Source organism: Pygocentrus nattereri, chromosome 3, assembly GCF_015220715.1.
Source record: "Pygocentrus nattereri isolate fPygNat1 chromosome 3, fPygNat1.pri, whole genome shotgun sequence".
Classification (NCBI taxonomy): domain Eukaryota; kingdom Metazoa; phylum Chordata; class Actinopteri; order Characiformes; family Serrasalmidae; genus Pygocentrus; species Pygocentrus nattereri.
In genome coordinates this window covers 17,469,135-17,540,455 of record NC_051213.1, presented here as the reverse complement: position 1 = coordinate 17,540,455, position 71,321 = coordinate 17,469,135, and the positions used below count along the sequence as shown (strand labels likewise).

Below are 71,321 nucleotides of genomic sequence, written 5' to 3'. Positions count from 1 at the left end.
TGCCAGTTTAGCCCAAAAGAACGTACATAAGCTTATCCAGTATTCATCATTCAGGGATGTCCACTAAATGAGTTTTTTATTTGTTTACTCAAACACACTTATGCTAAACACTCTTTCCCTTTCCACAAGTTCTGTAGTTTTAACAGACACTTAGGAAAAAGAAAACACACATATTCAAAAACCTCCACTCCCTCCTCCTCACAAACCATTCAGAGAAACTATAAGGATCCCTCTCTGTATCTTTTAAAAATAAACAGACTCTCACTGAAAAGCTGATGCAGACACAAAGTGCCACCTACTTTCATACCCCAACCTCTGCAAGACATTTGTGACAGCTGTGGGGATGTATACTGATGTATACAGAATGAATGGCTCATGTAATCTTGTTTGTTACAGGCCTGAAGCCTTTGCAGTTTTTCTTTATCTCTCTCGCACACTCCTTTAGTCTAATGCATAGAAATCAGTCTCACTTTTGCATGCACTAAAATCTGAAAACCAGGATTATGTGCTACAGCCACAGTCCATCAGCTGAAAAATGCATTCGTTGAATATAAAAACATACATTGCATACAAGTGCAGCACAAAGCTCAGCAAACCTTGTATAAACCTTCTATCCTGCCTGATTTCTTTGTTTATCTTTTATCTCTCTCTCTCTCTCTCTCTCTCTCTCTCTCTCTCTCTCTCTCTGTCTCTCTCTCTCTCTCTCTCTCTCTCTATGCTCATTTTTTCTCTGTTCCATTGGCAAGCTCATGGGGAAAAACACTGGGGCATCCTTTAGAACTGTTATCTTACTCCACTCTGTCCGGCACCTGTTATTTGCTTAGGGAGCTTTTAATACTTATGAGTGTAGCCGTGTTGCATTCTGTGGAGGGTAGTGATGGAGCTTGGTGCAAGACCAATAAACAGCCCCCTTTCATGCTGGCGCTATTGTTGCTCTGAGGAATTCTAATAGGGGATTCATGATTGGCTGGGGTTAGTTCTCATCCAGACGGGGTAAGAATAGCATCACACTGTGAGAAGAGAGGGTAACAGAGTCAGCCTTGCCCATTCCCTGTCTGCTTGCTGAGGGCAAATGTCAGCCAGCTACACAGGCCAGTGACCTCTCACATAGTTCTGAAACTGAAGCTGCGCTGGCTCAGATAGAATGTTAAAAGAAAGTTAAATAAAACTTGCAAAAGTTCAGAGTCTTGAAGGTTATTTGTTCAAGCTTGACTGCTTGAAACAAAAATGACCTTTTCACACAAGAGTACACTGGCAAGTAAGGGTGGGGAGTATGGCAAAAATATAACGGCATGATACTCAAAGACATTTTCATGGTTCACAATGTGTATTAGCATATTTAGTTTTTCTAAGGTTTGCAAAAAGTTGGAATGAACAAAATGCACAAGCAAACATTACAGATACCATCAAGATGTCAATGTTTATACAGTAGTATAATGGCCTAATTAACTAACATAATATCATCTGCTTGTTACTTTGAAGTTTATAGGCAATTTGCAATTGACAAAAATGTGTGTGTTTTTTTTACTATTTGTTTAGCTTTTTATAAGTACTGTCATAGCTCACTTTGGCCCTCACCAGTAGCTGCAACCTGATAAAAATGTCTGGTCTTGATGAGTTTTGTCTGGTGGTAAGATTGAAGACAAAGAGTCCTTTACTGTGTCTTCTGAAAAAAAGAACTTGTAATAGAATGTTGAACATAGAGCATTGTATTTGTGTGTGTGCATGGCCCAGAGGACAAACAGGCTATGGGAAAGTTAAGTCATATTGGAATCATTGGTTTTAATTGGCATTGGTTTTAATTGGTTTTAATTTTTAGTTGGCACTTAAAAAAGATTACATTTAGCTCTAACTACTTAAGTAGTTAGATAATTTGCACAATATATTTGGCAGAGTGACACCAAATTGAATACATTAAAAACAATCAATTTGTTGATTATCATCAATATTTGTTGGTATTAAAATGTACTTATTTATTTGTTTATTTATTTATTTCCCAAATCCATTAATCAGTTACCCAATAGCATGTCTTAAAAGTAATACAATAGAAGCAGTACTCAAAATGTGCTAGCTAAAATTTTCACTAAAATTCGCTGGCTAGCTAATTATTGGCTCTATATTTGTAGACAAAACGTACCTTATGCTATAACATGAACAGTAGATCAGTGCTTTCTATGAGTACTGTAAAGCAGTGTTCCTAAGGCTTCATGACACCTACATAAACGCTTTATGGCACCTAACATAGACCTACATAGGCATGTATAAACACTTATTCCAATAGGTGTCATTTCTCATAAAGGTTGCGTATGTCAGCTTTGAAGCCAAGTTCACAACATATATGTTTAATATGATAAAGTTGATGAAAGCATCCATTTTGATAATAATAAAAAATAAGAATTCAGTGCCTATGATCAAGATATAAGGAAAAGGCATTTGTGAGGCTTACAAACAAAATTTCAGGTCAATTTGACCCCCTTTATCCATTTTAGGCTTGACAAAAGCTTAAATTCAACTGTATTTCACCAAATGTTTGGTAGACTGCATCTATTATTGATCAAAATGAGCATGATCACAGACTTAACTGTGTGTAAAGTGGTAAGTTGTTGTGTAAGGAACTCTATCTTACTGAACCTGATATAAAGAACTGAATAATGAATGCAGAAGTAAGAAGAGAGAGAGCGAGAGAGGGAGAAGGAGAGAAAGAGACTGGCAGAGTCAGTCCTGCCACTTTTCAGGCACTGCCCAGGCTAATCTGGTGCACCTGTCAGCCTCTGTCTCTCATAAAATGAACAGAGGGATCAACACTTTAATTTGTGTAAGCAGGACTCTGCTCCACAGACAGGCTGCATGGTGTTAGGATAGCACAGCTACATCCAGCTCTCCCCCTGCTAGCCCCACATTATGAGTCAGCTCTTGCAAGCAGTAGAAGACCTTTTCCGTGAATACCAGAGATGAAACTAGATTGAAAAGCTTAAGAATTGCTTTCAACTTCAATCATGTCCCTTCTGCGGGGAGAGATGGGAAAATTGACTATGAGTGAGGGAGACAAGTGAGAGATTTTCAGCTATGCAGGTTTGATTTTGTCTCTGTGTTGCTTATGGTTGAATTTTAACTGATTTATATATGGATAATGTACATTAGTAACAGTCTTTTGACAGTGTTTCTGTTGAAGGTATATTGTAATACATGTCCATTCTATGTGATCCATTGTTTCAATTTTATTTGTGCCTTTCCTTGCGTGTTACAAATAGTATTTTGGGGCAGTTTTGTTCAAATAATTCATATGTAATTAAAATCAAAATAATGATGAAACTAGCTGTTTTTCAAGGATCACTGTCAAATTTTGCTGTTTGTTTTTCATACAGTATGCTAATTCAATACATTATTGATCTCAGGTCTTGTTAGTGTCTTAGACGTTAATGAGACAAGAATAGCTGTTGCTGGCTTTTCATTTTGAGGAAAGGAATTTGCTTTCACAAGTTTCCTGTTTTCTTGCCTTAGGGATTGAAGTCACAAAACTGACTCTAGTTACTTTTTATAGACTGTGTAGCAGTCAAATTGTTTTTAATACAAACTGCTAATAATTTGTTTTGGATTTGTACGCAATCCTTCGAAGAACTTGTGATCACAATCATTATATGCTTTATTTTATGTAACACTAAAATATACTTATTGCATTGTTGGTAATGCAAAGTCTAATAACTATCAAATTCTAAACAGAACAGCTGTGCAGAATTCATGCAGTGCTGGCATTTCTTTGTTTTTGACCAAATGTCAGCTCAGCGTGCGGAGGTGTGCTAGGTGGCTAAATCCTAATTTATGCCCAGTTGTCTCCACATGCAGCCCCTGGCCTCAGGTTAAACCAGTGGCCAGTGTGACCACAATCTACAGACCTGTCTACTTACATTAGCCCTTCCAGCAGTCTCACAGCACACTCTGCTCCAGATAACTGGTCAGAAAAGGGGCTTGTTAAAGAGGGCTTGTGAGCACCACCTGGCACTTAAACATACTCTCAGCCTTTTTAAACAAGCTGTTTGAGACTTTTAAAATACTTTTGTCATTATTGTTGTCAGCAGGAATTATTTGCAATACTGGGACTTTGAAATGAATCTGCCGTGTTTTCTTTGTTTCTGAATGGTTTTTATTTTTCTCTTGGATTGTAGGTTGTCTGGAGGTGAATGATAAACTCAAGATAGGACTGGACTCAAGACAGATCTGAACCTTATAAATTCTGGTTATGAGAACTTGCACTACAAAAGCAACGTGGTGAGTGTCATACCAATAAATCATCCATCCATCCATCCATCCATTTTCTAAGCCGCTTCTCCGTCAGGGTCGCGGGGACCAATAAATCAATGTAAAAAATTATGTTTGATTTTAAGTGATGCATCAGAGATAGAAGTACACTATATTGCCAAAAGAATTCACTCAGCCATCCACATAATTGAATTCAGGTGTTTCACTCACTTCCATAGCCACAGGTGTATAAAACCAAGCACCTAGGCATGCTTCTTCAAACATTTGTGAAAGAATGGGTTGCTCTCGGGAGCTCAGTGCATTCCAGTGTGCTACTGTGATAGGATGCCACTTGTGCAACAAGTCCAGTCTTGAAATTTCCTTGCTAAATGTTCCACAGTCAACTGTGAGTGGTATTATAACAAAGTGGAAGCAATTGGGAATGACAGCAACTCAGGCACGAAGTGGTAGGCCACGTAAAATGACAGAGCGGAGTCAGTGGATGCTGAGGTGCATAGTACGAAGAGGTCGCCAACTTTCTGCAGAGTCAGGTCTGCTACAGACCTCTAAACTTCATGTAGCCTTCAGATTAGCTCAAGAACAGTGCATAGAGAGCTTCATGGAATGGGTTTCCATGGCCAAGCAGCTGCATCCAAGCCTTACATCACAAAGCGCAATGCAAAGTGTTGAATGCAGTGGTGTAAAGTGCCACTACTGGACTCTAGAGCAGTGTAGATGTGTTCTCTGGAGTGATGAATCATACTTCTCCATCTGGCAATCCTATGGACAAGTCCAGGTTTGCAGGTTGCCAGAATAATAGTACCTGTCTGACTGCAAGTTTGATGGAGGGGGGATTATTGTGTGGGGTTGTTTTTCAGGAGTTGGGCTTGGCCCCTTAGTTCCAGTGAAAGGAACTCTTTAATGCTTCAGCAGACCAAGAGATTTTGGACAATTTCATGCTTTGTGGGAACAGTTTGGGGATAGCCCTTCCCTGTTCCAACATGATTGTGCACCAATGTACAAAGCAAGGTCCATAAAGACATGGATGAGTGAGTTTGGTGTGGAAGAACTTGACTGGCCTGCACAGAGTCCTGACATCAACCCAGTAGATCACCTTTGGGACGAATTAGAGTAGAGTCTGTGAGCCAGGCCTTCTCATCCAACATCAGTGTCCTATCTTACATGCGTTTCTGGAAGAATGATCAAAAATTCCCATAAACACACTCCTAAAGCTTGTGGAAAGCTTTCCCAGAAGAGTTGAAGCTGTTATAGCTGCAAAGGGTGGGCCGACATCATATTAAACCCTATGGAATGGGATGTCACTCAAGTTCATATGCATGTGAAGCCAGATGAGCGATATACTTCTGGAAATATAGTGTATGTAATAAAAGCCTAGACCCATCAGGAGATCCTTGTTCGTTAAAGGGTTAACTGTAAGAGCAATAGATAATATGTTTTATATTTAGTCTGTCAGTGACACATTTCTTGTCCCTGTTGGTAACATAGTGGGCTACATGAATTACCACACGTTGAAACAGTGAAAAGTAATCTGCCTGATTAATCTGACTATTCACAGACTGTTTTGGCTTCGCATTTAACATTCAGAGGTACTAACACGCAATGTTAAAACTACTTAATATTTAAACTGATGATTCTACGTCTTTTGTGTAAAGTTTTCATCTCATGTTGAACAGCTACTTAGAGTCTCATGTAAAGATTTGAACATAGATCATGTTTTTTTAAAGTAAGTCAAAATAAGTAAATGTCCTCTATAGGGAATGAATTTATAACATTTTTCTGTAAAGTTTACGTTTCCGTTTATTTGCTGAGTTAGACATATGGGAAAAGTTAAAATATAAAATGTGCCACAAGTTTTGCACAGGCCACATGTTATCTTTTTTCACAGTAATATGTTAAATTGTGCACCACAGTGTGCAGAAGTGTGTTCTCTGTAGAGGCTGTGTACTTATTTTCACTTCAAAAATCAACAAAATATGTAGTTTTGACCAGGGGCAGCCAACTATTGCAAATGACAGTACATGTCCCCCTAACTGAGTCTCTTTCTCTGGTTTCAGCAGGCAGGAGGTAAGATGTTTGCAGAGGTGTGTGGCCAGCAGGGGCCATGGGCACTCCTGCTGCTGTGGTGTATAAGTTTATCAGCAGCTGATCTATCCTGGCCATGCCCACAAAAGTGCAACTGTCGACAGGACACATTAGAGGTGAACTGCTCCACAAAACACCTAACAGGTGTTCCCGAAGGCCTGCCTAACAATGCCAAGCGCCTGGATCTGTCTGGCAACCGCTTGAAGACTTTGAGTCGGCGACAGTTCTATGGCCTGTCCAAGCTTGAGGATCTGGACCTTAGTGAGAATGTGATATCTATGATTGAGGTGGAGGCATTTCAGGGTCTTAAAAACCTTAGATTCCTGCGAATCAAAAACAACCGCCTAAAGATCATCCCTGTGGGTGTCTTCTCAGGCCTGTCCAACCTTCGCAGTTTGGACATCAGTAAGAATGAGATACTTGTCTTTCTGGACTACACGTTTCAGGAGATGGGAAACCTACGGGAAATGAACGCAGGGGAGAATGATCTGGTGTTCATTTCTCAAAGGGCCTTTGTTGGCCTGCTGAGCTTACAGGAGCTGAATGTGGACCGTAGTAACCTGACCTCCATCCCTACTGAAGCATTTTCACAGCTCCAGAGCCTGACCAAGATGCGTCTGCGAAGACTCACCATTAGCATCTTGCCCAACAATGCCTTCCGTCGGCTGCACCAGCTGCGCACCCTGCAGATCCTTCAGTGGCCCTCCCTGGAGACCTTAAACAGCAACAGCCTTATCGGTCTCAATCTCACCACCTTAGTTATCAGCAACTGCAATCTGAGTGCCGTACCTTACACCTCCCTGCGCCACCTGGTCTACCTACGCTACCTTGACCTGTCCTACAACCCCATCACATCTATACAGGGCAACCTGCTAGGGGAATTGCTCCGGCTTCAGGAGTTCCACCTGGCAGGTGGTAGCCTTCTACGCATTGAGCCAGGTGCCTTCAGAGGACTGGTCCACTTTCGGCTGCTCAATGTATCTTCAAACAGACTTACCACCCTGGAGGAGAGTGCCTTCCACTCAGTGGGGAACCTACAGACCTTGCGGTTGGACCGAAACCCCTTAACTTGTGACTGCCGGCTACTGTGGGTAGTGCGCCGACGTTTCAGGCTGAACTTTGATGGTCGCCAACCTACATGTTCTGCTCCTGATCATGTGCGAAAACGGGAGTTTCGAGACTTTTCAGAGGTGGAGCTCCCTGTCGTGTTCATCTGCAGGCAGGCACGAATCCTGGACAGACAGACGCAAGAAGCCAGTGTGGATGAGGGAATAAATATACAGTTTGAATGCAAAGCAGATGGCTATCCACCACCGTCTATTACTTGGCTGTCTCCCCAGCAGACTCCACTTAGCTCCGTGGGCAGAATACGGATACTTGCAAATGGGAGTCTGGAAGTCCGTTATGTTCAAGTACATGACACTGGAGCTTACCTGTGCATTGCAGCAAATGCTGCTGGGAATGATAGTATCTCTGTGAACCTTAAGGTACGGAGTTTTCCTCGAAACTACACATCTCCCTATTTCTCTGATGAGGGGTGGGTTGAAACCTCATTACCTCCTTCCACCAACTCTTCAGAGCAAGTGTCAAACCCTTACCCCTTTGATGCCAAGACCCTTGTCATTGCCACTACGATGGGCTTCCTTTCATTCCTGAGTTCAGTGGCCATCTGTTTTGTTTTTATGTTCTTCTGGAGCCAAAGTAAGGGCCAGATCAAGCACACCGCCACCATTGACTTTGTGCCACGTACATCTATGGGTGGAAGTGGTGATGGTGCAGATACTGGGAGGTTTACAATGAAGCTCATATGAAATCATGAAAGGACTGTTAAGTGCTTTGGCAATTAGCTAACAGTAGCAAAGGTAAGCAGAAACAGCTTACTTTCTTGCAGTACTGTAAATAAGCTTCTAATCAGATGTGGTTCAGTACTACTTCTTGGTACCATACCATTCAAGTCAAGCTGGTGTTATTTTGTCTTATTTGATTTTCATTACTGAAAAAGAGGCAAATGGGGCTTTTCTTATCATTTTTGTGGAGTTTGTTGGTAAACACTTATGTACCCTGTGCTGAAATAATTGGAAATAGCTGACATTTGCACCGTAAAGCATGCACACTAGAAATGCTTTGAATTGAGTATAACAGCACTGAAATACTGGACATCAGTGTTCACTAGAATGCAGGCACATTTTAATAGGCTTGGGTGTTATAATTATTGTAAATAGGAAGACTGTGTTGCCCTCATGTGACAGTACATGTTAAGAGCATAGTGTGGTCTACTAAAAATCGGTTGGTACTCCCAGACAAATTTGAACGTGCTACTGTATTTGTCTGGAATGTCTTTTATTAACAATCTGTTGTTAATATTAATGATTTATGTATAATGAAATACTTTATGATAAAATCAATAGACAGAATGCTAATCACAGAGTTTAGAACTCTCACAGCTATTACACCATATAATTAGACTATGTAAATTACAGAACTTGATTTGAGATGTATTGATCACCACTGGTAGGACGATATTTATCTCTATACCATTAAAGTTAGTTTCCGACAGGCTTTATAATGTAAGAATCATCTTAATGGTTAGAGAACACATTGAATGTAAAACATGTTTATGATTTTGCAGTTGTCGTTGTGCTACAACACTTTTGGAAAACTGGCCCCAAAAACGGGCATAGCCAGAAACAATAGCTGGATTATAATCACTTAGATAAGTAAAAGCATTTATCAAAAAGATATACTTTGAAATAGTACATAAATTATTTGCTTTTTACTCATTATTGTTTGCCTTGTTTGCATTTGTTTGGGCAATTTTTGTTATGGGCAAAGAATTCATTACTTTTCAGTATTCTTGTTTGTGTGTGGACTGACACATGGTAATACATAAATGTGTTTTATTATGTCTGTAATTATTTCTTTTTAGCCATGGCAAATTATGTTTAACTAATGCAAACTACTTGGATGTGTCTTAACGATACATAAATGACACAACAAAATATGTAGGATAAGCTTTTGAAATAAAATGTATGTAATGTATATACTGTATACTTCTGTCACACAATGCTGTTTTGCTAACTTATTTGTAAAATGTAGAATTTTGCATTTGAAACTATTAAAGACTATACAAATCTGCTGGTTGAGCAGCCATTGTGTTGTCTTGTCTTTACACTCCCTAGAGATGCTTCCTTACATATCCACTAAGCAGGAAAAGTAGTGCTGTTATGCATGAGGAATCTGCACGATTATCACTATAAATCTAAGTCTCATTTGTTATGCCTCTTAAAGTGACTCCCTGCACCTACCTCACTCATCCTTTTGATTTACCTATGTTTTTGCACCTTTCTCATTCAATTTACATAATGAAATTAAACAGTGATGTTGTTCTTTGAGATGTGTGTTGATAGATCTGATGTTTGACAGCTGTCTCATTAGAGGACAAAATGTGGAGGCAGAAGGTCAGTGTTCTGTTTGAATGCCGCTGCCATGCCGCAGACCTTAATCAAGCCTTCTCGGCTTTATTTGGGATTCTGCAGTGAGAGAATTCGCTCATGCAGTAGCCGAGAATAACCCAGAAAAAAGGATGATAATCACGTGTATGACCAGCGGTTTAAACCCTTTAGGATTACCTCTGGAAGGCTCAATCTGTTATATAGGTCTGTCTGGCTGCAGATGTGCCCAAACCATAGATAGACTGCTATACAGTATAATCTGCTAAATGTATAAATATTTTTTGGACATAAAAGTGAACAGTGCATACATTTGAATGTAAAGAGCTTTGACTTTTTTTCCACATAAAATCATTGTGTCTGTTTTAAAATATTGCTTAATTCACATGGCATAATTTGTATAGTCTTAAATTCAAAAGAATCAGACGTTATTATGTGTTGCAATGCTACGTATATCCACTGATTGTACTTTATGTATAAATATATTGATGAAAAGATTATTTAGACCAAAGCTTTGACAGTCATGTTCTGTGCCACTAGTGTCCACTAGGTGGAGCCAAAAGCAAATAATTGACGAGAAAGCACAGCTGCCACTGATCTGCTGCCTTGAAACATTGTCTCATAGCGTGCATACTGGTTTGTTTATTTCTCTATAATCAACCATCTATTGTAAATTTGGAACTAATCCTCATTATGGCGTAAATAATTATTAACATAACCAAAACAGAAATTATATATATTTATATAAAATATATATATATATATATATATATATATATATATATATATATATATATATATATATGCATAGTTTCTCCGGTTCACTGGAGAAATTCACTGGTTTGGCAGCCACTGCTGTTGCTATGGCTTTGGCAATATTTTTTCAGGTGTCCAACAGCTTGCATTATCACAAGGAGACACATATCCAGTTTCCTTTAGTCCTGCTGCTGAAATTTCCTCAGTAATGGAATGATAACACCTAGCTCAATACTGGATTATTCTAACAGATGGATTTTAGTGAGCATTTCAAGAGAGAATATTGATTATTGATTCACATCTTCAGCAGAAAATGCACTGCTGCACCCATCTTATTGAGGAGCATAAGAGACTGCTGAGAAGATGTAAAAAGACATGTTAAAAGCAGAACAGTACAATAGTTGGGAGGGGCAGGGTGGCATTTTGATTCCAAAACACATCATTAGATATTGACAGTGTTTTGAGGAAGGACGGGTGGTGTGATTACTTCTGAATACACTGGAATACATCATCACTGTCCAAATTTAAAAAATGCATTTCGTTTATTTCTATTTGTATTTTCCTACAACATTTGAGCAGAGCAGTTGCGTTTACATTGGGTCCAAAATAACTTGGAAATAAATCTCTTTTCAAATGTGTGTGTGTGTGTGTGTGTGTGTGTGTGTGTGTGTGTGTGTGTGCATAAATTAATTTACGCCTTCCACTGCAAAGTTGGCATTGTTACTTATTTATTTATTCATTTATTGGACCGCAACGATATAAGAGTAGACTTATCGAAATACTTTCTCTGAACACACATAGAAAACTACTTGTCACACAAAGACACATTGTAGACATTTTAAACAAACACTCTATTTGTCCAAAAGTTTGTGGACGCTTACTGATGCAATGCTTCTAAAATCAGAAGAAAGGGATTTTAATGAGGATTTTGTCTCCTATTGCTGCAGTAACAGCCTCTACACTTCTGTGAAGACTTGACATTAGATGTTAGGACATTGCTGTCAGGATTTGATTGCATTCGGCTCCAAGAGCATTAATAAGATTAGGTACTGCTGCTGGATGATTAGTTCTGGATCACAAACTCGACTCACAATGCTTTATGTTGACTGAACGTCTGTAATATCAATAAGTGCTTCTTAAAGTAATCCAAAGGGGTATCTGGATCCTTAACAACGTGTGCATCTGAAGAAATACACTGATTGATGTTTTTCACACCCTACTCCACCATGCCACACTAGAACATGCTCAACACATTCTCAAAGAGTGGACTGGCAGCGCTCTTGAATTTAAAGGTGGGCCTGTAAGCATGATGGGTTTAATACGAGTGTAAGCTTGGTAGGTTCAAACTGACTGGTTCTGAAAAGCTGGATTGTTTAAAGCCTGAACATCTCTCTCATCCCTCCTCTCTCCTTCGGGGCGTGTGACGTACTGCCCATCACCCCGACTTCCTCTTGGAGATGGTGAGGGACAGGAGGTCTTCCACTAGCACGGAGACCGAAGCTGCGTATTAAAGCGTAGCCTAAACGTGCCAGCGGTTTGAGGAGGATTTTACTTCCCTTGTTTAGAGGACGTTCTCCTCTTTCTGACAGCAGCGTCGTCTGTTAGCTCTAACGCATCTCAGAACCATGAATCCAGTCCTCCTGACGATCCTCTTTTCGATAGTTCTGGCTGAAAAATCCCCTCGGCTGAAATTCACAGTGCAAGGTAAGCAGCGCTTTCCAGCTTTTCTAGCGATGTTAAGCTCAGCATGATACGTCACCTGGAGCGAATTCTGGAAACATCTCGTTTCATAGTCACCCTGTTTGGGGAATAGTGGGAATGCATGTGTTTTTGCGCAGCTTAATTGCTCGCTGTATGAACAATAAGCTGCTTAGATACTGAACACAGACCATACTTCTGAATGCAGTGTGTTCACCTAACACGCCTTAAAACCATCTGTTTTCACTGACAATCCACTTAATCCTGACTTTCCTAAGCGGAGGAGTGAGATGAGTAACTGTGGATGGATGGGTCGGTTACCATCGTTCGTTCTAGGGCGGTGAAATAGATTTTGTCATTGAAGCGCACAAGCAATTACAGGTTATCTACCCTTTACGTTATTTCAGAGTGTAGTCTAAACTAGCTTAAACTTTACTTTTCCCTCCCCAAAGCCACAGCTACCATATATAGTCTAGTATATCTATCTAGTATAATATAGCTAGTGCCGTAAACTAAAGCAAGAGCGGACGCGTCAGGATGGGTGACCGCTGCAGACACTGCGTCTGAATTCCCGAAGAAACACACAGCCTGCTGCTGGTCAGTGTCACCATAATAGATGAGTGTGGTCAAACATGGGTGTGTGTTGGGTCGATATTTATGGCCTCGTATCCATGGTAACGCCATCTTGACATATGTTCGTTGTTGGTAAACTGTCTGTGGTCATAAACACTGGCTTGAAGAGATAGGAATCAAAGCCTCGGTCGCCTCTAGCCAGGACTGCTGTAGCGCACGGTTTCATTTGCTGTACGCATGAAACGGTCAGCCTGCTGTTAAGGCTGCTGTAGAGGCAACAGCGCGGACGGCTGTATTCACATGTGGGAAAATAACATGGTTAAGATGCCATACAGCTTTACTAGGTGCTTGTTGGGACGCGAGTAAGCGGTCAAAGCTGCAGAACTGCATTGCAGGTACGAGCTAATGGAGATGATGCCATTGCAGTAGCCGAGGATTTTCGAAGATCGGAGCAGAAAACACACGCGACCTCGTCAAATGCGCGCGCGCGCGCATACACACACACACACACACACACACGCACACACACACACACACACACACACACGCACACACAACTACACACACACACACATACACACAAACATATGGGAAATAGCCTGTGGAAAATTCCACAAAATCCAGCTCACAATTATTTATTCTGTGCACGATTGAACGCATTTCAGTCCACTCGCTGAACCCCAGCTAAAGACGATGGAATCAATAGATAGACCATCTTAATCATTCTCTCTTTTTTCCTCAGTTGTTACCCAGCGTTTGATCCCCTCTTGGTCTTCAGTGTAGTGATAGCTACTTTACCAACACTGAAAACATGTGTCAGACAGTAAATTCAATTCCTGTATTTCTCTTTTGGATATAAAAACCACCTTAGAAATGTACCTTGTGTTCGTTAGAGCCTGTTTCAGCACCACGGAGAGCGACTATCGATCTCTGTATCTCGGCCAAAGGGAGGCGCGTCCTCAATTCAAAGCACGTCTTTCTGTATTCACAAAGGAGGGTCGAGCCATCTGATGAGCGAATATTTTCCACAGTAGCTTATTTTATGAAAAACACACTCTTCTGAAAATGCATTCCGGAATGTGGTGAGGTTACTGTACTTTACCTATAAAGCTTGGAATGCTATTTTGCACAAAACACACCTGTTGATGAATAAGACTCAATTAGCTCTGAGTTCCAATGTACTAACGCGAATACACCGAGGCTGAGGATACAGAGGGATAGACAATGGACAACAGGACTGTCTTTGACACGTGTGTGTTGTATTGATGTGTTAATGGCATGCTGTATATAAACTGAACATGACAGCGCATAAAGGATGTATTTTTCCCAAAATGGAAGATCATGTAATAAAGGGAAGATTAATAAAACTAAGATTTACTGAAAAGTTCTAGTGAAACACATGTGAACTCATTTGTGTTTACAAACTCCATATCTTACATATGTGCTTCAAACCCTTGAAGACACCACTTGCATTCAGTACCTTGCAAAAGTCAGAGACCAGCCTTCATTTATTTAATTTACTGATAAACAGTCATTAAGTAAGTGATTCATTTTTCAGCAGCAGGACAAGAATATTAAACAGAATATTACACAGAAGACCCAACAGACAAATGTAATTTCATTTTATCAGTGTTTAGTGTGTTTGCACTTTACCCTTTTATTACAGCTTCCATTCTTTTCAGGAGGCTTGCCTTCAGTTTTTCAAGAAAATTGCAGGGATATTTTTTTTCCGCAGCTTTGAAGTTTGATCTTAGAAGTTGGTTGCATTTTTTCCTTCTTATGCTCCAAGTATTCCACATTGATGATCTTGAGGTCTAGACCCTGGATTGGTCAGTCCATTGTTCTGAGAACACCAACAGCACATTTGTTTGAGGTGCAAATTTCCAATTTCTCAGTAGCAGTTTCTTGCCAGCTACACATCCTTTCAGACTCTCAGTGTTGAGTTGTCTTCTCACAACAGTAGGATGAATAGAAACATGTTGATTTTTTCAGGTCTGACACAAGAATGGAGCTTGATTTTCTTCTCTCTGTCAAAGATGAAAGATTTCAGTGTTGTTTATCTAATGGTAACAGTTTTGGGTGTCTAGAAAGTTTTGCACTCTTATTAGCATTCACATTTTGTCTATTTTTTGTACTCCATTTTAGGAAACTCCTGTTTTTTTCCCCAGTTTTTCCTTTGAATTAGCCTTCCCTTGTACAAGTGGAATGTCTTATAGCCAATCTCCTCAGGAATTTCTCATGAAAAATGAATGATTGTAATTGTACTTCATGAACACTTGGCTGAAAATGAAATAACTCAAGAGTGGGCTCTGACTTTTGGACAGTAGTGGAGAGGCACCAAAAAATGGGGAGATTGTATTCATACAATTCAAATCTATACATTATTTCCATGTGAATTACTACTTTCTGTCAGTTTTTGTATAACAATGTTATGTAATATATTTTATACATATGTATACATTTGAATCAATTAAAGTCAGTAAACATATTTTTCAGCACGTGTCTTGACCCTCTCTAAACTGCCTTTCAGAGCCAGCAAGGTTTCATTTCATGAAACCAGAGAACTACATGACAGTGTACCACCAGCAGGGGAGTGATGTTCTGTATGTGGGGGGCCAGGCGGTCATCTATATGATCACATTCACCCAAGGAGTACAAGACACATCGGTAGGGGCCTGACACAGCAGCCTAATCTAGATAGGATGCATACAGAGAACAAAACCCTTTTATAATATCTATTAGTACTGAGTAGAAGTGCTTCAGTCAAGATCAGTAAAGATCACTGAGTTATACAACTGTAGTGGTTAGAACAAAGCCAGATCAAATCCTATATTATACTCTCTTAAAAATAAAAGTGTTTAAAATGGGTTCTTTGGAGTGTTGCCATAGAACAATCACTTTTGGTTAACTAAAGAGCCTTTCAGTGGAAACTCTATCAAAACTTCTCAAGTTAAAGGCTGGGATCCAAAAGTGGTTCTTCCATGGCATCACTCCAAAGAACCTTTTATTTTAAAGGACTAGAGAAACCTCATATGGTTTCTAGCAATTTAGGATCATAGCAGCACTCTTCTGTCCACAATATGAATAGCAGAGCAGTGAAATATGAAACAAAATATTACTGTATAATCTTGTTGATCTGCTCACAGATCACAATAATGGCTGATGAAGGTGCCAAAGAGACCTGCCTTGCCCGATCAGTACATCTTCAGGTAGGAGAGGCTTTTGTGTGATTTTTACTGCACCTCTATACACCTAGTCCTTGTTTCTCAAACATGGATTAAGCCTTGGACTACACTGTAGTGTCAAGGAAGAGTCACCACATATTCTCTTTAGTCTGTGCTTAGGGTTTCTCTGGATTTGAGAAACTGTAAATTTAGTGATGCATATCTGGACTTAATACATTTTGAAGTAGCACAACTTTCTTAGAATTCTTAGAAAAATAAAGGATATGCTAGCTAGCTCTATAATTGAGACTTCTGCGATTCACCAGCCTGATAAGGGAACACAAGCTTGTGCAAACAGATAAGGAATAAGATTCCTCTGGTCTACACTGAGATCAAAGCTTAAAGCAAGAGTGGAATAGCTCCATTGTAAATATAGATTCTCTTCACAAGGGCCAGCCAGAGCAGAGAGCAGAGCACAGTGGCCTCATTCTAAATTTACAGAAATAGTCATATGTGACAAGCAGCACATCACTCATCATTACACTAGACTGAATGGGGTTATGTTTTAAGGTTAATGGCTTAGATAGAACTCCTGTGAATAACAGGTTCCTTTCAAATGTTCAATTAAAAATGCAAAGAAAAGTGTACAACACTTTAAAGTCTTTAGAATTTATGTCTGCACTGCTGATCTCTAACATCCATGAGCATATGATAATGTGAGGTATGTTTTGCTAAGCATAACATTTACGCATTGCCAAACATAACATTATTCTAACTATTCTAATATGTTCTTTCACCTTGTATAGCTTGAGTGTGATAATTTCATCACTGTCATCGAGAAAGTCAACGACACCTTTGTGGTGTGTGGGACAAATGCAGGCAGCCCTAAATGCTGGCTACTGGTAACGTGATAAGTATTCAGTTCATCATATGCATGTCTATGAAGAATGCTCAGGACCTCAGGCCCAAAAATTTCTGTGAAACAAAAAATACATATATGTACCTGTCTGTGTTTTCAGTTTATTTTTGTTTAGTTTAACCATCCTACATGTTGTATTTAAACTCCTTACTTAAACTTTATTTCATTGTTAAGTTTTGGTTGGAAACAAAAAGGTTGTGTACAATGGAAAATAGTCCAATCTATTTTTCTCCTGTGTTTTATGTAGATAGAGGCAACCTAGCTCTCCCATTGGTTAGGACTTAAGAAGCTAAATTGAATTCATCATATGTCAGATTAACCACTTAGGAATTTACTAATTAGTGACTGACACTGGAATCTACCTATTATGTTTTAAAATACAATGGGTGGGTCCAAAACAGTTGTGAGGAAAAAAGTCACTCTGTTCTGGATACTTCACTGATCGCATGTATGAGCGGTAACCTGACCACTGCATTTCAGTCAGTCATTAGAAATGGAAAACAGAAGCAGAATTGAAAAACTGCAAAACTGCAACAAGGTAAAATATGTGTTAATGTCTATTACAAACTTAAAATGTCCACATTCAATCTAGAACAACCAAAAATGTCCATCTGAATCACTGTTAGCTGAGCAGTAACATACTACAAGTATTCCATAAGGCTGCTAGCAGAAATTAGCATTACTGTGGACGTGGGCTTTTCCCTTGTTTTTGACTAAATTTTGACATTTATGGTTAGAGCTGCAGTTCAGATAATACAGTACAGATAATATTGACAGATCGCAATATCAAAAACAAAATGGAAATTTTGAGAAGGAAAATATTTTCATTAGGTTTCATCAACTTCATTAGATTTTATTACAAGTGATTTTGTAATAAATTATAAAATGTGAAGCATTTCTGTTGGTCATGAAAGGTTCACACTGTGTAAAGCTCAGCAAATGTTTTCAAATGCACAGTTTAAAAATAAAAAAGGTGCCACAAAAGGTTTTGAGCAACACAATAGAAAATCATTTCTTGGTTCCCTAAAGAACCACGTTTGAAAAGGAGAAGTAAAGAAAGTTTTTCATAGTTTAAAGAACCTTCACATAATGTAAACGTAATCTTCCTAATTCCTCCTGGGACCTTTAGTAATTTTGAGATTTTTTAATCTTTAAACGGATTAACCACACTCACATATACCATTTACAAAGAACCGTCCATTTAAAGATTTTTTTAGGGAACCAAATGTGATTCTTTTATTGCAGTGATCACTAGACATTCTCCTGGAGATCTACCTTGCTGCAGGTTTCACCTCCATCTCAAATCTATGCCTCATTCTGATTTGAGATGGAGCTAAATGCTGCAGGTACAGCTCCATTAAAGAATTTATTCTGACACCTTTATTTTTCAGAGTTTGATTTTAAAAATAAAAGCTGAAAAAGGTTAAGGTTAAGAGGTTAAAATGAGTTAAAGTTAAGATAAATTATAGCAAGGATATGCTAGAATGAACAAGTTTACAATGTTTCGTATTAAAATGGGATTTGAATTTGATAAACAGACAGCATGACCAACTAACAAAGTACACATTTTGTGAGTGCAGTCTAGTAACATGGTTATTGTGTGAAAGCACTTTGAATATTTAAAATTCTGATAGCTTACAAGAACAATGGGTACACCTTTGGCCCAAGCATAATGTAGAATTTTCCACTAACATATTAAATAAGGCTTGGGTGCATCTGTTTTTACATCTGCAGCTTCAGTTGTATGTTTAGCTTATTATTTAGCTGATTCTGCTCCATCTTTAAAATGAGCATAACATCTTGTAGTCTTTAGCTTTGCAGGTGGTGTGAGATCATCAGACTTAAACACACTAGTCAAGATGATTTTGTTCTTATAAAAGGAAACAAAGGTCAGGTAGGGATTGTACATAGAAATGGACCCACAGTAGTTTTGGCACCATCATCTTTCATCATCTCTTCCACTAGGTGAATAAAACTGTGCTCACACACCTACCTGATGATGGACAGAGGACATCAGCCTCAGATATCTCACCTTCTTTTCCCTCTCAGCGTTCTGTCAGCCTCTCAACAGGTAAAGGGTGTGGGGGGTGACTGTTAACTTCTTTCATTAAACATTTTCCAAGTCTAGCACTCTTATCTAGATGAATCAGGCATTCTATAATCAGACAAGAATGTTCGCCTCACACAGGTGCTGCTGATGCATAAAGTCTCTCTCTCTCTCTCTCTCTCTCTCTCTCTCTCTCTCTCTCTCTCTCTCTCTCTCTCTCTCTCTCTCTCTCTCTCTCCCTCTCTCTCTCTCTTTCTATATCTGTCTCTCTCAGATGGTAGTCTGTATTCTGCTCTGTCAGCGGTTGCGAAGCACCCTGGCTCTATTCATCGCACCTACAGCTCCAACAAGCTGCTGAAGACTGAGAGCAAATGGCTGCTGAGTGAGTGGGCTGAGGTGTTACAATCAGAGCACCAGGCAGTTCAATTTATAACTGGATGTACTTGCAAACAAGTCACAATTGATATTTTTTCTATTTTTTCTTATTATGCTGTATTTATTTTGGAAATAATATAATGAAAATAGATGTATAATTTCATATTATTATTATTATTACTGCTACCTAGTTAGTTTTCATTTTGTTCTCTTAAAAGGAAGGCTTTGTAAAGAGAATGGAACCATGAGGTCTGTATAGAACCATTTCATACTTGTTGTAAATGGTTCTGTATAGCACCAAAAAGGGTTCTGCTATTGTTACAGTGTCATATTTGTAACAGTAGAAGAATGCTTTTTGGTGCTGTATAACACATTCTGCATCAGTCTGAAGAACCATTTCACCATGAAAGAAATGTTTCTATATAAAACTAATAGAACAATTCCCTGTACTATAACCCTGAATTTGTTTAAAAAAAAAAAAGAAACATCTGTGTGTGTAAGTCATATTTTGGTGTTGACAGCTCTACACACTCTCAGAGAAAAAGGTATGAAACTGTCACTGGGGTGGTTCCCTCAAGTCTACATCTCAGCATCTTTACTCAGGGAACATAATTGTACCAAAGTCCATTGAAAGTATATTTTTAAGTTTATTGTCTCCAGGCCTTTTATTTTATTGTTCTCTTTTAAAACATGGTTATGACATTTCCACTGGGTAAAACATATTTAGGGTAAACAATTGGACCTTAAAACCACTGTTGTACCATTGAGGGTACATTTACATTGATTGTACTTTGATGAATAAAAATATACCTGCACAGTATCTTTATTTCTACCAGTGCAGTTCAAGTGTGTGTAGTTTGTATTATCTAACTACATTACACATATAACTGAAAATAATACAACATCGTACTCAGTCTCTTGTGATGAGGTCTGATAATAAGGTCTGGATTCATGGTCTATGACAGTAGATATGTGGATAGCCAAGCATATCTAGCTGGAGAACTTGGGTTCAAGGTACGTGGAATCAAGCTTTAAGACTTGATATAAGAAAAGAATAATTATTTTCATTATGAAGAAAGCCAATGGTGATAATAACATTTAAATGGGCCTGACACTAAAGTTCACTATATTATTTGTTATGCAATGCAGTATTCTGTAGTGCAGCATTGTCAGAGATCATATAATCTTTAGGTTGTCTATTCAGCAGTGTTCTTTCACTGCAATGCCAAGCATACATTACACAAATACGTCATACAAGCATTGGGAACTCCTGTGGTGTCAACAAATCCTGTGGTGTCAACAAAAACTGCTAATCTAGCCACTGAAATATAGGCCAATACAATCAAGCTAGCTTTAGTGTAATTCTTACCTTGAATGTTGAACAAAAATCTTCATTCACCCAAAACTAGATGCCTTGGGCATGGTGTTTACCCCTTTAGCCAGAAAAAATAAGGCAAACCGAGGCAAGATATCTAGATAGCCAGCTAAATAGACCCACATAACAAAACCCCCAAAACCTAAAAATAACAATTTGATAACCCCCAAAAATCCACCCCAAAGCAGTTATAGTCTTCTTCTACCTTTTACATAGGTCATCAGAATGGGATTTCCACAATCTTTAAACTAAAAAATTTTCCTCTCAAGACCTACACTATCATACACTGTAGCATGCAGATAGACATGTTACAACTGATGGTTACATTTTACATTTTCCTTAAAAATTTGGGGGGTCTGTTAATTGACCTGTTAATGAGGTAGAGACAGATGCAATGGAGGAAACCCAGCTGTGATCAAGAAGTGGAAGTGTCAATACCTTATTATAGAGAACTCTTCTCAAAGTTAACAGCGCCGACTGCTTCTACAGAGCAAAGCTGAAGGGAATTGAAGATCAGATATATCACTTTAATAACATTTGGAAAATAAGTGGTGCCAGTTTTCATAGATGGCATGAGCTAAGACTTTTTCATAGACTGCTGTGACATAATATGGAAGAGACCTAAAATGGGGTTGATGACAACTAACACTGGGAGTAAACGAGAAAAATAAAGATAAGATCATGCATGCATGAACCTGCAGGAAGCGATTCTATCATGAAAGGCTACAGCAAAGAACAGAATGTTGCAGAGACATGCAAGATAGTATCTCTGGCCATTTCAGTATATTCTGACATTGCACCTTTGTATATAAAGCCCTTGCTATTCAAACTGTGTGCTTGCATGTGATACCTTAATGAATCTGTAAGAACTATCAGAGCTGAAAGAACTTCAAGAGCTGGAACAGAATGACCTTCGGTGGGCATTAAAATGCACGTGCTCTGAATGCACAGTCCTGTAAATACATCCTTTCTGTTGTTGTTTTCTTCAACTAATCACCCACAATGAAGGATTGGTGAGCATGTTAGCAACTCTCATAGGATTTTACTTGACACCAAACCAGGATTTGCCTACAGGGACGCTTTAAATAAGCTTAAAATAGATGTACACGGAAATGATCCTTTCAGCAGCAGTGACAGGTCAAAGCAATCCTTTATGTATGAAAGCGGTAATTGCTTGCTTGTTTTGTCTCTTTCTCTCTTCATCAGACCCTCAGTTTGCTGGAGCTGCAGTTATTCCTGCAACGCAAAAATACAATGAGGAGATTTACTTTTTTTTCAGTGAGATCAACAAGACAGCCAGCTTGGATGAAGAACGGTACAGGGCACGGATTGGACGAATCTGCATGGTAATCAAGTATAATGGTTTTGCTTGTGTTTACTGAGTACAACCCCAATTCCAGTGAAGTTGGGACGTTGTGTAAAACGTAAATAAAAACAGAATATGATGATTTGCAAATCCTTTTCAACCTATATTCAATTGAATACCCTACAAAGACAAGATATTTAATGTTTATTGTTTTTTGCAAATATTCACTCATTTTGAAGTTGAACACGTTCCAAAGAAGTTGGGACAGGGGCATGTTCACCACTGTGTGACATCACCTTTCCTTTTAACAACACTCAGTAAGCGTTTGGGAACTGAGGACACTAATTGTTGAAGCTTTGTAGGTGGAATTCTTTCCCATTCTTGCTTGATGTACAACTTCAGATGCTCAACAGTCCGGGGTCTCCGTTGTCATATTTTGCACTTCATAATGCACCACACATTTTCAATGGGAGACAGGTCTGGATGTAATGATGATTATGTAATGGTGCCTTCACAGATGTGCAAGTTACCCCTGCCATGGGCAGTAACACACCCCCATACCATCAGAGATGCTGGCAACAATCCGGACAGTCCTTTTCCTCTTTGGCCCGTGGGACACAATGTCCATGATTTCCAAAAACAATTTGAAATGTGGACTCGTCAGACCACAGGACACTTTTCCACTTTGCATCAGTCCATCTCAGATGAGTTTTAACTTGCACTTGTAGATGGAGCGATGAACTGTGTTCACTGACAATGGTTTTCTGAAGTGTTCCTGAGCCCATGTGATAAAATCCGTTACAGAATGATGTCGGTTTTTAATGCAGTGCTGCCTGAGGGATTGAAGGTCACGGGCATCCAATGTTGGTTTTCTGCCTTGCCACTTACTTGCAGATTTCTCCAGATTTTCTGAATCTTTTGATGATATTATGGAATGTAGATGATGAAATCCCTAAATTCCTTGCAATTGAACGTTGAGAAACATTGTTCTTAAACTGTTGGACTATTTGCTCACACAGTTGTTCACAAAGTGGTGAACCTCGCCCCATCCTTGCTTGTGAATGACTGAGCCTTTTAAGGATGCTTCCTTTATACCTAATCATGACACTCACATGTTTCCAATTAACCTGTTCACCTGTGGAATGTTCCAAACAGGTGTTTTTTGAGCATTCCTCAACTTTCCCAGTCTTTTGTTGCCCCTGTCCCAACTTCTTTGAAATGTGTTGCAGGCATCAAATTCAAAATGAGTGAATATTTGCAAAAAACAATAAAGTTTATCCGTTTGAACATTAAATATCTTGTCTTTGTAGTGTATTCAGTTGAATATAGATTGAAAAGGATTTGCAAATCATTATATTCTGTTTTTATTTATGTTTTACACAACGTCCCAACTTCATTGGAATTGGGGTTGTATATTGAGATATTTTGATCCATAAAAATTATCGTGACATTCATGCAATTCACCACCAGTTAACTGTTATATGTCTTGCTTTATACACTCATGTGAAGAAGTTAGTGCGCTTCAACGAAGGTTTCTTTTTATTGACATATGTGGACACATCAGTAGGTGATCTTCAATTCAGTTTATATAAATGGAAATTTTACTTTGCAATCATTTATTTAAAAAAGTGATACCTGTGATGAACACCCCTGGCTCCAGTAAGTGCTTGTGCCCCTTTAGCATAAACAACTTTATGTAGGCGTTTACTTTAACCATCTCCCAGTATCAGACAACTAATGTGAGACATTTTGGCCCACCCCATGCAGAATTCTTTCAACCATGCAATATTTGAGGGTTTTATTGCATCTGCGGCTTGTTTTAAAATTCCTCCAAATGGATTTAAATGGGCCATTCCATAACCCTTTTGTACGTGTGGGATCATTGTCCTGTTTGATGGTCCACTTCTTCAGCTCCAGCTTTTTTACAGATGGTCACACATTTTCCTTAAAGACAATTCCTAGTCGATTGTATGACTGCATATTGGCCAGGCAGCAAAGCAGCCCCAAACCATAACGTTTCTTCCACCTTCTGCTAATCAAACGCAGTCTTCACTAAACATGGCTTCTGGCGCTGTGGCCAAACAACTCTATCTTTGACTCATCTATTCATAGCACATTGTTCCAGAAGTCCCTGTATTTGTAGTTCTTAGATACTTCTTTTAACATCTTACAGTTTGTTGCTAGGTTAAATGTTCTCAGGTAGGCTGGCCTAGACAAGTTGGCAGCAGTTTTAAATCTTCTCTACATGTAGATGATCTTCCAGACAGAGAAATGATTGACTTCCAATATTCTGTAAATCTTCTTAAGCCCCCACCCAGACCAACTGGCATCTACAACCTTCTTTCTAAAGGCTTCAGAGAACTGATTTGATCTAGGCATGATGACACAACATACTCTTATAACAGAGAACCAAACCAGACGGCTGAGGTTAAAATGTGTTCCTCCAAAATATTCTGTGACCATGTTCTAATCACTTACACTTGATCAGGTGCAGCTCATCATCTTTATCTGTCCATATTGTTTAAATGAAGAAATGTTGAATATGTTGAAAAAAATCTCAATTTCTTCTTAATAGACAGGGTCTATTAACTTCTTTATATGACTATAAGTCACCAAGTCATACTGAAATGACTGGACAGAATTCTTGAAGACTATTTGTTTGTGATCTAGAGTGATGAGGGGGGCATAAAGACTGTGCTGCCTGACTCCTGGACTACGTTTATGAAGGCACGTGTGATGTGTGGGACAGCCAGCACCCCACAGCAGTACAACAACATCAGACGAGCATTTGTGCTGGCATCTCAGCATCGAACTGGTGTCATGTATGGACTCTTCTCCAACGTGTGGTGAGTGGCAGTAATGCATCTACAGTGGAGAATGAGAGCCATCACTATTATGTGATGTATTAGATGTCTACTTTATTAGACTGCACTTTAGAAATATCACTGGATGCTGTATAATTTGTATAAAAGTAAAAGATCATAAACGTAAAAGAATAGTTTTGTGCTTTTGCTTTACTCTCATGCCATTCTTACCAGGAACACTCATCAAATTACTGATATATTGCATGTTTTGGCTTATATGCATTCATTTATATGCATTCCTCCTGTGCTCTGACACAGGGACACTACTGTAGTCTGTGCGTACTCCATTGAGGAAATTGACCAGGCCTTCGCTAAATCTAGGCTGAAAGGCCACACCAGCCCACTCACTGGACACCGGCCTGGAATGGTATCTCCCCTCAGTGTTCACACTGACATTAACCCCTTAACATTCCAGTCTTATTACATACCAAGGCTTATTATTTAGTAACTACAGGGACTTGCAAACTGGTTGAGCTATTCTTAGGTTATAGAAGTGTGTAATAAATCTGTATAATGATAATAATAATAGGAGGTAACAAGCACTTTGTGTAAATAAATATTATTATTTATTATTATTACATATGTAATAAATCCAAATAAATGTAATAAATACAAAAGTGCATTGCGTTTGAATCTAATTAAACACATCACATTTTGGCTTACTCATGTTTATCTTTCTTAAATTCACAGGAAAATGAAATCAATAAACCCATAAAATCATTTTGCACAGGGAAAAATTCACTGTAACTGCTATTTCTCTTCATCCAGTGTGCCTCTAAGAATAATACCGCAGCTCTGAACCCAAAGACACTGGGAGTGATCAAGGACCATCCAGAGATCGAGGAAGTGATCTGGCCAGTAGGAGGTGCTCCTCTGGACCTGCCCACTGTTGACCACTTCACACATGTAGTGGCAGACACTGTGCTGGCTGTCAATGAAGAGCACTACAGTGTTATCTACCTAGGCACAGGTAAGAGGAAGAACGTCATGTCCTTATGCAGAGAGCCAATGTATTGATCGTATATTTTTAAAAAGATGGGATTTAGAGAAAACTACTATGTGTACATTACATTTTACAGTTACATAACAGTCATGAAACCTCATAGAAGGTGAAAATACTCTGACATATATTATGTTTCTAAATGTACAATGCTTTTTATAAACCTTAGAGCAGGGGTCACTAATCTTATCCACAAAGGGTTAATGTGACTGCAGTAAAATCTGGTGAGCTTTTGCTTGATTGGAATGGAAACCCTTCAGCCACTCTTTCCCTGGATGAGATAGTCCTAGACCAGGGGTGTTCCGTTCTGATCATGAAGGGCCATTGTCCAGCAATTTGGTAGATCTCTTATTCACTTACCTACTAAACAGACAGTTAGCAATTGAGATACCTCTGCCTAGAGCAGTTGTTTCTAGCTCTCCTCTTGGAGACATACTTTCCTGCGGAGTTCCAAACTGCATTTCACGTGCTGCACCGCACAACAACCCCCCCTCCCCCCATGGAGTAGATGGTGGCAGATTGTGTAAATATGTTCTGCAGGGAAGTAGATTTCCAGAATCAGGGCTTGTGAATACTGCCCGAAGCAAAACAAAGCGCAAGCTCATTATTACCAAATGAAATTCATCATATCACAGAAATGACTCTTTTAAGTGTTATTACTACCTGTGCATTTTTATGAATCCTCATGTGGGGAAACCATGGTAAATGAGCTACTTGTTGATGCCTTTAAGCTCTTATTAAAAATGGGCTTGTTTTACTCTCTGTTGTTATAGAGCAGGGGAAAGTTCTAAAGGTGCTGCACACAAATGAAGAAGCTTTCATCATATCCCAGTACTCTCTGTTCCACAACGAGGGCCCCATCATTAACATGGCCATCGACTCACAGAAGGTACATGCTCTGCACACCCTTTAAATGAAGACCCACAGAAATAAAATCATTTTGAACCCAACCTTGTCATACTCACACTATGAAGGATGAACCCAGTCTGCAGGTTAGATGTATGACTGTAGTGCTATAGCCAGGAGCTGTCAGAGAGACAGAGTGGAAGCATTAGCTTCAACCTGGTGAATCATGCCGATATCATACCCAGGCCATGTTTAACAGCAGCTCCAGATGGCTCCTTTTTCACCCTGTCCATCTTGCTTTCTACTAGGGTCACCTTTACGTTGGCACAGCGATGGAAATTCAACGTCTCAAGTTAGCCGACTGCAGCCGCTATGGAGTCAGCTGCCGGGAGTGCATCCTCTCCAGAGACCCTTACTGTGGGTGGGACTTAGCCAAAAAAAAGTGCCTAGCTATTCCAACAAACTACAACATCACTACAGGGTGCAGATATATTTACATCCAAACACTGAATGCATTTGTTTTGTATGAGACTATTTGTGCTTACTCTGCAAATATGTTTTCACACAGGGGATTCATACAGGGCCTTGACCAGTCCAATGCCTCAGTTTGTGGAGATACTGCTGGTGAGTACTGCAATACATTTATATATAATAATTCTGCACAATTTATAAAGGGCATTCTGACTTCTTGACTTCTGGAACCATATGACCTTAGTTCCTGTAAATATAGCAGCTTTCTTTTAAGCACAGTTTCCTTACGATGCAAAATTTCTTATATGGCATGCTAGGCAAAATCAAGTCCCCTAATGCTCACTGAAAAGATTATTATAGGTGGTCATAGGATTCAACTTAATCCTATTTAAACCAAATATAAAAAACAAGTGTAATTCTAGATCTTTTGTTAGACCTTACTTTCAGTAATAATTAAATCCTGTTTCATTTATTTTCTTCATCATTAAAATTTAATTCAGAGTAAAATGCTCTGTAATATCTGAAGACTTTAATGAGGCACTCAAGCCAAAATAAAAAATTTAACCATTGTTATATCTGTTGTAAGCATACCTACTGTCCACCTGCAGTGGTGCATCAATAGATTTTCCTGTTTGGCAACTAGATAAACTGACTTGATGATGCATCTTGAAGGTGGGAAGAACTTCTGAAAAACTATTAAAAAAATTTGGGGCAAATACACGATGATGGACTGTTATTTTTATTAGGCAGTAAGGCAGATGGAAGCCGTTTAGCTAATGTTACTGATAGGGAGCCACATATCACGATTATGTGTATTTATTGGCCAGTAGAACAGTGCATTGCATAATGTGGGGGTGGGGGATTCCCAATGGCTATGCAACATACTTGTCCAGTGCATGCTGTGTATTATAGTGAGAGAACACTGATGGACGAAAAAGAAAAAAAATTATTAAAAAAATCACATATTTTGTCAAACAAGTAAGTATGAGAGATGCAATTTTATGTTACATAATACACATTAATAACACATTTAATGCATTTGCTTCTTTTAAAAAAAAGGTATTTTTTGAAGGTAACTAATTACAGTAAAGTCATTTGAATTTTAGTTTCAGCAGTTCAATAACAAGACCTCAGTTACTCAACCCATTTTTTTGCAGCCCAAAAGACACCCAGCACATTTCCTAAGGAGGTACAAGTGGAAAAAGATGGTCCAGTCCTGTTACCTTGCCCTGTTAATTCTTACCACGCTACCTATGTGTGGGAGAAGGACAACTGTGTGAAGCGTTACCCCTGCACCATCACTGGGTCATCATGTGTCCTGGCTTCGACCCCTGAGCTGCCACTGAAGGAAGGTGTGTTCCGCTGCATGGCAATGGAGAGCGGCCTGAAAAAGGAAGTGGTATCTTATAGGCTGGTGATTAATGCAGGAACCCTGCCCACATCCCCAGCCTCCACGTTGGGCCTGTCTCTGCTGCTGGCTGTGGCTAGCCTCTGGTTGCTGTAGGCCTGCCCCCCACTACCTGAGGGTCCTACTGGAGATGAGGGAAGAGATCTGATACCAAGGTTAAGTTCGCAGAGCATGTGAGCATGCTAGGGCTGTCCAACATATGGGAGGAAAACGCCCAGTCTCCATACAACCTATACTGTGCTTTTGTTTGTGATTCAAGCGGGTAACGTGATTTCTGCACCAAAAAGCAGAGAAAACACCTAAATGTGACCCAGCTGCCAAATTATGCATAATATCATAGATATTAGCAATTGTTCATACTGTTTAAATATTTCCTGGCATCAGCCACATAACAAACATTCTGTCTTGGAAATATATAATCACCTATCTAACAAAGGGTTTGTACTGAATAACAGCGCTTTTTAAGTGTTACTAATTTGCGAACCTAGTCTGAGAAACAAAGAACCAGGACAATATCTTCTACATACAGTATATACATAAGTACTCAGTATTTCTCAACTATGGACATTTAAAGCTGATGTAATGCTGTAATCTGCAAAATATCCTGTTATAAACATTGATTTTTCACACACTGAGGTAATGACAGATTCAAAGCCTTAAAAACATGTATAGGACCTCTCCCTAAGCACAATTCACCTTTTGGGCAGAAGCTGCAGAATCTGACTTGGCTTATTGCATTGTATTGGGTCTCATTTGCAACATGCAAGCTTTTTTCCAGCCATTGGCTTGAAAGAAACCATACTCGCAGATGTTTCATCCAAATGTGTCACTGTGTAAAACAGCATAATTTCATACAAAGCCGCCTGTGCATTCTTTTATGATAACAGATGTCTATAGTATTTCATACCTGTGTGCTCATGTGTAATTACATTTTTTTCCCAAATGAAAAGTATCACATTTTAAAACATATGAAATGATGGCCAAACGAGCTTGAATAGATTGCGTGTAGATTTGCAGTTCGTAGTTGCTGTGAAAATAAACTTGTTACTTATATTGTAATAATCTTACTTATATTGTTAATGCTCTGCATATGCTGATCTCCACCATTGCTGCCTATGTAAATTGAAAGTATTTCTGACAGTTTTATAGTCATTGTGCACTGCATTTTCAGAGTGTAGATCATTTAATCCGTAGGAAAGTTTATTTATTTATTTATTTATTATTACTGTTTTACATAAGTAAATATCTTAATGTTACATTTCTGCTCAAACAATTGTTCATATGGGACAGTGCCTACCCTTTGAGAGACAGAGAGAGAAGGTTGAGAAAGAGAGTCAAATTTTGGAATTTTGAAATTGGAGCATCCCTTGTCTTATTCCCAGGTCGAACTCTCCCACTGCAACTGACCCCATGTGCTAGTTATGTGCCAGTTATGTCTTTAACCTCATTCATTAATTTCTGCCCACTGTATCTCAGAAATCAGAGCAATTAGTCAACACAGTAATATTTAAAGTATTAATTACTAATATGTAGTATGTATTGATTGCCGTCAGTCATTTCTGTTTTTATAGTTGACAACTTTGCTGTTGATGTTAGCACTGTTTTGATTGTTTGTGAAGAAAATGCTTTTTGCACATGTTCCCCTACTCTAACCAAACCTTAATTTTGCACATATTTCCACAACCTGAGCCAGCTCTCCAGACCCAGATCTGATTCAATCTGGACTAAAAATCCTGTTAAAATGGCCGAATGTTAATAAAACTGATTTAAAATATTTCACTGGTATTTTTCAATGCATTTTGACTAGAACAGTGCAAACCAAACAAACTGTGTTTCATTTTAGCTATAAACTGCAACTCCCTCTCTGCTTATGTTTGGGAACTATTTCTTCTGAAATCAAGAATATAAATTGGGAGCTTGCCCATCTCCCTTCGCCCTCCACCCTTAGGGTTGTGTGCAGCTGCTCCAGAGCCTCCCATTCTATTGACAATGCTTTTTCTATGAAGAAAATACAAGCTGTGTGTGCACAGTTGAATGCCTGTGTCAGCAATGGGTGCACCTGAAAGTGGCTGAATTCACTAATTAAAAGTGTGTTCATACTTTTGGACATACAATGTCCAGAAGTTTTCAATATAAGTGGTTCAACAAGTTACATTCTCACTATAATTTGGCTGCAGAACTTGTACCCTATACTATCCCTACCCTATACTCATACCCAAATCTAGCATATTCCTTTAGAGGATTTCAAAAACCTCTGCAGTGTAGGGTGATCATGCCACAAAGGAGAAAAAACATTACTACAGTTACTATTTGGATACAAATTCCTTTGGCCACCCATCTGGCCCTTGAATTCACCTCTGATTACAGTTCCTGTGAAGAATATCATATTCTCTTGGTGGTATTTGTAGTAATTCTTGAAGCTCCACTGGACAATTTTTTTCTTTGTGTCTCTGTTTCAGGCACAGTAAATGTGATGTCACTTGCTAAAACATGCATACATTACTGTTCACAATTCAAGCTTGTCTGTAATTGCTGGCCACTGAAGACCTATTGATTGTACTAGGTCAGCTTTCTAATTGTATGTGATTATACCTCAAGGTGTGTTGCACTGTTAGAATGTAATTAGTGCAGAGTCATTAGGCATAGCTGCAAAGTTGGTTGTTTGAGTCTCTATAATCTGTTTCTATAAACAGAAAACAGTTTTCTGAGCAGCCATCAGTGCTTTGAGAGATTGTGTTTGTGCATTAATTTGATAGCTGAGGGACAATAATATATAGATTAGGACTGCACTTGTAAAGGATATCTCTCACAGAAAGGACAAGTGGTGAGAATTTGCATTACCACATTTTTAGAACACATGGATGAAAGCTACAAACAAAATACTGCATAACAAGTGCCAGAGTTATTGCTTGTCATTGAATTCATTTGGCTTGCTCTTTTTGGGGACAGGCCAAACAAACATTCTTCTGTGTTTTGGGCTCAATCCAAGAGAACTCAGTCATTTGTTTAAAACTTTTCTCTCAATAAAATCACAGCTTAGGACTTTTCTTGATTTCATTGAATGTCTCATAGTCATATTTGGATCAGTCTTAATTCTCTGCATCATCAGAACAACACTGAATCGCACTGCATTCAGAAAATGCCCTAATCATTTTCACACACAATCATTAGACAAGGTTTCTGATTTATTCTGATTTTTCAATATCATGACAGCCTGCTTCACTAGCACTGGCCTACTTTACATTCCTGAATCTGAGACATACTGGCACCTTACCCTGGTGAAAATCATAATTAGAATCAACTTTACACCTTTGTTAGCTTTCTAATCATGTAGCAATACATAACTGCCCAGGAAACAGCAAAAAGACAGGTTTCTAATTACTTTTGTGTTAAGAAACTAGTCTTATCAGTGGATGCCACGAAATTCAATACAGATTCACTTCTTTGCTGGTATCAGGCGTTACACTTACAGATATTCTATAAACCATATACATTGTCTGCCTGCCACCAAACAGTTCTTTAAATTCTAACTCAAGAGAGAAGGATTTTTCGGAGAGCGTGATTTGTGAAATATTTCAATAGTTCATGCATTATTGAACCTGCAATGAACCATTTATTCCTTGTGTGGTGTTCATGTTTGTGTTAGTAAGTGGGTCTGGTGGACCAACCGCATTATTGTTTTTTAAAATTAATATGTGAAAATATCAGATGCCAAAGGCCAAGGAATCTGAGGTTGAAATAATAACAAATCGCATATTTTTTTCTTTTGTCCCACAGACAGGAACACCACACAAGAGTTAAGTTATGCTTTCACTGATGCAACAGAAAGGATCATACACATCATGCTCTACTCTGTGGCTATATTATTCTGCATGCAGAGCAACACCGGTGTCACCAGTAAAATTTCCACAGGAGGAATACATGTTTGGTAAGACACTTATGATGGAAAGATGTTCTGAATATAGAACAACTTTCGCAACCTCCACTTCAGAACAAGTGAAACAAAAGGGGACATTGTATGCTGACGCAAAAGAAGACAAACCACATTATTCTTAAAGTCAGCCGTAGAGGTATGCAACTGTTGAGCTTTTTCAAGTGATTAACAGGTTATGGCCACATTCACTGTTAAACAGAGAACCTATTCAAATGATGCCAATCAAAACTGTGAGAACCCTTCCTAGATACTATTGTATTATAACTGCTTCACAGGTGACAATGCTTTATGTGGAAAAATACTTAAAGATGAAATGAGAGAATATATAAAGTAAAACAGTATTAAAGCAACATTCAAGGAAGTCTTTTAGACTTTAGTAATAGCAATTTGACAAGCAATTTTTTTTGTTTGTTCACAGAAAGTCCAATATTTTCTATTCTCTTCAGGAACAATACTTCTGCAGCTTTATTTTGGCTGCTCTGTCCAGTTCTTCACATGCAATATCTATGGCATTATGTTGGCAGAGCATACTCTGATGTGTAATGTTCATTTTGAGGTTGCCTTACACTTGGCAAAGATCACCAATTATGTCACCAGTCAAGGAAGCTCAGATCATGACACTGTTTTTTACATCCTTCCTGGATGGGAACCAGGCACGCAAAAGCAGCTGTTCCGCTCTGTCTTACAAATACACAGCAGTTAAAAGTCTGAGTCATCTGCCCACTGTGGTCAAATGACGTCTAGCATTTTACAAGTGTATTCCAGTGTATTTTGCCATGTGTATATCAGTGTATTTACTTTTCCCTTACATACAAAAATAAGTTATACCTATACTGAGCCATACATACAATGTGAATGAGTTTTAACTATGGAAAACTCTTATAAATAATCCAAATATTTAAGAACAATATGTTTTTCATACTTAGGTCAGTGTTTTAATATTGTTTACATCTTAACTGCCTTGGATTTCAAACTGTGTAGTCTGTAAGTAATTACAGACTTGATTTGATGTGATTTTTATTGGTTTGGCTCTGTTTTTGTCCTTATTGTTGACATAATAATCATCAAACATATATAATCATCAAACATTGAGATCTTCCTTTATTTAAAAAAAGTTGATTTTGACATGCTGAATAATTTGGCTATGTCTTTGATTCATTCTGATCTTTCAATGTGAGGATGTCCTGTTTTATTATCTCTGGTGCTTCTTTATTACTCAAGTTTTCAACAAATGTAAATGAATCAAATGTATATCTTTGAAAGCTTTCTAATGATGCAGGGATACAAGGCTGGCCAAAAAGGTGGTTGTGCAATTTTGAATCAGTACAACTTAGAAAATATAATTTTATTGGATTATGGCTCAGTTATGTTCCCTGACTAAAGGTACTGAGGTGTACCCCTGAGGGTACCACCACAGTGACAAAAAGGGTACTGCCCCAGTGACAGTGTCATACCTTTTTTTTTCCTGAGAGTGTATATGAAATATTAAACAACTAAAAGGATCCCCATTTTGTCTGGTCGTCTAAAGAGAAAATATACTACATGGTGAAAAGTATGTTGACAATCTTTCTAATTATTGTGTCCTGCTATTTCACCCACACCCATTGCTAACAGATGTAAAAAATAGAAGGACCATCACAGATTAGCAACTTAAGTTCATCACATTTCTGCCCTGCTAGAGATCCTGTAACAGCAAATGGAAACTACGACCAACAGCTCAGCCACACAAGCTCACAAAACAGGACTGAAGGGGAAACATCATCAGTTATAGTACTCATTACTGGGTTCCAAACTACCTCTGGAAGAAACGTCAACACACAAACTGTTGGTCAGGAGCTTCAAAGACTGGTTTTCCATGGCCAAGTAACCATACACAAATCTAAAATCACTATGTGCAGTGCAAAGTGCCAGATGCAGTGGTGTAAAGCACACCTGCACTGGACTCTGTTGAAGTGAAAACACATTCTCACATTCTCTGAAGTGATTCCTCACTATCTGGTAGATGTTTGACGGATTAATTAACTGCCAAATTAGTTTGGCAGATTCAAAGGAAACGCTTCTTAACTAAAGTATGGACGTGTCACTAAGTCTTAACAACATAAGCAGAAAAAAAGTAATAATTAATAATGGAAGAATCTAATATTTTCAAATTATAGCTAGTGTAAATATCAATAGATATGTAAAAATAAAACAGCTAATTAACCGTCATCGGCAGTGGGTGAGTGTTGCAGAGGGTTACTTAGCCATTGATGGGGAATTTTTTCAGGGCACTTTGTTTGATGTGCATCCATCACACTTTCACATGTGTAAACACTCCAACTACACTCGGGTCTGCAACAAACAGCTGTTTACTCTGTGCATGGTGAAATCATGACATCTTCAGCTGATGCTGCGCTGCGGGGCTTAGACAGGCTTAGTTCATTCATGTTTATACCATTATTTCGTTCTATTCCTTAGGGCAAGAGAAGTTTCACCTTGTTTGTAAAATAGTTTGTAACTGAGTGCATGCTTTAAAGCATAAAATGTGTTGTTAGCAGAGGTTTTAATGCTCAAACAGGTTTTAATGCTCAAACAAGGGAAACCACTTTTCTCAGTTCCCCCTGTGATGTCGGTGTAACAGATAAAATGTGTCAAAAGGAACACATTACTAGCAGAATTATAGTAACCTACCTTAAATCCACTCCAGACGTCTCACACCAAGGGGAAACTACTTCCTAAGCCTGCCTGTTTCATGCTGTGTTCTTATTATTTAAGGATGTAGATGAAATTTGGGCACAGTCCCATTTCACCCCTTGCCCCTACCACTTAGCCCTCATCCCTCTGTTTTGGGTGTTCAGGTCTAGGGTTAGGGTGTTCCAATTTTTCATGAGATAGATGTGTAGGGCCAAGGATTAGGGCTATATGGACATTTTTCAGCGGCACACTATAGTGTGTTATGAGAAAAAAAGGGAAAACTGGCAAGATGGCTGCGCGAGCGATCGCAGAAACCCAGAAATGTAGGTATTTTGTCCGTCATAAAATGACCATAACTGTTGATTTATCTTAGCTTAATGGCGTTTCAACGTATTATGGTCGTTTTCTTCGTGAAAAGCATTTTTAAAAATCGGCAAAAGTATGCTAATGTCTCGGTAGCTAGCGAGCTAATTTTCCCGTTCCACCTTAAATAATCCAGCAGTATTAACACCTGAAGCGCCAGAATGTAACTGCTGCACCATTTTCGGTGGAACGGGGAAATTCAAACAAGAACAGCTGACGTCAGCTTCGTATCACCACTGAATTAGCGGTGGACGATAATAATGACTAAAGCCCAGCGGCGAGACTGCTGAACTTTTCCCTTCTCCCCCATCACTGAAGTCGGCCGGGTCGCCTACAGAGCACCGCTAGTGCGCCGCTATTTTATTTTTTTTTATTTCAGGGTTGCCCCATTTTGTAGGGAAAGACTTCACCCACTACCCTTTAACTCCGCTCCAAAGCGTTAGGGTGACACTCAAAAACAAGGGGTAGGGGTAAGAAGGCCTTGGTGTGTTCAATGGCAGAACAGATGACCAATATCACTATTGTTGGATTTTAATTCAATTTCAGTTGTATTTTATTGTAATGTAGGGGTAAACCTTTTTTCCATCAGTACCTGTTTGCTCTGTGTTCTAGAGTGAAACAGCTGTATGGATGAAAAGTATAAACATAGTATAAAGATACATTACTAACATAACAGCAAGATGTAAATGCACTCCAGCTTCAATATACTACAGGGAAACCAATCTCCTAGGTGCAGTTACATTAGTAGTCTAATGTAATGACAAAGACTAATAACTGTGCTGTGTAAAAGCAGTTTGTACAAAACGTTTTAATGTTTCAAACCCATATATACAATTTAATGAGGACGTGAGGCTATGGGGCATCCACAAAACACTATAAATAATAACTCGAGTCTGAACAACAGAATATCTCTCTATATATGGTAATTCAATTAGAATTGACTTATTAAAACTGCTACACAGAGTAATTGAAAAAACAAAGCAAAACCTAACATTACCAAGTTGACCCATCTACTCCTTGTGCATTAAAACCTCTGCTAACGCCACATTTTACACCTTAAGCATGTGTTTAATTAGAAACTATTTTAACAGTACAAAGAGGGATGAACTAAGCCTGACTAAGCCCCGCAGCACAGCATTTACCGAAGAGGGAAACAGGTAATTAAATTCGCCATAACACCGGCAAAAACCGCAGGTCTCCGTCCACTTCCAATCGAAACCTGGTCCAGTTCACTGCTGGTGGGAATGCATCCTCTGATCAAACGAGAGGATTCATCGATAGAGTACTCTTCTAGCAGTACGTCGGCACCACAGTCTTCCTCGACTCTCATTTGCTTTCGTGTCATTCCTGCAACAGAGGCTGCTGCCGTTACAAATGACAAACAAGACTCTGCCGTAAGAACTGCAGGAGGCAGGGCCGTGCAGAGCAGCCACGCATCGAGGCCCTTGGGTAGGTGGCGCATTCATAGGATAATTTATTGTAAATAAGTTGTTGTTGTTGTTGCTATTTTAATGATGAGCTCATGTGTTAGTTGTGTTCCTCTGTGCTAAGCTGTGGATTAGCAGTGTGGCGTCAGTAGCTGTTGACCGCGGCCCTCTAGCGAAGCGTCGAGCAGGCACCAGCGTGGTTGGTCAAGGCTGAGAGTTGGGGCTTTGGTGCACACTAGCAGCAACCTTGCATCGATGGCACAGTAGAAGAGGGTGACTGGTGCAGACGCTAAAGGTCGGTCTGATTAGCTCGTCTTAATTCGCCTCTTATTTTGCCATATTTTTGTTCATTTGCCTGCAGTTCAATGTAGGAACGTTGGGAACGTATATATATATATATATATATATATATATATAATATCTGCTTGCAGTAGTTTGGGCTGGTAGGCCGCCGGGACGACTGATCTTTCGAGGGGGTCTATGTAGCATTTCACTACTGGCCGTGCTGCCTCTGAGAAGCTCAGGAGGCGTGGCCATTTCAGGAGGCTCATTGGAGGTAACACTTCCCAGAAAAAGACTGTTTTTTTATGTTGTTGTCTGAGGTGCAGATGGGTTGTGGGTGAGGGAGGACACTGTTAGCTGGACGCCTTTGACTATTGTTGCTCCCAAACCCCAGTTTGGCTGTAATGTGCCTTTAAGATTGTATTTAAAAAAAAAAAAAAACACTTGTTGCAGCAAAATCATGTGCGATCAGAGCTTTTTCAGTCCCTTTCTCAGGTTTTCAGTGCCAGCACTTAAGAAAAGACACATACATTTGTATTTAAAAGTCGATGTTAGTTTCCTGCTTTCTTGTTATAATCAGGTGGGCCTCGGGGTGGTAAAGGTTGAGACATACTGACCTGGATGTCTACATAACTGCTGCGCTCTGGACCATGAACGCTGAAAAAACAGCTTGAAGAATTAAAAACTGCGCACAAATAGCGCATATACACACTGCGCCCTTCCTACCAGCGAGTACACAAAGTCCCTGGCCTGCTCGTGGAGCCTGTGACGTTCTCCAGCGTGCACACAATCCCAAATTACTCTCGCAGACGAAACAAACGCAGCACAAGCGAGTTCGAGGTAGTCGGTCTTTCCACACAGCTCCGTCCTCAGGAGGATTGTAAAATGCACAAGATATAGTAAACAAAAGCGATACAGCTTGTAAAGTCTCCATCTAACCCCCTGGTGCAGAGGTAAGTAGCCTGATGTTTCGTTTATGAACCAGAAAGGCTCAGACGAGTGACAGTGGTTTTGTTTTCTGTGCGTTATCATGTTGCTCTCTGGTAAACTGACACAAAATGCAACGTTTAGCGTACAATTTCAGTATCACTTTCTGCATAATGATAATACTAGTGATTTATACCCAATTCTAGTTAGACTAAATTTTGTTAAATTCAGACAGTTACTGTATTTTTCCACATGTTCTTTTAAGAATCTTTAAGTAAAAACAGAGTACTGTAAAATCACTTCAGAGCACTATAGGTTCTTGTAAGAATTATAAGGTAGTTCAGCTTAACATTTTGCTTCAGGGTACTGTAGAGGTATTATGGTACTAAAGGAATATAAACAAATATAGACTATTGTAGAAGTATTGACAGTAAGAACATCACTGTAGTTTCTTATAGTACTACTATAGATCTTTTTGTACAGGCAAGGAATTATTGGACGTATGAAAATATATAGAATGTCGTTATGTCTGGGATATTCTGCCCAGAGGTATGTGTTCTACAAGTCAACAAACATTTATCTGCCCAGGCAGTCATGGATGAGTCCAGAAAAAAACTGCTTAGTAATACTGCTTGGAAGTTATTCTTGTAGTTTTTTTTTTTGGAGTTCCTCAAAGGCTGGAGCTGTTTGAGTAGTTTAATGAGACACTGAGCTGTGATCTCAGACTTTAAAACATCAGTCATATCATTTATATAAATAAATAATAAATATATAATAACATTCTTTTTTTACTTCTTCTAACCTGATTAAGTTATGAGGCTTCCAAAACTGTCTAAGGACAAAATTTTAATGCTCTGTTCCAAAAACTGCATGCACTGTGAAATTTATATGTGTGGACAGTCATCAGTATGTGGTGGACAGAGCATGTAAGTTTTGTTTGGTAGTTAGAGTTAATTTTAGCGTGTAGTGGAGGGCTGTATTAGCCTGTTGCAATCCATGCAGTTACTCCCTTGAAAATCTTATCTCCTGTGGGTTTTTTCCCCCACACATTCCTGACATATTTGTTTCAGTGGTCATTCAAAGCTTTTAAAGCATTTCAAATAACACAAAAAAAGAAAACCAATCCTTTTTTCATCATTTTGTTCACTCTGGCCTACACACATTTACTTGATCTTATTAATAAAAACCAGCTCTCTACCCCTGACATTTGGGAATAAGTTGGTTGTTGGTTAATGACCAACCAGTCAGAGTTACGCACTTGCACTTGTGGGTAGGAAATGTTGCTTCCTTAATGGGTCACTGGGTCCCACAGTCGCTGTTTGAGTGTGTGGTTTGTTAAATACACCAGCCGGGAAAGTTAGTATGAAACAAAAGACTCGTCCTATTACTGGAACTAATATTACCTTAATTTATTGTGGTTAATATTTTGGAATGTCCTTATTTTACTGCAAAAAGCATTTCTGCATAATTCAATGATTGAGATAATGCTGTAGATATATTTTTGATTCAGATTACAGTGGTGGCAATAGGAACCAAAGTTACAAAATGTATAACACAAATATAGTCATTGTTTTCTATTCAGAACTGTCAGTTAAGGGAAGGTTCAAATGGCATTTTTGAGTTGAATCACCTTATTGCAATTTAGTTTAGTCTTCTGCCACTGGCAGCATTTTTGTGTAAAACTTACTTCTTTCTCATGGGTTCCTGGATCCATCTATTTGCACATTGAGTGTTTCTTTTCCCTTTGTTTTACTCAGTGTATACGTTTATTAAATGTTTTGCTTAGCTACTTGGCCTTGTGTTGTTGGTTAAAAGTACAAACCTAAAACAACACCAATAAAACTGCCACTGTCCAGATTATTCTATCCATCAATCCACTTACAAATGCACTCATGAACCCACTCCATCCATACATACAGATATATCAAAAAACATTAAACTTTTACAGTACATTCACTTCTGTCAACTTTTGACATCTATTTTTAGGATTTTTTTTTTTACTTTTGGTTTTGGTTCCTCTGTACTCTCACCATAACATTAATATCCTATACAACAGCATGTGATCAATTCTGCTAACAGGTGCACTGGTGGTGACAATGCACAGTGACATGATATCCTGTACAGTTTCACTATGACTGTACGAACCTTTGCTGAATTGACTTATCACATACCACAATACATGCATGGGTCTCATTTTTGCAGAAGCTTTGCACAAAGGCACTGCTGTCCAGCTCAACATCCCTAAAAAGTGACACTGACTCTGCATCTCAAATGAGCTCTTTAGTGCACTAGCCACTTTTAATGTGAGTAAAGTCTTCACACTGAGAAATGAAGTGTGATGCAGTGTCTGTTAATACACAGATAATGTACTAAAACAAGAGCCACTTAAAGCCTGGACAGTTCTTACTTCTCCCATTAGATCAAAAACATGATGACAAAGAAGTAAAGAGTGGTGGTCAATGGAGCTGTGCTAAAAACAACTGTTTCTAGCCATTTATGCAGACCTTTGATTGGCGGCATGGTGGCACGGTGGGTAGCACTGTCGCTTCCCAGCGAGGAGGGCCTGGGTTTGATTCCGTGACCGGGGTCCTCTCTGTGTGGAGTTTGCAGGTTTTCCCCGTGTCTGCTTGGGTTTCCTCCCAATTGGACATGCTAAATTGCCCCTGTGTGTGAGTGTCTGACTGGCTGGCAATCTGATCCACTCATTGAGGTCATGAATGTAAATAAGACGCTGTTAGAAAGTGCAAAAAATATGTGTTGAAATATTTTATGCTGTTCTGTGTTGAGAAAATTAGTTTTTTTCTGTATAACAATGATTAAGCATTTACAAACTACGAATTTGCATTATATTAACAAGACATAGTTGAGCGGCAATTCTTATCAATAGAAATTCTCTGCTAAAACTGCGGACAAATGAACACAGACTGCCATACTTGGTGAAAGAGGTGGAGCTGGGAGAACTCACAGCTGTTTGAAATTTCAAATAAGAATTAGACATATATAAGATATAATTTGTTATTTGTACATTTTATATTATAGCTAACTTCAGTTTGCTAACTAAGCTTACTAACCTAGTAAACTTACAAGCTAGTAAATTTTTTAGCTTTCATTTCTTTACAACCAGGGGTCATGATGTCTAATGAAGTCATAATGCAAAAACAGCCATTTTACCTCCTATCCAAAATGATGAGTTAACCTACACATATCTTGCAAGTTTTATATGCAATGTTGACAAAAAAAGTATTTTTTCCTTCAGGCATGATTTTGCCTTACATTGCCTACAGTGCTCTCTCATTTTAAAAATACTTTCCAGGCCTTTCTCAAAATTTATGTAAAACAATGTCTCAGGCATCAGACAATGCATTTGTAACCATTTAATGTACTAACTTTCTGTCAGGTAGCTTTGAGGCATTGAGGCATTAAATGCTATGAACATCTGGTTCCTATCATCACCACTGTGAACAATACTGACTCAGTAAATTTCTCAAAAACAGAACGTTTCATTTCAGTCCACTCTGAATAATTTTGTTTACATATCAACAATCGAAATATTTAGGCATTTTAGAAAATCTGTGAAATCCCCCTTTAAGAACAACTTGAAAACATTTAGCTAGACAGTGCACTTATTATATTCAAGTAAATCTTACATTGACTCCTTTTGGAATGACAGGCCTAATAAACAGTTCATTGTTGCATCAGGGACTTGTGCTCTGAAGACCTAATGCTTTTTTGTCATTGAAGATTTTATTACATGTTTAAAATAGTCCTTCATTTAAAAAGCCAAGGCTAGGGAAATACATCTGAAAATGAAATGACTCGCAGAAATGACTGATAAACTTAAGGGGCTTAAAATACTCTTAACAAACTGTTTGGTGCTAAAACCTTAAAAACAAGCTTTTCCTGCTCAGTCATCCATTGAGTAATGCGATCTACCAGAAAGATTTCCACATCAGCTTACATTATGTATCTGTCAGCTAGGATATTAACTGGCTGCACACGTGAGAGAATAAAGATAAGTGCAGCTCAAGTCAAACAGAGCCCTTCCAGGCAAAGATTCGAAAAGTAATTAGGAGAGGATGTGCTGAAGGACAGAACCAGTCTAAGCATTTCTCTTCTACACCTGGCATGCAGTCAGCTTTGAGAGTTTGTTTGTTCATTTGATAATAAAAGTAGTCATAAAGCGCATGTGCTGGTGGGGAGAAAACAAGTATCCCTTCATTTGTAAACACAGCTGCAGTTTAAGAACCTGAGAGAATCTGCCCCATAGGTTTGCTGCAGTCAAGACTGAGGCACAGTGGAATACGGCTGATTACAAATTCTAAATAAAGGTTGTAAGATCACACTTGAACAGAATTCTTCTGTTTTTTTGGAAAGTAATGTATGGCATATCTGTGCCATTGTAATATCATTGTGTTTTAGACACTATAGGCTTTGTTATGGCATAATATGTTGTAATTTTAACATAAGCTGGAAATAACTTGATCTGTCTTGAAATTTACTGTACTTTGCACATGTGTTTCAGGAGCATATTTCATGTCATCAATCTTCAAGTGACTTTAAGGTATTTATAGATTCTTTTTGATCTCTGAGGATTAAGAAATGCTTACATGACATGAAAGGACACTTCTGTTTTTCAGTGCTTGTTAAAAACTGTCAAAGCCAGAGAGGCGTTCTCATGACTTCAAAGATATACACTGACTAGTCAGAGCATTACAAACTTGTTTCCTTCTTTCTACAATCATTATCCATTTTATCAGCTCCTTTTGCCATAAAGACGCACTATGTAGTGCTACAATTACAGACTGTAGTAATCTGTTTCTCTGCATACTTGCATGGTAGCCTCCTTGTTCTTCAATGGTCAGGACCCCCCCCCCCCAAGTATTGTTGAATTATTTTTATACATTATTATTATTAATAATAATAATAATAATAATTTTTTTTAACATTATTTTTATGGAGGGCTATTCTCAGCACTACAGTGACACTGACCTGGTGGTAGTGTATTAGCGTGTGTGTGTTGTGCTGGTATGAGAGGATCAGACACAGCAGTGCTGCTGAAGTTTTTAAACACCTCAGTGTCCCTGAACTGAAAATAGTCTACCAACCCAAAATATCCAAGGAGGTGGTTTTAATGTTATGGCTGATTGGAGCATAACCCTATTAATCCTGTTGCTGGCATGTGCACTGGTTATTTTTTTCCCTAAAAAGAGAAATCAGACAAACCTCCAATACATACAGTACTGTGCAAAAGTTAGATACCCGTCTTTCATTTATTGAATTTCCAGTCAAAATAGCAAAGTATAAATTACTAATATTTCAGCATCAGCAAAGCACAGAAAATTACACAAAGGCCTCAACACCTAACTGTAATACTTTTTCAGTATTTAGTGTGTCTACTCTTCGCCTTATAACATCGTTTCCATTCTTTTCAGGAGACTTATTTTCAGTTTTCAAGGAAATCTTTACAGATATTTTTTTGACACCTCCAAAGTTCAGTCTTAGACATTGGTTGCATTTTCTGCTTCTCACAATCCAGGTGATCTAAGGTAAAAATTTAGACTCATCAGTTCATAAAACCTTACTCCATATTACAGTGACATATACATTTTGTATTCTAGTGCAAAATATCTTCCTTGTTTTCTGTTTCATTTTCTTACATCTACTCAAGCCCTTATCATTGATTTTCTCCTATGTCTGAAAGATGAAAGCTTTAAGCACTGTTTATCTGATGGTGATTTTATCTTCCATGGGTGTTAGGTGTACCATTTCCTCTATATGTTTTAATTTCTTTTGGTAATGGTCTTTTGCTTTTTAATTAAACTTATTTTTCTCCTTTCTCCTTCCTTATGTTAGTGTATTATATTTAACCTCCACAGAAATATTTCTTAGCCATTTGAGATGCACATGAGAAGAAAAATTGAATGCATCTAATGTGCGTTTGGGTAGTTCCTTATATGAATATTAAGATTTCTTTAAACGGGAACATAATGTCAGTGACTCCTTTAGGAACAGCTTTACTGGGAGGACACGGCTGTAACTGACTGGTTTTAAGATTTGAAAGACAGAAAATTAAAAGTGGCAGTAGAGCTGACAAGTTGAAGAATGTACAAACTAAATTTTTGTTGGAGGCTTTTGTGTAATTATATATATATATATATATATATATATATAATTTTTTTTGTGTGTGTGTGTGTGTGCACGCAGAACAACTATATGGTCTTTATCTCTTCACAGATCCAAATGGCTGATGTGAGAATATTTACTTTTCTCAGTCTTGTGTTTGGCTTCCAAGCATCTTTTTTCATCTTACCAGTCAGAAGTGAACTGTCCTGTCGGATATTTGCTGACCAGCGCACAGCTAACTGCCAAGGCCTTCGACTGCAGCGTGTCCCTGTGGAGCAGCTGCCTTCCTCTCTAGAGGTGGTAGATCTTTCCTATAACATTATCCATGTTATCCGAAATATGGACTTTGTTGGGCTGCCTCTCCTACGGGTCCTCTTGCTTCAGTTTAACAACATATCTGTAATTGAGGATAAAGCCTTTCAGGAAAATCTGCTACTGGAAGATGTAAATATCTTCAACAACTCATTGACGGTTATTCCATCAAAAGCTCTGGCACCACTCAGCAGGCTTAAAAACTTGGAAATGTCAAATAACCTCTACTCTGAGGCCACTCTGGATGATGCATTTTTGAATTTCAGGAAACTAAAAGTACTGTCCATGGGTGGCCCTGTTGTTGGTATTTTGAAAAAGGGGGATCTTGATGTGTTACAGAATGTATCTCTGGAAAAGTTTGCCATCAAAACTGGTTCAAGTCTCGATGTTTATGAACCAGGGTATCTGAAGAACATCCATACAAACAATATGTGGCTTGATATGGCCATAGATAACAGAACATATGTACTCCCTATGATTTTAAAAGACCTTGCAAACAAAACATTTGTGGTTCTCCGTTTTCGCAATCTTTTTGAGTTTAAGTATTACACCGACAAAGAGGACATTTTCTATGGCTTGAAGTATATTAACTCCCAGCAACTGATTTTTTATCGAGGGAAATTCAATGAGGAACTCCTGAGAATGGCCCTTATTAATTTGCAAAAAAGTCCAATTAAAAATTTAGGACTTCTGTTCATCGACTTTGCCAGGTCACAGATATTTGTGAATAGTCAGCAGGCATCCAGTGTGACAAATCTAGTGCTGGAAAGGTTGTATCTCTCGTAAGTATCACAGCTGTCTGCCCTGAATAAATAGGCATTTTAACTCTTCTTAATAACCCAAGATCATAGCACTTTGTCATAACCCAGTGTTTTCTGATTTAACAGGGACATCAGCAACCCAGACATCCTGCGCTTTGACTGGCGTTTTACATGGCTTAACAAGATCCGTCACCTGCATATACACAATGTCAACTTTAACACTGTGCCCTGTGATGCATGGGAGGAGATGAGGGGGGTTGAAATCCTAGATATCTCCAAAAACCAATTGAAGGACAGTTATCTCTTTAACCAGCAGTGTAACTACAGAGAAACAATGCCATCGCTTCACACCTTTAACCTCAGCAATAATCAACTGACCAGCTTCGGTTCTTTTGCAGCTCTCGCTGGGGAGTTCAAACATCTGCAAACAATTGATATAAGTTACAATAAGATAGGCTCTGAAGGTAATAACATCTGCTCTTGGAAACAAAACATCACTACTGTCATTGCTGATCACAATACATTGGTTATTGACAGCTTTAAATGTCTCCCCACCACTGTGTTGTACCTTGATCTTTCATACTGTAATCTAGACCAGTTAGACATGGACTACTTTAGAAAGGCCATTGGTCTGAAGGAGGTTTACCTCAGTGGTAACAAAATTAAATTCATTCCCTCTGGTTGGAGGAGCCCTAATCTGAAGTCACTAGCTTTGGATGGAAACTCCTTTGGGCTTATTAGTATGAGTTCTTTTAAGGGAATGCCTAACCTGGCACGACTCAAGGCAGGTAACAATCCTTACCACTGCACCTGTGATCTCCACACCTTTATACAGGAGACCACTGTCAAGGGTAAAGTCCAAATCACAGACTGGCCAGAGAACTACAAGTGCTACTATCCAGCAGATCTGCTTAATACAATGGTATCTCAGTATTTCCCAGGTCATGTTGCCTGTGATATCAGACTTGTCATTGTTATCTCTGTAGTCACCACTGCAGCTGTTGTGCTGGCTATCATGTTATTGTGCTATGTATTTAGTATACCCTGGTATGCTAAAGCTACATACCAGATCATCAGGGCCAAGTACAGGGCTCATAAAGAAGGAGCAGGGCTGTCTATGGACTACACCTTTCATGCCTTCATCTCATATAGCCACTCAGATGCTGACTGGGTAAGGGACAAGCTACTGCCATGTCTGGAGAACAGCAGACCCCCTTACCGTATTTGCATCCATGAAAGGGACTTCATGCCAGGAAAGTGGATCATCGATAACATAATTGAGAACATTGAAAACAGTCAGAAGGTATGTGTAAGGAAATTCAACTAAAAAGAAAGTAAAACAATAACTTGTAATTATTTAGAGAAACTAAAGACAAATACTATCTTAATTTTGGAAAACCCGTTGATCATGGTCACAGCAATATTCAGTTTTTAGCTTTCTTGATATTTCACACTGGCAAATCACATGAGTGCTAATTTTATCCAATTGCAAAACATCCTAACATCCGGTTTCTTCTATTGAGGTCATCTTTGTGCTGTCACGGCATTTTGTGAACAGCGAGTGGTGCAACTATGAACTCTACTTTGCCCAGCAACGAGCTATTGGCAAGACCTTAAGGGATGTCATCCTGGTGGTGAAGGAGCCCATCGATCCAAAATCTCTGCCCAGCAAGTACTGTAAACTCAAAAAGATGCTGAATACCAAAACATATTTGGAGTGGCCTGAACAGCCTAAACAGCAGGCCTTCTTCTGGGCTCAGCTGAGGAGCGTCCTGGGAAAGCCGAATCTCATAAAAGAGCACTCAGTCACTGAACATAGACGTGCCTCCAGACTGAGCAGAATATCAGTGATTGAGCTTCCAGTGGAGAACCAGGGGTCTGTAGATGTTCAGCCCAAAATAGATACAGATCCAGGAGCAGAGGTCAATCCTCAGACCATAGGAGAAACTGGAAATCTTCCAGAGAACAAGGATCTCAAGATACCACTGAAACAGTTGGCCTAAGCCTAAGGGACTGTGGTTATTTGTGCTGATTTAAGCACTGCATCATGGGACAGCTTCATAGCTGCACACCAGGCAAGCAGAGAGTCACATATCGAGGACAGTAAGTGTGGTGATTCTTTGGGTCTTTAAGCATGGCCATCATCAAGGCTTCATAAATTCCATGAGCATGGAGATAAAGCTAGAGATGGGCCTATGTGCTGACAAGGCTGAGACTCAACAGAATGACAGCAATGTCCCACAACATACTTCTAAGCAGAAGCTGATCTGAGAGACACTGAAGGCAAAGACTGCATACTATCTATTAGTTCCAGCACAGTGCCTTATTTAATGAAAGTTTAATTTAATGAAAAAAAATGACTCATTCTAACACTGGCACTTACCCAGCCATAGTAAGTTAATTGTAAAGTTGCTGCAAATAGTCACCAAATACATCTGAGTTTAGAAGTGTGTATTTACAACAGTGATCTGCTAACAATATTCACTGCAGTAGAATCCTCTGCAAACAAGTTTGATCCAGTTGTTAAATTGCATACCTACTTTTTCATAGAAGGTGGTCTAGCCAAGCTTTGGAGTGACACATACTTCACTCATTAATAAGGCAAAAAAACATTGAGTGAGGCAAATGACTGGCTGGAATTGCAATGTTACACTATATTGCCCAAAGTATTCACTCGTCTGCTTCCACACACATATGAACTTGAGTGACATCCCATTTTTAATCCATAGGGTTTAAATGATGTCGGCCCACCCTTTGCAGCTATAACAGCTTCAACTCTTCTGGGATTGCTTTCCTCAAGGTTTAGGAAGCTGATTATGGGGATTTTTGACCATTCTTCCAGAAGTACATTTGTGAGGTCAGCCACTGATGTTGGACAAGAAGGCCTGGCCTGCAGTCTCCGCTCTAACTCATCCCAAAGGTGTTCTATCGGGTTGAGGTCAGGTCTCTGTGTAGGCTGGTCAAGTTCTTCCACACCAAATTTACTCTTCCATGTCTTTAAGGACTTTATGCTGGTGCACAGTCTTGTTGGAACAGGAAAGGGCCACCCTTAAACTCTTCCCACAAAGTTGGGAGCATGAAATTGTCCAAAATCTCTTGGTCTGCTGAAGCATGAAGAGTTCATTTCACTGGAACTAAGGGGCTGGGCCCAACTCCTGAAAAAAACTCCACACCATAATTGGTTTATACACCTGTGGCTATGGAAGTGATTGGAACACCTGAATTCAATGATTTGGAAGGGTGAGTGAATACTTTTGGCAATATAGTGTATGGGTCAATCAAGGCAATCTGAGAAGTGTTTTTTTTTTTTTTTTTTACTTTACAGTCACAAAGAATAAACAACAGGTATCAGAATTATATTTTAGAAACCAGTTGAATCATAGCTATAGGAGTAAATTAATTAGTATGCATAATTGAACTTTAGAGGTATTATTCTAGATAAGTGATGTGAATGTGTTTTGGATTACTGTATTTTTTGGAAATGACAGCATGTGAATCACTGAAGGATATAAGAAATAGAGCATTTTTATTAATTTAAGTATAAAGTAGTTGCATTTAATATTAAGTGTGAATAATTATTATAGTCTATTAATTCTGTGGTTATACAAATTACTTTTTTAAAATAATGTCTAACCTTTTTTATTGGAAAAAATATATGACAGAGCGATGGATGGGGGTGGGGTGAAAGAGAGTGAGACAGGAGGGAGGGGTGAGAAAGAGAGAGAAGCAGAGAGGAGAGGTGGGAGACAGCCAGTGGTTGTGGGGGAGAAGAGAGGGAGGAAGCCAAAATATGGACAGTGCCAAAGATTTAATTTGTTTACATTTGTTTATCAGGAGAAATGTGGCTTGTTGAGTAAATCTTTTCAGCTAATCAAGGGAACATTGGATGTCTTGGTTATTTTGTGTATTTTTATTAGAGAAAGAGGCTCTATTGTCTCCTTTAGCACTGATTCACCTTTAGTACCTCTGCTCTGCACATTTCAGTGCTTTTAGTGTTCACTGCTCCAACACACCTGATCCCACTTATCAGAGCTAATTAACGAGTTCAGACAGGTACCTTTCCTTGTTGGAGCCTTGGCAGACCACTAGGCCTGAGGTCAAAGTACTGCAAGTACAAAATTGCATAAATGAATAGCTCTCATATAGGCATTTATTTAGTCATACATATTTCCATTGTTTTTAAAATAATTAAAAATAGAAAGAAATATAATGTTAGGACATAATAGTCTGTTGCACATTTGTGAAATTCATTTTGGTCACATATCCAACATTTATCTTAATATTTTCTTAAAGTGTATATTTTGCCTTGAGGTTGGCTTATGATGTTTATGATTGGTACATTGTGATATTTTTATAGTGTTGACATACTACACAAGCCCTTTTATTGCAGAATGTGAGAATTCAGTTTTCTATGGTAGGGGTCCATAATATTGTACCATCAGAGCACTCCTGTGTTCATGTTTATTTTGTTTGCCATTTTACCGCTTGTGTTCTTTTTGGTGTGATGGGATCCCAGTTATGGTCTAGAACCTTGACCGATGTAAGTTTCTTTTGAGAACTCCCTCTGTTACAGTATTTTTGGGAATTATTGTCAGTGTGCGGGGGCAGGGGAGGCTCCTAAGACACTTGTGCCCAGAGAGCCTTGTGAGACCATGATCCAGCCCTTACAGTAGATGGCACTGTTTCACACTCACTCTTTGCAGCATGCTGTTCAGCCAGGTTATAAGTGTCTCAGCTGGAAAAGTCTAGGCTTGACCCAACTCTGAACTTCACCCCTTTCTTAAACACTGGCAGTCAAAGAGAATTACTGACATACACTGATGTTTAGCACATGGTTTTGATGTGGTTAACCTGTCTGTTCACTTAAAGGATGAAAAGCAAAGAAATGCAGTTATGTTCAATATAGGGTTACACATTTTGCATGCTGATATGAATTAGTACATTTTCCTTACCACAAAATCAATGCAACATACAGAAATAAATAATAATAATAAAGAGAACATCATCTCTGTTATGGACCTGCATGATTTGATGGACACACACAATGGGCTTTCCAAACATCTTTCTGTAAATCTTCTTACTTTTTCATCAGAACTAAAATGTGTTGTCAGCTTCACTCCTGCACACTTTCACTCTTCTCTGTTCACCTCATTGAGCTCCTGAAGGTGATAATTAGCTAAAGATGTGACTCAGCTGTAGGTGGAGTAGGGGGCTGTAGTGGAGCTTGGAAACACAGCTGTAAGCTGTTTGGTCTGGAGGAGGAGGTGCCACATGAGCTTGTTCCTCTGCACAGGTGAGTGCCTGCTATTCAGAGAGTGAGATGCTAGAAAGCTGAGACAGATTCCTCACGCTTCAATTCCTGCTTTCACTTGGTAAGAAAACTGTTTAAGTAATTTGTTTGGGTAAATGTAACAGGTCAAGTCTGAGGTGTAGGCTAGTCATCTGAAATGGATTAAATGACAAGGAGATTAACAGGTGAATTATTTTTCACCTATAATGCATGTTTGGTTAAGAAATTCTTTAATGTTATGTAAAATTAAGCTTAAATAAAATCAGGAACTTGTGTAGTCTACTACTAAACATTCTATCTAAAAAGCAAAGGGTGTGTGTATATATAAAATATAGAGGGTTGTTTTAGAGTTAATCTATGAATTGGTCTGATGTACTTCTGAAACTCTTCCAATAGAAATTTGATTCTGATATTGTGCACCCATTATTCTTTAAAACCAATGTCTTTGGATGGTGAAATGTATGTGTGTGTGTGTGTGTGTGTGTGTGTGTGGGGTGTTTTTTTTTTTTTTTTTTTTTTTTTTTTTTTTTTTGTATTTTATATTGGTTCAAGTTGCTGTCTAATGTCTTTGTATTAGATTTAATGTCAATCTTAATTTGAGTGTTGGTCACTTTTATTAGCTCCTAGTAGGGCACATGTGTTAGAAATAGCTTAATGTCAGATACTCATTCTCAACCCCTTAAGCTGCAGACAAAAGGCTGATTTAAATATTTGATGCTGTTCTGTCCTCCTGTTCCCATTGAACATCATCCGTCTGCTGGGGCCAAACCACTTGTTACCTCTCAGACACCGGATCCCTCTTTAACAGAATGTGTGTAAAGTTGCTTGTGGATCTGAGGTAGTTATGGGGTCAGCAAGTGTTTATGCTGGGGAGAACAGTCATTTGGTCAAAAGAATGTCCATGAGAATGCTTACAAAATGTGGAAGGTAATCAATATGTAGTTATTGACTTGCAGTAATTATGCACTCAGTTTGGCTATGGAATTAATGAGTTCTATTATCTTGTGATCTACACAGGTCATCGTGGCAGAAAACATGGTTTCTCAGCTGGAAAGTGCGATGGAAAGCCTTATAAAAGTGTTCCACACCTACTCTTCCAAAGAGGGGGACAAATACAAACTCAGTAAAGTGGAGCTGAAGAGTCTTCTTCAGGGAGAACTAAGTGACTTCTTAGCAGTGAGTTAATTTTCCAGTAGCTTTATTAAACTTGTCAAAGTTATGCTTATGTGAAGTTGCCTGCTTAAAGTGCAACTTTACTGTCTTAATTTTGACATGGGTCCAACAGTTGCAGAGAGATCTGAAACTCTTGTGCTCTCATTTTAGGCAAGTAAAGATCCACTGGTTGTGGAGAAGATAATGTCTGACCTGGATGAGAACCGGGATGGGGAGGTCGACTTCCAGGAGTTTGTAGTTCTAGTTGCAGCACTTACTGTGGCATGTAATGATTTCTTTGTTGAGAGTATGAAAAACTGAGGTTGTTCCATGTTCTCTGCTGCTCATTAATAAAATGTATTGCACTGGTATTTTGAAAATTCTTTTAGGCAAGTTTCAATGACTTCTGAAGTCCATATATTTTTGAATTCTTCAGTCTTAATCAATTCAGATAACAGCAGTTAAACTGTGAATGTGTTTTATATACACAAACACACACAATGCCCTAATCATTGAGTTTTACCCATCAAATGGAAGGCATTTGTATTTAAGGATTCAGCCAAGTATAATTTTCAGATTTATACGTTTTTTCAAGTACATTTAGTAGTGCATATGTACTTATTTATTTTTTCCATTATGATAAACAGGCTTCGTGCAGGTGTTGAGCCTTAAAGGTGATCATAGTATGCACAGTTCAGGTGGATAAATAGAAGCGCAGCTTGTATAGATCCAATTTGTATTGAGCAAGGGTGCCATCTACAGATGAAACTTGTTCATACATGCTGATGTTAGATGAGGTAATGATTTGAATTATGGGCTTAACTGCTTCCTTGACTGTCTTTTCTGAGATTTTTGGCTCTAGTATCTTGAGCTTAATATTGATTTTTCTGGTGCATCACTCAAATGTTATGCTGCACAGCCAGATGTTCTTTTAATAAAACTGCATATAAACTCCAAGCCGTGATGCAGATTAGGAAAACCAGGTCTAAAGCAAGTCAGAAATGCCTAAATCTTAAGGTCTAGTAAAAATTGCATGCATGCATTCATTCTTGTAAAAGATGTTGCTCAAGACATTGACACTTCCTTCTGTTTGGTTAATTTGCAGCTATTCTCAAATCTAACCCACTGTGGTGTTTTACAGATTGAGTTCATTTTTGTGCCATTTTAAATGTTTTATGAGGTAGAGATCCTGAGCTCTGATGGCTTCATTAATGCGATTAGGTCTCAGGGAAGGCATAATAGCCTGAGGCTGCCAAGGTCCAAAACCCAGTAGTAATCTAATACATCATTGCCCAGGTCTATCCAGTAAGTTAATCATGTATCAAACCTGGTAATTAATCAATGTAAAAGAACCTGTGTAACACATCCATTCTGGTAACTATGTGAGAAGCAGTGTGGTCTGTGCCTGCGCCATATGTTTTAAGATATTTTAGTCTCAACAGCAAAGAGGAGTAATCTGGTCTCAAACTTGTTCATAAACCAACAGACATGGAGAATTATAATCCTGTATTTAAAAACACTCTAAAAAGAACAGCAATAACACAATTTGGACAAATTCAGGTATCGCATGAGGCTGTGTCACTACTGACATAAAATACTGGGACAGTCAGAGTCTGTTGTCTGGACATTGATTATACCTTTTCTCAAACTAAAAAAACTTTTAAATAAAATTCTGATGCCAGTAGTATTTAGTCCAGGACCTGGTTTAGTCCAGGAAAGCAGATAATAAAGCCAGAAAATTCTGCTTGCTGGTATAACTCAATGGAAAATGCTTGTCGTGGGAAAGGCTGGTCTGAAAAGAAATGTCTGATAAGCAATTTTAAATTCAGACCACTGCTTTCATGGACATTATTTCCCTAATAAGCAGGTTTGGATTGTTGTAATCTGTGCAACCTCCTTTTAAACAAACCCAGTCTGGAGGTTCTGAGTAGTAACTGTAGATGACTTGGAACTACTCCACTAATGAGTCTCTTCTCCATCTGCTTTTGGTTTTACTGCCACCAACACAAGGTTTCGAGGGGAAAGGGCTGAATCAAACAGAGGAACTAGTTGGCTCTGAAAACCTGAGAACACATAGATGAATTATGTTACTCTGCAACCATGTGCATAGATATGCTACTAAGTACATGTGTACTAAACACATTTAGACATTTGACAAGGAAAAACAATTTTTCACAGTAAGCTCTACAACTGTCAAATTAGTTACAAATGCAGGCTGCTAAAGTCATCATATACAAATTCTATGAATCTAGCTAGATAAAATGCGTCACCCATTTAGAGAACATTAATCAAATAAAGTGCCACATTAAAAGAGGCATCCTCAGATTAAAATGAACTACTCATCTCTCTAACCATTAAATACTCGAGCCCCTAGCAGTCCAGAATTCTTACCTCTCTCCTGCAGAAACAACATTCTGTCCAGCAGCACCAGGGTCTCCACCACTGGAGCCAACAGCAGAGCCAGGCTAAAATACACCACCACTCTCCCCTGCTGCTCCAGCATGTTTTCCACACTGACATGGTCAAAGGGTAGGTCAGCAGGCAGACCTACACGGGGCAGTCCCAAACGGGCATACCTATAGAAGTAAAGACAGGTTAAATGCTGTGCTGGGTCCTCAGAGAAAGAAAAACAGACAAATGTTGTGGGGTGTTTTTTTTTAAGGATAGTTTGGACAGAACATAAAAAACAGACAAAATTCAGGTTTCAAGACAGTTACTACTACTGTTTTTAGCTGTGTAAAGCACTTTGCCACGTTTTATCCACTACATGTCCAAATGTATCCATACACCACTTCTAATTAGTGAATTCGGCTACTTTAAAGTGCGCTGATTGCTAACATAGGCTTTCAACTGTGCACACATAGTTTGTAGAATCTCCTAAGAAAAGCACTGTTAGAACAGGACAGGTATTTCCATGTGGTGGAGCAATGGATCTGTGATCTCCAAAGTGATGGAGCTCCATCCAATAACTTGAGTTGGAGTGGTGTTTGTGATCCAAAACTAATCTAACTAAAGAACTCCAACATCAGTATCTGGCCTCACTAATGCTCTTGTGATTGAATACAATCAAATCCTCCAGAGGCTTTGTTATTGAAACAAAAAGGTGACAAACTCCATATCGATCCTCTTTACATCCAGAAGAAAAATTTGATCAGTGGGTGCTTTCAAACCTTTGTGCATGTGGTGTAGACATCACTAGGCCTCATAAGCCTAAGTCTGTTTGAGGTTACTGGTGTAAAAATAAGTTGGTGTAGTTTGAGGCAAGAGGGTGATGACTTAGGAATGTAGTTTGCATAATCCTAAAATAAGCCTTCCCTTACTCGTCAGCTACAGACAGGTAAAAAATTAAACAACAGAATAAATAAAAAGCTGAACAAACCCAGTTCAACTTGATTTGGATCAAGATAGCAAGATGAAAAGATCTTGAAAAGGGGGTTCATTGTTGTGGCACAAATGGCAAGAGTTTCAGTCAAAAACATTGCTCAACTGGCCAGTGTTTCAACAAGTACAGTGACTAAAGTAATATCTATATTTAGATCTGCGAGAAATACATCAGTAGAGTTCCAGTGAATAAACCTCTCATTACAAAGATTAATGCACATCTGAGAATTCTGTGGTGTAAAACCATAAGCACTGGTCTAGTGTTTTGATGTTGGAAAAATGGTCAGATGAGTCATCTTATACAATTTTCTTAATGCACGTGTGGTGCATACCAAGAGAGTGGTACATGTCTGAAGGCTTGACCCCTGAAGTGAGGGGGTCCAGTGGCTCTGTTATACTGTGGGGAGCATTTTTCTATCATGGTTTGGGTCCACTTACCGCCTAAGATCACTGCATATAAATACAAAGTTATTTTGACTGATCACCCTGATCTCATGACGAAACATTTCTATCTTGAAGGAAGTGGTTGACAAGGCCCCCATTTACAGGGCACAAGGGGTCACTGCACAGGGCTCCCACGATCAAAAAAGTTTAGCTGACAAGTGTCATATGAATAATTATGATTAGCGATGCTCCATGTTCATTATATACATCTATTAAAGTACAAGCCAAATGTGGCTAATTAGCTATGTTTACTAGTAGTACTGTTGAACTGGTACGCTAGACTGATGTGTGCACGCACACACGCTCATACAAATGTCTTGATTACACAGAATTATGTGTAGCTAAGCAAAGCTTTTTATAGCATGAATGTGAAATTTTAAGCAAAAACTCATTGTGCTATGATGCATGCTAAAAACTTGAGAATTAGCTACACAGCTAATACATAGAACTGCCATCTAAGTGTGTTACAGCACTGAAGAAGTGTTTTTTTGTTTTCCTAAGTCCCTTGACATGCACAATGAACATATTTTCTACTTACTTTTATTTACATTTATTTGCATCAATCCAGCACAGTTCACTTCTTTGGTAGCATAATATTAGCATGAAATCCAATGTGGAAAATGATAATCATCTTTGATAACTGCATAATTACTAACTATTAGTGATCATTTTGACAGGCCTATCACCACATGGCTTGATGATTATGAAAATGCTGTAACACATTATTATAAAAACTTCAATTTAGGAAATAACTTTTTGAAGAATGATGTTTCATCCTTCCAGTTCCAGGGAAGTGCAGAATCTATGCCAAGGTGAGTTAAAGCTGTTTTAGCAGCCCAAAACCATACTAAGATACTTTACTTTAGGTTTACCTTTAATTTGTTATTGTCATAGACAGACTTGATGAAAAAAATGAAAGAAGCTACTCTTATTCTTACAGTCTTAGTTCTCATTTAACAATCTGCTTTTAGCCCAAAACAAGACTTTTGTTGCCTGGAGTAAAATAGGAACAACTACATTCTCAGTAATGATTCTGTTAATGATTCTGTTAATAATCTATTTCAGCTGAAAGTAATTCAAAATGTGTTGTCTTTAACTGCTCAATTGGATTTATTGTTTTTTTAAAAGTCTGAGTCCTAGCCACACCATCTCTAGGGAAGTTACAATAAGAGGAATACTGACTCTGAGAATGCCAGCATATGGGCTTTTTTGATGGTCTGGATGCCAGCTCTGCGCAGGTGAGGCCTCTCTGCTCTTATGATGCTCTCCAGTGCTGCTCTATAGCAATGTGTTTTCAGCAACGCACTTTCCTCTCTTAGTCTATGGATATAGTCTTCTACTGCATGGCATGCCCCCTCTCGAGCTTTATAAGACAGCTCATGCTGAGCCAACCCTTTCACCCACTCACTCATTGGGTAACCAAAGGACTGTGATGCATCTTTTGAGTTGTCAGAGAGAGGAGGTGGGACAACTCCAGGAGGAGTGGGGTTCTCCTTGGTAGTGATCTTCATATAGCAGCATGCTACAGAGGTGATTGCTTGAACATGGGGGCAGTTAACAAAATGACGGAGGAGAGTAGCACTAAGGTCTCCACAAGCGTGAAGCCCAGTCAGGACAAAATCTGATCTGTTGGGTCTTTTATTACAAGAATGGACATCGGGGTATATGGCTGAAGTCCATCCAGAGGTAATGTTGGGCATAGCACGTACAGGTGACTCATTCAAAGAGTCCCCCTTACAGAGTTGGTTTAAAACAGAATTACTGTGAAAGAGAGGCTCTGCTCTCACAGCGAGTGACTGGGTAACATGGTGAGAGTTATCTCCATCGTGTTGGTGAAGAAGAGATGGAGACTGTCTCTCTTCAGTATCAGCTGCTGAGCTGCATTCTTCAGTGCACAAGTGTTGGCTTCCATGAACAAGCTCCCTTTCAACCTCAGGTCCCTGGTCTGACACTGATACTCGTTGTCTCTTTTTACACAGTCCAACTGTGCCTGGATAACTCTCACTTTCTTCTCCCCCTTTGCTCAGCTGCTGGAGGAAGACCTCCCAGGTGGCTCTAGGGTTGACCCAGCCAAGCACATGCTGAGGTGCAGGACCAGCTGTTGAGAGCTGAGACATGCCAGTCTGAAAAAGTGCAAATACAGAAATGGGCTTATGGTGAGATAGTTGATTTTTTTTTTTTAACTGTTAACATTATTTTCAACCTTTTCCTGGAAATGTAGAGATAAACTTAATACAGGAATAAAAAAAATAAATAAGAAAAATTCTACCTTATGATTCTCTTTGGCCAGTGTCAACAAGAGCTGTCCATCAAATCTGGAAGCCATAGAAACTAAGTTGGGATCAGCTTCAATACCAGTAACATCTAGACCGAGTCCAAAGGATAGGAAACGGGTCAAATGGCCCTACAATTAATTAAGGTGGTTAGTGCTTGTCATACTGTAAGTATGATAGACTAAAACACTCTACAGTGAAATATGATAGCAAATTTACCTGCCCAGATCCAACATCAACTACATTGGTACACAGAGTTTGGTCACACAGCTGCTTAACCAACTGAAATAAAGCAGATGGAATAAAGATGAGTTAACGTTTATGTTTAGGCTGTTTTGGTGAATAAAACATTTTAAAATGACATCTGTTGATATGGATCATTTCAATTATGACTTACAACAGCTTTTACTGAGCAAAATATTCTTACTTACTGTTCCAAGCTTGCGAATCTCATGCTGTTTCTTGGGCTTCACATGTTTTCGGAAGATGTGACCAAGCAAAGAGCTCTGGCTTCTGTTGGAAATAAACTCCTCTGGTTTCAGGAGACCCACTGTGTCCTGCACTTGGTGGCCTGGAGGTGTGCGTGGAAAGGCTAGTGTGTGAGCCGTGGCTCGAAGTGCAAGTAAAGATAGAGGCCAGACAGAGGAATAACTGAAAAGAATAAAAGCTTAAAATGTAATTAACAACAATCTGGCCAAACAGACAAAAACTGTTTTTGTGTAAAGGGCTAAACACCTTTGTGGTTTGAGCAAGTGCATGGCACTCTAAACAGCCTGGTAAGAAGCATGGGTAATGACAATATTTATTGTTATTGTGTTAATATTGTCACAATATACTTTTCTGAGCACATTATGGAGGTCATTACTTAAAAGACACTGAACAACTGTCATTACAGAGATAATATAATTAGTGCAGTGTGTGAAACATTATTTAACCCTGTTACCAATAGTTGGTATGCTGTGCAAAATGTAATATAAAACAATGCAATATGCAAATAATTTAAACTCATCTAATTTAACTGAAAATAGTGCAGCAAATGTTGAAACTGAGAAATGTCATTGTTTTGAATTTGATGCCTGCAAAAAGTTGGGATGGGGCAAAAAAAAGACTGGTAAATCTGTGCAATGCTAAAAAATAAAGCTAATTACTTTAAGTGGCAACAGGTCAGTAAGAATATAAGGTTTAAAAGGAGCCTCCTAGAGAGGCTGAGTCTTTCAGAAGTAAAGATAGGGTGGGTTTACCCCACTGTGAAAGACTCTGCAGGCAAATAATGTTTCACCAAATGAAATAACAAAGAACTTGGGGATTTCATTATCTATACTGCATAATTAAAAGATTCAGAGAACCTGGAGAAATCTTTGTATGCACAGTACAAGTCCCAAAAACCAGAATGACTATGATCTTCAAGCCCTCAGCCATCATTTAAAACAGACATTTAAAACGGACATGATTCTGGATTCTGGACAGTGGAAATCACTGCATGGGATCAGGAACATCTCTGAAAAACCACTGTCTGTGAACACAGTTTGGATGCATCCACAAATGTGAATTAAAACTTGCAAAGAAAAATATAAACGGGATCTGTAAATGCCACTGCTTTCTCTGAGCCTGAGCACAGAGTATTGTGCATTATGAAATGGAAAATACGACAACGGAGACTCTGAACTGTTGAACAGCTGAAATCCTATATCAAGCAATTATAGAAAAATGTTTCACTCTCAAAACTACGGCAATTTGTCTCCTTAATTCCCAGTCACTTGCAGAATGTTGTTAAAAGAAGAGGTGATGTACACAGTAAAACCGTGGTAAACATTCCCCTGTCCTAACCTTTTTGGGACGTGTTGTCTTTGTAGCATTTCCTTTAAAAACTGAATTTGAATGATTTTAACATCATTGCATTCTGTTTTGATTAGCATTTTACACAAACAGTTTTGTATAAACATTATTGTCCTGATAGTGTTTTGTAGTATTTTTTCAATGTGACAATATTGGTTCTTTTTTTTCTTTTTTCCAACTTACCAAACCTCAGAAAACTGAATATCATTGATGCACTGACACTGCCCTTTAGCACACCAATTAAACTCTGTAATTAACTGAATCAGTTGAATTAGGCATATTTCAGCAGGAAAGCAGGGATGGGAGCTTCCAGGACTGGGGTTCCCCATCCCTGCAGTAGAGCTATGTTTTTCTACACTGGTCCAGGAGTGCCCCCTGCCCAGCACGTTAGAGTTTACCCTGCTCTCCACAAAACTTATCCAACTAACCAGTTAAAAAAAGCCCTCTTTGAGTTGAAGAGATGTGTTAAGGAGACACAAAATGTTATGATCAGAGTAAACCCAGCACCAGGACTGGGAACCAGAACAGTAGATTATACATACGTTCTGTTGCGGATGTCCTTGTCCAGTAGCAGATCTGCAACCTGAGGTGCTGTCAGATCACTCAGAGCTCTCTGCCATCCTTCTGGCAATGTCTCCCAGAGGTTCTCACTGAAAAACTCCTGAGTTAATAAGTGATAGAGTAAATAATATAGTAACAACTAAGAATAACATTAAGTAACAGCTGTGGTCCTTAAAACAGGACGTATCTAACATCAGTCACGGGATAGTCTTTCATTGTTAGTTTACTAACTTGTTCAGTGGATTCAGAAAATACTTCTGAACTAACCATGTTGGGTTTTCTTTAAATCGACTACATATAATTCCAAACAAACTATAAGAGAGAAAAAACTATGACCATTACAATGATGTAGGAGTCGGATATGTGCTTGTATCTGGATAGGAAAGATGCGATCCTCTTGGCCAAATCCTTCTGCTGCTGCTCTGAAAACGTGGCCGACATCGTGAACCCGAATAAGTGACGCCGAGGAACAGCTCACTGATCACTCTAGAAACTAACCACGGTTTCACGCTAAACTAATTTACTGTCAGAGCGCTGTCCGGGCGAAAGGCATGTTAACATGTCAGTGCGCGTTGGTGACTCTCTCTAGCTGTGTTTGTTAGAGGAACACACGAGCAAACCCCCTGTCCTCCAACCCGGAAATACACGCCGAGCGCACATGCGACTAAAGTCCTCCACATACTGACTGGACATGAGTGGGGTGGTACTCGGAGTAAGTTCGCGTAGAGTTTTTCATCCCCTGTTATGTTTATTTCCCCATAACTGTTTAAGAAAGATGTAAACAGTTCGGTTCACTGATTAGCAAAATGGACACTCGGGGTTAGTGAACTAAGCCCTTAGCTAAGCGCAGAGCGGAGCCTCCGGTGCTTTACCTCATTAGTTATAACGTTAGCTTAGCCGTTAGCTAACGGACGTAGCTTAGCTTCACTAACGTTAGCTAGGTTAGTTGTTTTGGTTACCGTTTGAAAATAAACTCGTTCGCTGGCCAGCCCTGATACACACAGACCAGCTGCATTTCAACAGGTATAGCGTCTTCGTTTATTATTACATTAGCGAAATGAAACGACACTCGATATTTAACTAGCTAACAAGGTAGCTCGCCTTTCACTGCAAGACTTTTGTGTAACGCCAGGTATTTAACCTTATTTTATTTTTCTCCTTCGCTTTGGTGGCAGACCAAAAAGCTAGTTAAGCTGGTTGAGATAGTCTTTGCTTGTCACTCATTGCTTGTGCTGACTTGTAGACTAGGTTAATGTTTGTAAACACGTGTCGTCGGTAGGGTAGCCTGATGATCTGCGGGGATAAATAGATGTAGTGCAGCCTCCTTTAGAAAGATAAGCGATTTAGTTAGTTTTATTGTCCGTTTTCACAGTCAGATCGTGATATTCATGTATCATGAATTCCGTGGGAATGAACTTGTGAGTCGATATTTTAGTTCTTTTTTTCCGGATGTACAGATCTGTTCCTGTTATTATGTTACACAGTCATTGTTGTTTATTTCTGAATAGTTGTCCGTTGTCTTTTTTACAGATATATCAGCTTTCCAAATACTGTTGGTAATCTAACCTTTATTAATTGTATGTGAAACCTGATCTAAATGAAGAATTGTTTATCTGATGTAAATAAAAGTATGTTAACAATAAAAATATATATTAAGGCTTATTTTTATTCCACTTTTCTTATTTAAAAAGTTTAAAGAACGAAGATAATTATGGATAAAATATCTTAATATTTAAACTCTTAATATAAGAGTTTAAAGATGCAAGAAAGTTTCTTTTATACTAAAAATATAGTTTATTTTTTGTATAATTTATTTAGTTTATTTAGATACTCAAATTGCATACATTGTCTTTCTTGAGGTAAAGAACATTGTGCACTTAATAAAGTTTAATGCATGTATTTCTTCACAGATTGGACAGAATGGAATCTAAATGGGAGTACCTGGATCGGTTGAGGCTGGGTGTTCTTTTGTTCGTCAGAGTCTCAGGATCATTGGGCTAACTTTTTTAACTGAATTGTGTCCTCTGAATAAGAGAGCTTCTTAAAATCTTTGTAAATATTCCTCAGACACATCTGTTCAACTATGTCTGGAATAATGCTAAACCTGGACTTTAATGGCTCAAGCCATGATAGGAGACAAATGAAACCTGCTGGAAATGCCAAGCACAAGCGTTTTGTTAAGAGAAGGCGCCACTTGGAGAGGAGAGGTTTGCTGAATAAAAAGCAAAACACAGACAACTTTCACAAAGAGGGACACAGGAACAACCAATGGCATAAACAAAATAAAAGAGAGGACAATTCTAAAGCTGGTGCTGTTTTCCCCAAGTTCTCTAGCGCTCAGTGTGAACTGTCCATGACATCTTCCCACTCTGTGCAAGCCAACCACGGAAACTGCGTAGCAGAAACTGACAAGGAAGGAGTGCCTTCATGTTCAACATTTTGCAGAGAATCCACTTCAGCTCTGCAGAGAGTGGTACCAAGTCTCGGAAACCCTCAGAAATATATAGCCATTGACTGTGAGATGGTAGGAACAGGGCCCAAGGGGCATTGCAGTGAACTGGCCCGCTGCAGTATAGTCACCTATGATGGCAATGTGATATATGACAAGTTTATCAAGCCTGTTAATCTAGTCACTGATTACCGCACCCGTTGGAGTGGGATCAGGAAGTGCGATCTCTATAAGGCAACACCTTTCAAACAAGCCCAGAGAGAAGTAAGGAAACACACTGTAATTGTATTTGAATACCTAATGATTTTATGGTTCAAGCTGGTATTGATGTATAATTGATAATTTGGTCCATGGTTTCAGTGTCACCAAATGTCTGTATTTTTATATCATCCCACAGATTTTAAAGATCCTCTCAGGGAAGGTGGTTGTGGGTCATGGTGTTCAAAATGACTTCAAGGTTTTACACTATTCCCATCCTGAATGCCTTACACGAGATACTTCACGCATGCCATTACTGAATCAGAAAGCTGGACTGTCAGAGGACCGCACCGCCTCTCTGAAGATCCTGACAAAGCTTCTCTTCAACAAGGATATACAGGTGAGTTAGACCCAACGAGATTGAAACCTCTGTGAGAAGCGTGTTTGTGAATTCTTCAAAATCAAATAAACTGCAGATGCTTTAGGTAATAAATTAAAGGTTTTAATCCCAAAAACACTTTAATGAATTTTCTTTCATGCTTTACTTTGAGAGCAGGCTTTACACATAAAAGAAATATCAGCACTATGTTATCATTATTTTATTTTAACATACTTGTTAGTGAAATAATTGTATGTCAGTTGTTGTTCTTTTCTCCTTTACATATGTTTGTCATATTTTCTGTTGGCGTCATGCATAATCAGCTTCTCTCGCATATTCTCGCTTTTGGTGAATCTGTTAAATTTTGGGGATGTATTTTGATTTCAGTCCACACATTTAGCTTTTTTCTTAACCCACAGTATATCAGGGAGTTGTAATTCAGTGTGGTTTCAGGAAAGGCAGAGCCAGTCATCCTTCACCCAGCCAGTTGTGCAGATTTGTTTTGAGTTTACTAAATGTTTAGAAAATAAGCTAATATATTTTACTCAGAAATGTACTTTTCTCTCCTCAGGTGGGAAAAAAGGGCCACTCATCAGTAGAGGACGCAAAAGCCACCATGGAGCTTTACAAATTGGTAGAGTTGGAGTGGGAACGGACTGTGGCCTCTAAATCTGGACACTAGGGGGAAAAATATTTCTGTATGATGGCCAGTTTTTTTTTGTGAACTGTGAAGCAAGTTTTCAGATCAAATCTCACTTCTTGAACCATACCCTTTTTACAGTTTCCCTTAGAAATTACTAATCTATTCTGCATTAAGTACCACAAGGGGGCTCTAATATCAACTGAATTTTTAATTGTTCATGCCACTTTTACAATTCTGATTGAGTCTTTGTATATCCTAGTTGTTTAATATGTTTGTTTTGCTTGTTACTCTCTGTAACAGTAAACAATGGCTATTATTAAGCACACCTGATTTTGAGTATGATTTCATTCTGCGCTGTGGATGTCAGGATGGTAGCATGTCTGAAAAGGGAGTGAGAGTTAAATTCCACTCACTCTTCCTGTTTTAAAGATTGTGGTCAGCATTTTTCTTCTGTCGTAAATGTCATAAATTCAACATCACAGCATTAATTGCTGATTGACCTGTTTCCAAATGCATCAATGGCACCATCCTAATACTGCTACTTCATAGATCATTGCTAAGTTTCTCAGTACAGCCTTTCTTTCCTCAGATCCTACCCATCCATCATTTAGTCAAAGTTATGCTATGGTCTTACCCTGACACTATACATACGCTTTGGATGATCTTTGGATAGCGGCCATCTACTATAGTGCAGTTAGTGAACTCTTATTCAGCACCCAGTGAGTCTGAGCTGCTAACGTTGGGCAGTTCACATAATATGTCAGTAAACTTGTAAAAGCTTTTTGGTAATACTTTATTTGGATGATGATAATGTTGATACTCAAGTGAGTATGACTAGAAAGTTTGTTAATAGCTTAAATGTCTGTAGACCATCTGTAGGGGACCATCCAAATAATGTGTGACCAGCTTTTTTTTCTCAGCGTAAGTTACAGCAGACTTCAAATACTTACAAAAAACCAAAAAGCAGTTGCATGAGGAACAAACTGATTCCATCGTGGAGTTCATCAAATCGTCTTGTGTCTTTTTCTAAAGGAAATGTTTTAGCTGGAAAATGGATCCTTGCTGAAAGGTGGTGGCAGACAGACTTGCATACGTGGTATGCCAAAACTAGACGATATTCAATGTGAGTTCATAGTTTCCTCGTTGTGGTCTGACTGGATATGACTGGTCCTAATGGTAGCAGCTGTGCTGGATGTGTGGTTATTTTTAGCACAGCCTGTGAATGCAGAGCACATGTAATACAGTTGTTAGGATACTGGGTGTAATCAACAGAATATTACTTAATTTGTAATTATGTAGAGATTAAACTAACAGCAAATACAGTGATCAACTGTGTTCACTTACAGTATAGGTCACTTCGAAGCATTATTCATGCTTTCATACCATTTAATGGGACAAGACACATTGGCACATATTTGACTAAACAGCTAAAAGCTGCCAGTGGAAAAAAATTTTCTGTCCCTTACTGCTACAATACGTCAGTCAGTTTTCATTGTTTTCCACATGATTGCTTAATAATAAGCCTTTGGATGTACTAAGCCTGGAAAAGGAGCTAACCACAACAGATTGAGTACTTTAAATAATGTTCAGGCACCCTTACCATTGTTTGCGTTTTGTTACTTGTTTTACATCCAGTGTTTATCAAAGCCTCTGGCCTTCATTTGAGTTTAGATGAGCCTGGTAATAACAAAGAAGCTAGAAAAAGTTGGTCAAAAAAGTGAAAACAACAGGAATTTCCAAAAATTATTAAAGCTCCACTCTTGCTTCAGATCCGAAAAAAATTACAGATGTTTCTGTCCATCCTTCCACTGTGAGATGACAACTCAGAACTGAGTCTTTAAGGATGTGTAGATGTCAAGAAGCTGTTACAAAGAAAAGGAAATAGACAGAAAATTTGCAAATCAAACAAAGACTGTCTACCCCAGAGTCCAGACCTCATTGAGGAAGAAAGTGCAACCAACTTGTAAGACTAAACTTTTGAAACCACAAAGATTTCTATGAAATCTTGAAAGCAAGTCTCTACAATATTGGAAGCTGTAATAAAGCAGTTTTTCAAAAAAAAGGATGAAGAATGGAAAGGCAGTTGGTCCAGATGACATACCTGTGGAAGTAAGGAGATGTCTAGGAGAGAAGGCAGTGGACTTTTTAACCAGGTTGTTTAACAAAATCCTGGAGAGTGAGAGGATGCCTGATGAGTGGAGAAGCAGTGTATTGGTCCCCATTTTTAAGAACAAGGGTGATGTGCAGAGCTGCAGTAACTACAGAGGTATAAAGTTGATGAGCCACACCATGAAGGTATGGGAAAGAGTTGTTGAAGCAAGGCTAAGGCGAGAGGTTCAGATCAGTGAGCAGCAGTTTGGTTTCATGCCCAGAAAGAGTACCACAGATGCAATTTTTGCATTGAGAGTGTTGGTAGAGAAGTACAGAGAAGGTCAGAAGGAGCTACATTGTGTCTTTGTGGATCTAGAGAAGGTATATGATAGGGTGCCAAGACAGGAACTGTGGTAATGTATGAGGAAGTCAGGTGTAGCTAAAAAGTATGTTAGGGTGGTGCAGGACATGTGTGAGGATAGTGAGACAGTGGTGAGGTGTGCAGTTGAGTGACAAATGGTTTCAAGGTGAAGGTAGGGTTACATCAGGGATCAGCTTTGAGCCCCTTCTTGTTTGCAATGGTGTTGGACAGGTTGACAGATGAGGTCAGACAGGAGGCTCCATGGACCATGATGTTTGCAGATGACATTGTAATCTGTGGTGAAAGTAGAGAGCACGTGGAAGAGAATCTGGAGAGGTGGAGGTTTGCACTGGAGAGGAGAGGAATGAAGGTCAGTAGAGATAAGACGGAATACATGTGTGTGAATGAGAAGGAGGCAGGTGGAAAGGTGAAGATGCAAGGAGTAGAGGTCATAAAGGTGACTTCAAATATCTTGGGTCAACCGTCCAGAGCAATAGACAGTGTAGAAAAGAGGTGAAGAAGAGGGTGCAGGCAGGATGGAGTGGGTGGAGACGGGTGTCAGGGCTGATGTGTGAAAGAAGGATAGCAGCAAGAGTGAAAGGGAAGGTTTACAAGACAGTAGTGCGTCCTGCTATGATGTATGGTTTGGAGACTGTGGCTCTGTCTAAAAGACAGGAGGCTGAGCTGGAGGTGGCGGAGATGAAGATGCTGAGATTTTCGTTGGGAGTGACAAGGCTGGACAAGATTAGAGATGAGCAGAACAGAAGGACAGTGAAGGTGGAGCAGTTTGGAGATAAAGCCAGAGAGGCCAGGTTGAGATGGTTTGGACATGTGTTGAGGAGGAATAGTGGATATATTGGGCAAAGAATGTTGGAGATGGAGCTGCCGGGTAGAAGGAGAAGAGGTAGACCTCAGAGAAGGTTTATGGATGTAGTGAAGGTGGACATGGAGATGGTTGGTGTGAAAGTAGAGGAGGCAATGGATAGGGCAAGATGGAGGCAGATGATCCACTGTGGCAACCCCTAAAGGGAGCAGCCGAAAGAAGAAGAAGAAGAATAAAGCAGTTTCTCAGTAAAATGGACAGTGTAGTCCTGAAATGAGTATTGTCTAATAAAATAGTCCTTATTTTGGCTTCAGTAGTCTGGCTAACTGCAAAGTGTTGTTCTGTGACATACATCCTTGGTTGGCCTTCCCTAACTGCAGTACCATTTTCTAGTTCCCCCACAATCAAATATGACATTTTATATCAGTAATGATATCTTGGGAAATCAGTAATCACTGAAAGTAAATTTACAGTTGAAATAACATATATTAGTGTGGTGGCTTTTGGCAACTATCAATCCCCTTCAAATTTCCAGAGTTTGCCTTTAACTAATTATGGTAGAATCACAGTGATTTCTACCTAAAGTTTCCAGATCTATATCCAGATTTTAGAACAAAAGCCCTCATTTTTACTGTCTTTAATGTTTTAAATTGGTTAGCTTCAGAGAGACCACCTGGCTGATGAGGAAGCTTCCTAGTCCTGTTCCTGTCTGCCCGTGCTTAGCCTATATGTTAAATTCCTCCAGTGTCTGGTTCTCCGGCTGGCTTGTCAGTGAGAAGAGGGATTTACAAAGCTGTATTCACCCTCCTCTTTCTCTGTGGGTCATCCCAGCTGCAGCGAGGCAGATTCACCCTGCTGTCTCATTCACTCTGTGTGCCACAAGATACCTCAGTTCCTCTGTCCACAGACATGAATCACAAATGGATTGCGTTCATGTTTGCTGACTTGAATCATAAATTAGTCACCTGCTGGGCATCGATGTGACGATGTGAATTACAAACAGAACACTTTGCTGCTTCACCACGATTCCTGAGGTGGGCTGTGACACTGGCTTGCAAAGCTTTGGCTTGCCGTTTTTGTTTGAATAGGAAAAACATGTTCCTCTCGTATGGATGTGATGGTGAGGGTTTATGTCCTTTCCCCTTTACGTACACGTCTTGGGCTTTTTCAGTTTTTTAGCAGTAATTTGTTTAGCTTCTAAAAGAAATCACCTCTTATACATAAGTTCCTAATGTAGGGATGTACATGTTCCCAAGGATCTTTCTGGCATAATGTCACCTTAGTATACCAAGAGGAGTTTTCTCATTCATCTCCTTGATATGTATTAAACGTAAACTTCAGTCTAAGCAAATCTGGCTGAAAAAAATATTCAGTGTAATGTGGAACATTTTAGCTTTTCAGAAAAAAATAATCAGTTGGTTTGTATGCATGTGTTATCTACTCTATTTTGTCCTCTATTTTGTAACTCACAGTGAACAATGCTGTCTCTGTTCTGCACTGGCTGTGTAACAGTTCCTTCATATTAGGGAATTTATATGAATTTCCTCAGTAGACCTTTAGGGCTTTAGCCCACAAGTTTCCAACTGAAGTACCTGATATACACACTGCCCTGCACATTTTTGTGTTTTCCCTGCTCACACTCAAGAAGGGCTTCTAAGTTTGCACATTAGTTGGATCAAGTGTGCCAGGACAGTAAAATACTAAAATGTGCAAGGAACAAGACTGCGAAGCACGGTTTTATCCTGTCGCATGATGGTTAATGTAAATTTATGTGGCTTGAATGAGCAATTAATCCAGTACATCAGTAGAGCTGTTCTACTGCAGCCACACTCATTTCCAATTTAAAATTCAGCAGAAATCCTGTCAGTGTTGAGATGTCGTTGGTTGGATTGTGCAGGGGAAATGTACTTTGACAAGTGGAACTGGCCACTATGTTGAAAAGATAAAATAAACAGCTTGGAAAGGCAGCAATTATTGGTCTAAGCTGGTTTGTGCAGGTTTGGTGCTGGTTTAGCTGGTCAGTCAGTATGGTCACACTAGCATCCAAAACATGCTGACTTCTCATTAGAAGAGCAGCATATCAGAGGAATAAATGCTGAAGCAAATAGAAGAAGGGGTGCTTTTTCAGCTGACTGCTAGATGGAGAATGACAGCTGCTGCGAGGACTGACAAGACTGAGCTGGATCGGCGGACTGCGCCACCGTATGGTACTGAAAAAGAGGGCTGTCAGCGCCATGTCATCAGTCACCTAATAGCACCCCCAACTCAGCTCCATATCAATCATCTAGTAGTACCAAGCCAACCTCAAGTCAGCATCCTGGCAGGACTGGAGGGGAGTACCACTGAAACATCACACACCCCACCGTGTGAGACATATCTTGCCCAATTCCGGATAGCAGCTTGTTATAAAGGATGGGAAGATGAAGAGATGGCAGTCCAGTTAGCTCTGGGACTGGGTGGGTGTGCCTTACAAGCCCTCCTAGACTTTAAGCAGCTTTCTACTGCACGGCAACAATGATTTGGCAGGCAGGATTTAAGTGAGCCATGCGAGAAAAAATTGCAGCCAGCCAGCAGAAAGGAAAGGAGATTGTTGGTGCCTTTGTAGCAGATATTCACTATTATGTGAGACTGGGTTATCCCTGCTTGCTAAATCACATGCAAGAAGAGCTAGCTGTTCATGCTTTCCTGTGCGCTCTTCCTCAAGAGAGACTCTGACAGCAAGGCCCAATCCCTTTTCACCCCTTGCCCCCAGCACTTAGCCCTGAAGCGGGTCGTGAAGTAAGGAGGCTCAAGTTAGTGGAGAATCCCGCGGAGGGAAAACTTGTATTTAACGAGACAAAAACGAAACTTAACCCGGTCCGGAACGGCTCATCACACCCGGAGCCGGGGAAGGAGAAAAGGCCGGCCGCTCCATGGGGCGTGCCGGGACAGTGCCTGAGGGACCTCCACGCTTCGCGGGCCGCCCAGTCTCCACAGTGCTGCCAGGAGCCAGGTGGGCCGGCTTCAGGCGGTCTACCGAACCCGTAGCACCTGGCCATAAACAAGTTCAGCCGAAGAGGCTTGGAGGTCGTCCTTGGGGGCCGAACGGAGGTCCAGCATGACCCAGGGAAGCCTACCGGCCCAACCGTCATCCTGGAGACTGGCCCGGAGTGCGGCCTACATAGAGCGGTGGAAACGCTCACACAGCCCGTTGGCCTGGGGATGGTAGGCAGTAGTACGGTGAAGATGCACCCCGAGACCCGCAGCCATGCTGGTCCAGAGGGCTGAAGTGAACTGAGGGCCGCGATCCGAGGAAATGTCTGATGGAACGCCAAACCGCGAGACCCACGTGTCAATGAATGCTCTGGCTACCTCCGAGGACGTCGTGGAAGAAAGCGGCACGGCTTCTGGCCACCTCGTGGTCCTGTCGACGATCGTGAGGAGGTGGGTGAAACCCCGGGACGGTGGCAGCGGACCCACCAGATCCACATGTACGTGGTCGAAACGCCGCTCAGGCACAGGGAACAACGCCAGCGGGGCCTTAACATGCTGATGCACTTTGGCGCGTTGACAGTCCACACAAGCAGTACTCCAGTTGCGAATGTCCTTTTTAAGGCCGTGCCAGACGAATTTGTCTGCCACCAGCCTTTGCGATGCCCTCCTGCCGGGGTGAGAGAGGCCGTGTATGGTGTCAAAAACCGGTCTGCGCCAGCAGGTGGGAACAATAGGCCTGGGGTGGCCCATGGACACGTCACAGAGGAGCGTCACACCAGTATCACTGAAGGGAACATCCGCCAACCGCAAGCCAGTGACCGCAGACCTGTAGGCTTGGACCTCTGGGTCCGACACCTGGTCCGCCGCCATTCGGGAGTAGTCGATGCCGAGGTGTACAGCGTCAACTGCCGCGCGGAAGAGACAGTCGGCCACAGGGTTGTCTTTTCCTGCAACGTGCTGAACGTCCGTGGTGAACTCCGAGATGAAGGCCAGCTGACGTTGCTGACGGGAAGACCACGGTTCGGAGGACTTCGCCATGGCAAATGCCAAGGGTTTGTGATCCACGAATGCAAAA

General features: G+C 39.4%; 5 protein-coding genes across 7 annotated transcripts in view; 4 read left to right on the top strand and 1 right to left on the bottom strand.

Moving 5' to 3' along the window:
- lingo4b (leucine rich repeat and Ig domain containing 4b) overlaps nt 1-9,474 on the top strand; it is a 14,876-nt gene extending 5,402 nt beyond the window's left edge. Inside the window, exons 2-3 of one of the 2 annotated variants that reach the window (XM_017721691.2) lie at nt 4,164-4,266; nt 6,315-9,474. In XM_017721691.2, the coding sequence (XP_017577180.1) occupies nt 6,327-8,150 (1,824 nt within the window). In that variant the 5' untranslated portion in view covers nt 4,164-4,266; nt 6,315-6,326 and the 3' untranslated portion in view covers nt 8,151-9,474. Of the gene's footprint in view, nt 1-4,163; nt 4,267-6,311 lie in introns of both variants that reach the window. The other variant, XM_017721690.2, reaches the window with a different exon arrangement.
- Nucleotides 9,475-11,910: 2,436 nt separating this feature from the next.
- si:ch211-113g11.6 (uncharacterized protein LOC559008 homolog) lies at nt 11,911-30,364 on the top strand. Its single transcript, XM_017721689.2, has 14 exons — nt 11,911-12,248; nt 15,346-15,482; nt 15,962-16,024; nt 16,786-16,881; nt 18,864-18,969; nt 19,220-19,327; nt 21,902-22,041; nt 24,672-24,847; nt 25,124-25,232; nt 25,634-25,835; nt 26,639-26,754; nt 27,020-27,192; nt 27,280-27,335; nt 28,340-30,364. Exons 1-14 carry the CDS (start codon nt 12,170-12,172, stop codon nt 28,684-28,686), a joined length of 1,908 nt encoding a protein of 635 aa, XP_017577178.1. The 5' UTR covers nt 11,911-12,169; the 3' UTR covers nt 28,687-30,364.
- A 7,653-nt stretch (nt 30,365-38,017) lies between these two features.
- On the top strand, nt 38,018-52,214 carry tlr18 (toll-like receptor 18). Its single transcript, XM_017721688.2, has 7 exons — nt 38,018-38,222; nt 42,719-42,757; nt 44,431-45,413; nt 45,519-46,695; nt 46,916-47,392; nt 51,700-51,858; nt 52,006-52,214. Exons 3-7 carry the CDS (start codon nt 44,437-44,439, stop codon nt 52,153-52,155), a joined length of 2,940 nt encoding a protein of 979 aa, XP_017577177.2. The 5' UTR covers nt 38,018-38,222; nt 42,719-42,757; nt 44,431-44,436; the 3' UTR covers nt 52,156-52,214.
- Nucleotides 52,215-53,325: 1,111 nt separating this feature from the next.
- Nucleotides 53,326-60,938, bottom strand: rrnad1 (ribosomal RNA adenine dimethylase domain containing 1). Its single transcript, XM_017721681.2, has 8 exons — nt 60,672-60,938; nt 60,311-60,429; nt 58,364-58,583; nt 58,152-58,214; nt 57,929-58,063; nt 56,842-57,782; nt 54,226-54,410; nt 53,326-53,897 (listed from the first exon to the last, which is right to left on the bottom strand). Exons 1-8 carry the CDS (start codon nt 60,768-60,770, stop codon nt 53,794-53,796), a joined length of 1,866 nt encoding a protein of 621 aa, XP_017577170.1. The 5' UTR covers nt 60,771-60,938; the 3' UTR covers nt 53,326-53,793.
- A 16-nt stretch (nt 60,939-60,954) lies between these two features.
- On the top strand, nt 60,955-64,328 carry isg20l2 (interferon stimulated exonuclease gene 20-like 2). 2 transcript variants are annotated; one of them, XM_017721682.2, is made up of 4 exons: nt 60,955-61,041; nt 62,240-63,042; nt 63,176-63,376; nt 63,927-64,328. In XM_017721682.2, exons 2-4 carry the CDS (start codon nt 62,413-62,415, stop codon nt 64,035-64,037), a joined length of 942 nt encoding a protein of 313 aa, XP_017577171.1. In that variant the 5' UTR covers nt 60,955-61,041; nt 62,240-62,412; the 3' UTR covers nt 64,038-64,328. The 2 variants fall into 2 exon arrangements, with proteins under 2 accessions (XP_017577171.1, XP_017577172.1); XM_017721683.2 differs by lacking the exon at nt 60,955-61,041 and adding an exon at nt 61,051-61,352.
- Nucleotides 64,329-71,321: the final 6,993 nt, after the last annotated feature.

Bases quoted from the DNA above. Each gene is read 5' to 3' on its own strand.
- isg20l2 (XM_017721682.2), top strand. From the start codon at position 62,413: ATGTCTGGAATAATGCTAAACCTGGACTTTAATGGCTCAAGCCATGAT. The intron at 63,043-63,175 runs GTAAGGAAACAC...ATCATCCCACAG, and splicing joins TCAAACAAGCCCAGAGAGAA to ATTTTAAAGATCCTCTCAGG. The intron at 63,377-63,926 runs GTGAGTTAGACC...TTCTCTCCTCAG, and splicing joins TCTTCAACAAGGATATACAG to GTGGGAAAAAAGGGCCACTC.
- rrnad1 (XM_017721681.2), bottom strand. From the start codon at position 60,770: ATGTCGGCCACGTTTTCAGAGCAGCAGCAGAAGGATTTGGCCAAGAGG. The intron at 58,215-58,363 runs GTAAGTAAGAAT...GCTTTATTTCAG, and splicing joins AGATTCGCAAGCTTGGAACA to TTGGTTAAGCAGCTGTGTGA. The intron at 57,783-57,928 runs GTAGAATTTTTC...GCACTTTTTCAG, and splicing joins TGGCCAAAGAGAATCATAAG to ACTGGCATGTCTCAGCTCTC.
- tlr18 (XM_017721688.2), top strand. From the start codon at position 44,437: ATGGCTGATGTGAGAATATTTACTTTTCTCAGTCTTGTGTTTGGCTTC. The intron at 45,414-45,518 runs GTAAGTATCACA...CTGATTTAACAG, and splicing joins CTGGAAAGGTTGTATCTCTC to GGACATCAGCAACCCAGACA. The intron at 46,696-46,915 runs GTATGTGTAAGG...TCTTCTATTGAG, and splicing joins ACATTGAAAACAGTCAGAAG to GTCATCTTTGTGCTGTCACG.
- si:ch211-113g11.6 (XM_017721689.2), top strand. From the start codon at position 12,170: ATGAATCCAGTCCTCCTGACGATCCTCTTTTCGATAGTTCTGGCTGAA. The intron at 15,483-15,961 runs GTAGGGGCCTGA...ATCTGCTCACAG, and splicing joins AAGGAGTACAAGACACATCG to ATCACAATAATGGCTGATGA. The intron at 22,042-24,671 runs GTAATCAAGTAT...TTTGTGATCTAG, and splicing joins GGATTGGACGAATCTGCATG to AGTGATGAGGGGGGCATAAA.